The following is a 72,089-nucleotide window of genomic DNA, read 5'->3' as shown; positions in this document are numbered from 1 at the left end:
CACTGATTCTACCATTTTTTCGAACTGGTCCGGACAGTTTTTCGGTACTCGCACGGATTCCACCTTTTGCCTATACTGGCCCGGATTCAACAATTTTCCGGTACTCACACTCATTCTACCATTTTTCCGAACTGGTCCCGACAGTTTTTCGGTACTCGCACGGATTCCACCTTTCGCCGATACTGGCACGGATTCAACAATTTTTCGGCACTCCCATTGATTCTACCATTTTTCCGTGCTGGTCCGGACAGTTTTTCGGTACTCGCACGGATTCCACCTTTTGCCGATACTGGCCCGGATGCAACAATTTTTCGGTACTCACACTCATTCTACCATTTTCCGTACTTTTCCGGACAGTTTTCGGTACTCGAAGGAATTCCACCTTTTCCCGGTACTCGACCGGATTCAACAATTTTGCGGTACTCGCACTGTTTCTACCATTTTTCCGTACTGGTCCGGACAGTTTTCGGTACGCGCACGGATTCCACCTTTTGCCTATACTGGCCCGGATTCAACAATTTTCCGGCACTCACACTCATTCTACCATTTTTTCGAACCGGTCCGAACAGTTTTTCGGTACTCGCACGGATTCCACCTTTTGCCGATACTGGCCCGGATTCAACAATTTTCCGGCACTCACACTCATTCCACCATTTTTCCGAACCGGTCCGGACAGTTTTTCGGTACTCGCACGGATTCCACCTTTTGCCGATACTGGCCCGGATTCAACAATTTTCCGGCACTCCCACTGATTCTACCATTTTTCCGTACTGGTCCGGACAGTTTTTCGGTACTCGCACGGATTCCACCTTTTGCCGATACTGGCCCGGATGCAACAATTTTCCGGTACTCACACTCATTCTACCATTTTTCCGAACTGGTCCCGACAGTTTTTCGGTACTCGCACGGATTCCACCTTTCGCCGATACTGGCACGGATTCAACAATTTTTCGGCACTCCCATTGATTCGACCATTTTTCGGTACTGGTCCGGACAGTTTTTCGGTACTCGCACGGATTCCACCTTTTGCCGATACTGGCCCGGATGCAACAATTTTTCGATACTCACACTCATTCTACCATTTTCCGTACTTGTCCGGACAGTTTTCGGTACTCGAAGGAATTCCACCTTTTCCCGGTACTCGACCGGATTCAACAATTTTTCGGTACTCGCACTGTTTCTACCATTTTTCCGTACTGGTCCGGACAGTTTTCGGTACGCGCACGGATTCCACCTTTTGCCTATACTGGCCCGGATTCAACAATTTTCCGGCACTCACACTCATTCTACCATTTTTTCGAACTGGTCCGGACAGTTTTTCGGTACTCGCACGGATTCCACCTTTTGCCGATACTGGCCCGGATTCAACAATTTTCCGGCACTCCCACTGATTTTACCTTTTTTCCGAACTGGTCCGGACAGTTTTTCGGTACTCGCACGGATTCCACCTTTTGCCGATACTGGCCCAGATTCAACAATATTCCGGCACTCCCACTGATTCTACCATTTTTCAGTACAAGTCCGAACAGTTTTTCGGTACTCGCACGGATTCCACCTTTTCCCGATACTGGCCAGGATTCAACAATTTTCCGGCACTCACACTGATTCTACCATTTTTCCGTACTGGTCCGGACAGTTTTTCGGTACTCGCACGGATTCCACCTTTTGCCGATACTGGCCCGGATTCAACAATTTTCCGGCACTCACACTGATTCCACCATTTTTCCGAACTGGTCCGGATAGTTTTTCGGTACTAGCACGGATTCCACCTTTTGCCGATACTGGCACGGATTCAAAAATTTTTCGGCACTCCCACTGATTCTACCATTTTTTCGTACTGGTCCGGACAGTTTTTCGGTACTCGCACGGATTCCACCTTTTGCCGATACTGGCCCGGATTCAACAATTTTCCGGCACTCACACTGATTCTACCATTTTTCCGAACTGGTCCGGACAGTTTTTCGGTACTCGCACGGATTCCAACTTTTGCCGATACTGGCCCGGATTCAACAATATTCCGGCACTCACACTGATTCTACCATTTTTTCGAACTGGTCCGGACAGTTTTTCGGTACTCGCACGGATTCCACCTTTTGCCTATACTGGCCCGGATTCAACAATTTTCCGGCACTCACACTCATTCTACCATCTTTCCGAACTGGTCCAGACAGTTTTTCGGAACTCGCACGGATTCCACCTTTTGCCGATACTGGCTCGGATTCAACAATTTTTCGGCTATCACACTCATTCTACCATTTTTTCGAACTGGTCCGGACAGTTTTTCGGTACTCGCACGGATTGCACCTTTTGCCGATACTGGCCCGGATTCAACAATTTTTCGGCACTCCCATTGATTCTACCATTTTTCCGAACTGGTCCAGACAGTTTTTCGGAACTCGCACGGATTCCACCTTTTGCCGATACTGGCTCGGATTCAACAATTTTTCGGCTATCACACTCATTCTACCATTTTTTCGAACTGGTCCGGACAGTTTTTCGGTACTCGCACGGATTGCACCTTTTGCCGATACTGGCCCGGATTCAACAATTTTTCGGCACTCCCATTGATTCTACCATTTTTCCGTACTGGTCCGGACAGTTTTTCGGTACTCGCACGGATTCCACCTTTTGCCGATACTGGCCCGGATTCAACAATTTTCCGGCACTCACACTGATTCCACCATTTTTCCGAACTGGTCCGGACAGTTTTTCGGTACTCGCACGGATTCCACCTTTTGCCGATACTGGCACGGATTCAACAATTTTTCGGCACTCCCACTGATTCTACCATTTTTTCGTACTGGTCCGGACAGTTTTTCGGTACTCGCACGGATTCCACCTTTTGCCGATACTGGCCCGGATTCAACAATTTTCCGGCACTCCCACTGATTCTACCATTTTTCCGAACTGGTCCGGACAGTTTTTCGGTACTCGCACGGATTCCAACTTTTGCCGATACTGGCCCGGATTCAACAATATTCCGGCACTCACACTGATTCTACCATTTTTTCGAACTGGTCCGGACAGTTTTTCGGTACTCGCACGGATTCCACCTTTTGCCTATACTGGCCCGGATTCAACAATTTTCCGGTACTCACACTCATTCTACCATTTTTCCGAACTGGTCCCGACAGTTTTTCGGTACTCGCACGGATTCCACCTTTCGCCGATACTGGCACGGATTCAACAATTTTTCGGCACTCCCATTGATTCTACCATTTTTCCGTGCTGGTCCGGACAGTTTTTCGGTACTCGCACGGATTCCACCTTTTGCCGATACTGGCCCGGATGCAACAATTTTTCGGTACTCACACTCATTCTACCATTTTCCGTACTTTTCCGGACAGTTTTCGGTACTCGAAGGAATTCCACCTTTTCCCGGTACTCGACCGGATTCAACAATTTTGCGGTACTCGCACTGTTTCTACCATTTTTCCGTACTGGTCCGGACAGTTTTCGGTACGCGCACGGATTCCACCTTTTGCCTATACTGGCCCGGATTCAACAATTTTCCGGCACTCACACTCATTCTACCATTTTTTCGAACCGGTCCGAACAGTTTTTCGGTACTCGCACGGATTCCACCTTTTGCCGATACTGGCCCGGATTCAACAATTTTCCGGCACTCACACTCATTCCACCATTTTTCCGAACCGGTCCGGACAGTTTTTCGGTACTCGCACGGATTCCACCTTTTGCCGATACTGGCCCGGATTCAACAATTTTCCGGCACTCCCACTGATTCTACCATTTTTCCGTACTGGTCCGGACAGTTTTTCGGTACTCGCACGGATTCCACCTTTTGCCGATACTGGCCCGGATGCAACAATTTTCCGGTACTCACACTCATTCTACCATTTTTCCGAACTGGTCCCGACAGTTTTTCGGTACTCGCACGGATTCCACCTTTCGCCGATACTGGCACGGATTCAACAATTTTTCGGCACTCCCATTGATTCGACCATTTTTCGGTACTGGTCCGGACAGTTTTTCGGTACTCGCACGGATTCCACCTTTTGCCGATACTGGCCCGGATGCAACAATTTTTCGATACTCACACTCATTCTACCATTTTCCGTACTTGTCCGGACAGTTTTCGGTACTCGAAGGAATTCCACCTTTTCCCGGTACTCGACCGGATTCAACAATTTTTCGGTACTCGCACTGTTTCTACCATTTTTCCGTACTGGTCCGGACAGTTTTCGGTACGCGCACGGATTCCACCTTTTGCCTATACTGGCCCGGATTCAACAATTTTCCGGCACTCACACTCATTCTACCATTTTTTCGAACTGGTCCGGACAGTTTTTCGGTACTCGCACGGATTCCACCTTTTGCCGATACTGGCCCGGATTCAACAATTTTCCGGCACTCCCACTGATTTTACCTTTTTTCCGAACTGGTCCGGACAGTTTTTCGGTACTCGCACGGATTCCACCTTTTGCCGATACTGGCCCAGATTCAACAATATTCCGGCACTCCCACTGATTCTACCATTTTTCAGTACAAGTCCGAACAGTTTTTCGGTACTCGCACGGATTCCACCTTTTCCCGATACTGGCCAGGATTCAACAATTTTCCGGCACTCACACTGATTCTACCATTTTTCCGTACTGGTCCGGACAGTTTTTCGGTACTCGCACGGATTCCACCTTTTGCCGATACTGGCCCGGATTCAACAATTTTCCGGCACTCACACTGATTCCACCATTTTTCCGAACTGGTCCGGATAGTTTTTCGGTACTAGCACGGATTCCACCTTTTGCCGATACTGGCACGGATTCAAAAATTTTTCGGCACTCCCACTGATTCTACCATTTTTTCGTACTGGTCCGGACAGTTTTTCGGTACTCGCACGGATTCCACCTTTTGCCGATACTGGCCCGGATTCAACAATTTTCCGGCACTCACACTGATTCTACCATTTTTCCGAACTGGTCCGGACAGTTTTTCGGTACTCGCACGGATTCCAACTTTTGCCGATACTGGCCCGGATTCAACAATATTCCGGCACTCACACTGATTCTACCATTTTTTCGAACTGGTCCGGACAGTTTTTCGGTACTCGCACGGATTCCACCTTTTGCCTATACTGGCCCGGATTCAACAATTTTCCGGCACTCACACTCATTCTACCATCTTTCCGAACTGGTCCAGACAGTTTTTCGGAACTCGCACGGATTCCACCTTTTGCCGATACTGGCTCGGATTCAACAATTTTTCGGCTATCACACTCATTCTACCATTTTTTCGAACTGGTCCGGACAGTTTTTCGGTACTCGCACGGATTGCACCTTTTGCCGATACTGGCCCGGATTCAACAATTTTTCGGCACTCCCATTGATTCTACCATTTTTCCGAACTGGTCCAGACAGTTTTTCGGAACTCGCACGGATTCCACCTTTTGCCGATACTGGCTCGGATTCAACAATTTTTCGGCTATCACACTCATTCTACCATTTTTTCGAACTGGTCCGGACAGTTTTTCGGTACTCGCACGGATTGCACCTTTTGCCGATACTGGCCCGGATTCAACAATTTTTCGGCACTCCCATTGATTCTACCATTTTTCCGTACTGGTCCGGACAGTTTTTCGGTACTCGCACGGATTCCACCTTTTGCCGATACTGGCCCGGATTCAACAATTTTCCGGCACTCACACTGATTCCACCATTTTTCCGAACTGGTCCGGACAGTTTTTCGGTACTCGCACGGATTCCACCTTTTGCCGATACTGGCACGGATTCAACAATTTTTCGGCACTCCCACTGATTCTACCATTTTTTCGTACTGGTCCGGACAGTTTTTCGGTACTCGCACGGATTCCACCTTTTGCCGATACTGGCCCGGATTCAACAATTTTCCGGCACTCCCACTGATTCTACCATTTTTTCGTACTGGTCCGGACAGTTTTTCGGTACTCGCACGGATTCCACCTTTTGCCGATACTGGCCCGGATTCAACAATTTTCCGGCACTCCCACTGATTCTACCATTTTTCCGAACTGGTCCGGACTGTTTTTCGGAACTCGCACGGATTCCACCTTTTGCCGATACTGGCTCGGAATCAACAATATTCCGGCACTCACACTGATTCTACCATTTTTTCGAACTGGTCCGGACTGTTTTTCGGTACTCGCACGGATTCCAACTTTTGCCGATACTGGCCCGGATTCAACAATATTCCGGCACTCACACTGATTCTACCATTTTTTCGAACTGGTCCGGACAGTTTTTCGGTACTCGCACGGATTCCACCTTTTGCCGATACTGGCCCGGATGCAACAATTTTCCGGTACTCACACTCATTCTACCATTTTTCCGAACTGGTCCCGACAGTTTTTCGGTACTCGCACGGATTCCACCTTTCGCCGATACTGGCACGGATTCAACAATTTTTCGGCACTCCCATTGATTCGACCATTTTTCCGTACTGGTCCGGACAGTTTTTCGGTACTCGCACGGATTCCACCTTTTGCCGATACTGGCCCGGATGCAACAATTTTTCGATACTCACACTCATTCTACCATTTTCCGTACTTGTCCGGACAGTTTTCGGTACTCGAAGGAATTCCACCTTTTCCCGGTACTCGACCGGATTCAACAATTTTTCGGTACTCGCACTGTTTCTACCATTTTTCCGTACTGGTCCGGACAGTTTTCGGTACGCGCACGGATTCCACCTTTTGCCTATACTGGCCCGGATTCAACAATTTTCCGGCACTCACACTCATTCTACCATTTTTTCGAACTGGTCCGGACAGTTTTTCGGTACTCGCACGGATTCCACCTTTTGCCGATACTGGCCCGGATTCAACAATTTTCCGGCACTCCCACTGATTTTACCTTTTTTCCGAACTGGTCCGGACAGTTTTTCGGTACTCGCACGGATTCCACCTTTTGCCGATACTGGCCCAGATTCAACAATATTCCGGCACTCCCACTGATTCTACCATTTTTCAGTACAAGTCCGAACAGTTTTTCGGTACTCGCACGGATTCCACCTTTTCCCGATACTGGCCAGGATTCAACAATTTTCCGGCACTCACACTGATTCTACCATTTTTCCGTACTGGTCCGGACAGTTTTTCGGTACTCGCACGGATTCCACCTTTTGCCGATACTGGCCCGGATTCAACAATTTTCCGGCACTCACACTGATTCCACCATTTTTCCGAACTGGTCCGGATAGTTTTTCGGTACTAGCACGGATTCCACCTTTTGCCGATACTGGCACGGATTCAAAAATTTTTCGGCACTCCCACTGATTCTACCATTTTTTCGTACTGGTCCGGACAGTTTTTCGGTACTCGCACGGATTCCACCTTTTGCCGATACTGGCCCGGATTCAACAATTTTCCGGCACTCACACTGATTCTACCATTTTTCCGAACTGGTCCGGACAGTTTTTCGGTACTCGCACGGATTCCAACTTTTGCCGATACTGGCCCGGATTCAACAATATTCCGGCACTCACACTGATTCTACCATTTTTTCGAACTGGTCCGGACAGTTTTTCGGTACTCGCACGGATTCCACCTTTTGCCTATACTGGCCCGGATTCAACAATTTTCCGGCACTCACACTCATTCTACCATCTTTCCGAACTGGTCCAGACAGTTTTTCGGAACTCGCACGGATTCCACCTTTTGCCGATACTGGCTCGGATTCAACAATTTTTCGGCTATCACACTCATTCTACCATTTTTTCGAACTGGTCCGGACAGTTTTTCGGTACTCGCACGGATTGCACCTTTTGCCGATACTGGCCCGGATTCAACAATTTTTCGGCACTCCCATTGATTCTACCATTTTTCCGAACTGGTCCAGACAGTTTTTCGGAACTCGCACGGATTCCACCTTTTGCCGATACTGGCTCGGATTCAACAATTTTTCGGCTATCACACTCATTCTACCATTTTTTCGAACTGGTCCGGACAGTTTTTCGGTACTCGCACGGATTGCACCTTTTGCCGATACTGGCCCGGATTCAACAATTTTTCGGCACTCCCATTGATTCTACCATTTTTCCGTACTGGTCCGGACAGTTTTTCGGTACTCGCACGGATTCCACCTTTTGCCGATACTGGCCCGGATTCAACAATTTTCCGGCACTCACACTGATTCCACCATTTTTCCGAACTGGTCCGGACAGTTTTTCGGTACTCGCACGGATTCCACCTTTTGCCGATACTGGCACGGATTCAACAATTTTTCGGCACTCCCACTGATTCTACCATTTTTTCGTACTGGTCCGGACAGTTTTTCGGTACTCGCACGGATTCCACCTTTTGCCGATACTGGCCCGGATTCAACAATTTTCCGGCACTCCCACTGATTCTACCATTTTTCCGAACTGGTCCGGACTGTTTTTCGGTACTCGCACGGATTCCAACTTTTGCCGATACTGGCCCGGATTCAACAATATTCCGGCACTCACACTGATTCTACCATTTTTTCGAACTGGTCCGGACAGTTTTTCGGTACTCGCACGGATTCCACCTTTTGCCTATACTGGCCCGGATTCAACAATTTTCCGGCACTCACACTCATTCTACCATCTTTCCGAACTGGTCCAGACAGTTTTTCGGAACTCGCACGGATTCCACCTTTTGCCGATACTGGCTCGGAATCAACAATATTCCGGCACTCACACTGATTCTACCATTTTTTCGAACTGGTCCGGACTGTTTTTCGGTACTCGCACGGATTCCAACTTTTGCCGATACTGGCCCGGATTCAACAATATTCCGGCACTCACACTGATTCTACCATTTTTTCGAACTGGTCCGGACAGTTTTTCGGTACTCGCACGGATTCCACCTTTTGCCGATACTGGCCCGGATGCAACAATTTTCCGGTACTCACACTCATTCTACCATTTTTCCGAACTGGTCCCGACAGTTTTTCGGTACTCGCACGGATTCCACCTTTCGCCGATACTGGCACGGATTCAACAATTTTTCGGCACTCCCATTGATTCGACCATTTTTCCGTACTGGTCCGGACAGTTTTTCGGTACTCGCACGGATTCCACCTTTTGCCGATACTGGCCCGGATGCAACAATTTTTCGATACTCACACTCATTCTACCATTTTCCGTACTTGTCCGGACAGTTTTCGGTACTCGAAGGAATTCCACCTTTTCCCGGTACTCGACCGGATTCAACAATTTTTCGGTACTCGCACTGTTTCTACCATTTTTCCGTACTGGTCCGGACAGTTTTCGGTACGCGCACGGATTCCACCTTTTGCCTATACTGGCCCGGATTCAACAATTTTCCGGCACTCACACTCATTCTACCATTTTTTCGAACTGGTCCGGACAGTTTTTCGGTACTCGCACGGATTCCACCTTTTGCCGATACTGGCCCGGATTCAACAATTTTCCGGCACTCCCACTGATTTTACCTTTTTTCCGAACTGGTCCGGACAGTTTTTCGGTACTCGCACGGATTCCACCTTTTGCCGATACTGGCCCAGATTCAACAATATTCCGGCACTCCCACTGATTCTACCATTTTTCAGTACAAGTCCGAACAGTTTTTCGGTACTCGCACGGATTCCACCTTTTCCCGATACTGGCCAGGATTCAACAATTTTCCGGCACTCACACTGATTCAACCATTTTTCCGTACTGGTCCGGACAGTTTTTCGGTACTCGCACGGATTCCACCTTTTGCCGATACTGGCCCGGATTCAACAATTTTCCGGCACTCACACTGATTCCACCATTTTTCCGAACTGGTCCGGATAGTTTTTCGGTACTAGCACGGATTCCACCTTTTGCCGATACTGGCACGGATTCAAAAATTTTTCGGCACTCCCACTGATTCTACCATTTTTTCGTACTGGTCCGGACAGTTTTTCGGTACTCGCACGGATTCCACCTTTTGCCGATACTGGCCCGGATTCAACAATTTTCCGGCACTCACACTGATTCTACCATTTTTCCGAACTGGTCCGGACAGTTTTTCGGTACTCGCACGGATTCCAACTTTTGCCGATACTGGCCCGGATTCAACAATATTCCGGCACTCACACTGATTCTACCATTTTTTCGAACTGGTCCGGACAGTTTTTCGGTACTCGCACGGATTCCACCTTTTGCCTATACTGGCCCGGATTCAACAATTTTCCGGCACTCACACTCATTCTACCATCTTTCCGAACTGGTCCAGACAGTTTTTCGGAACTCGCACGGATTCCACCTTTTGCCGATACTGGCTCGGATTCAACAATTTTTCGGCTATCACACTCATTCTACCATTTTTTCGAACTGGTCCGGACAGTTTTTCGGTACTCGCACGGATTGCACCTTTTGCCGATACTGGCCCGGATTCAACAATTTTTCGGCACTCCCATTGATTCTACCATTTTTCCGTACTGGTCCGGACAGTTTTTCGGTACTCGCACGGATTCCACCTTTTGCCGATACTGGCCCGGATTCAACAATTTTCCGGCACTCACACTGATTCCACCATTTTTCCGAACTGGTCCGGACAGTTTTTCGGTACTCGCACGGATTCCACCTTTTGCCGATACTGGCACGGATTCAACAATTTTTCGGCACTCCCACTGATTCTACCATTTTTTCGTACTGGTCCGGACAGTTTTTCGGTACTCGCACGGATTCCACCTTTTGCCGATACTGGCCCGGATTCAACAATTTTCCGGCACTCCCACTGATTCTACCATTTTTCCGAACTGGTCCGGACTGTTTTTCGGTACTCGCACGGATTCCAACTTTTGCCGATACTGGCCCGGATTCAACAATATTCCGGCACTCACACTGATTCTACCATTTTTTCGAACTGGTCCGGACAGTTTTTCGGTACTCGCACGGATTCCACCTTTTGCCTATACTGGCCCGGATTCAACAATTTTCCGGCACTCACACTCATTCTACCATCTTTCCGAACTGGTCCAGACAGTTTTTCGGAACTCGCACGGATTCCACCTTTTGCCGTTACTGGCTCGGATTCAACAATTTTTCGGCTATCACACTCATTCTACCATTTTTTCGAACTGGTCCGGACAGTTTTTCGGTACTCGCACGGATTGCTCCTTTTGCCGATACTGGCCCGGATTCAACAATTTTTCGGCACTCCCATTGATTCTACCATCTTTCCGAACTGGTCCAGACAGTTTTTCGAAACTCGCACGGATTCCACCTTTTGCCGATACTGGCTCGGATTCAACAATTTTTCGGCTATCACACTCATTCTACCATTTTTTCGAACTGGTCCGGACAGTTTTTCGGTACTCGCACGGATTGCACCTTTTGCCGATACTGGCCCGGATTCAACAATTTTTCGGCACTCCCATTGATTCTACCATTTTTCCGTAGTGGTCCGGACAGTTTTTCGGTACTCGCACGGATTCCACCTTTTGCCGATACTGGCCCGGATTGAACAATTTTCCGGCTATCACACTCATTCTACCATTTTTCCGATTTGGTCCGGACAGTTTTTCGGTACTCGCACGGATTCCACCTTTTACCTATACTGGCCCGGATTCAACAATTTTCCGGCACTCACACTCATTCTACCATTTTTTCGAACTGGTCCGGACAGTTTTTCGGTACTCGCACGGATTCCACCTTTTGCCTATACTGGCCCGGATTCAACAATTTTCCGGCACTCACACTCATTCTACCATCTTTCCGAACTGGTCCAGACAGTTTTTCGGAACTCGCACGGATTCCACCTTTTGCCGATACTGGCTCGGATTCAACAATTTTTCGGCTATCACACTCATTCTACCATTTTTTCGAACTGGTCCGGACAGTTTTTCGGTACTCGCACGGATTGCACCTTTTGCCGATACTGGCCCGGATTCAACAATTTTTCGGCACTCCCATTGATTCTACCATCTTTCCGAACTGGTCCAGACAGTTTTTCGGAACTCGCACGGATTCCACCTTTTGCCGATACTGGCTCGGATTCAACAATTTTTCGGCTATCACACTCATTCTACCATTTTTTCGAACTGGTCCGGACAGTTTTTCGGTACTCGCACGGATTCCACCTTTTGCCGATACTGGCACGGATTCAACAATTTTTCGGCACTCCAACTGATTCTACCATTTTTTCGAACTGGTCCGGACAGTTTTTCGGTACTCGCACGGATTGCACCTTTTGCCGATACTGGCCCGGATGCAACAATTTTCCGGTACTCACACTCATTCTACCATTTTTTCGAACTGGTCCCGACAGTTTTTCGGTACTCGCACGGATTCCACCTTTCGCCGATACTGGCACGGATTCAACAATTTTTCGGCACTCCCATTGATTCTACCATTTTTCCGTACTGGTCCGGACAGTTTTTCGGTACTCGCACGGATTCCACCTTTTGCCGATACTGGCCCGGATGCAACAATTTTCCGGTACTCACACTCATTCTACCATTTTTCCGAACAGGTCCCGACAGTTTTTCGGTACTCGCACGGATTCCACCTTTCGCCGATACTGGCACGGATTCAACAATTTTTCGGCACTCCCATTGATTCTACCATTTTTTCGTACTGGTCCGGACAGTTTTTCGGTACTCGCACGGATTCCACCTTTTGCCGATACTGGCCCGGATGCAACAATTTTTCGGTACTCACACTCATTCTACCATTTTCCGTACTTGTCCGGACAGTTTTCGGTACTCGAAGGAATTCCACCTTTTCCCGGTACTCGACCGGATTCAACAATTTTTCGGTACTCGCACTGTTTCTACCATTTTTCCGTACTGGTCCGGACAGTTTTCGGTACGCGCACGGATTCCACCTTTTACCTATACTGGCCCGGATTCAACAATTTTCCGGCACTCACACTCATTCTACCATTTTTTCGAACTGGTCCGGACAGTTTTTCGGTACTCGCACGGATTCCACCTTTTGCCGATACTGGCCCGGATTCAACAATTTTCCGGCACTCACACTGATTCCACCATTTTTCCGAACTGGTCCGGACAGTTTTTCGGTACTCGCACGGATTCCACCTTTTGCCGATACTGGCACGGATTCAACAATTTTTCGGCACTCCCACTGATTCTACCATTTTTTCGTACTAGTCCGGACAGTTTTTCGGTACTCGCACGGATTCCACCTTTTGCCGATACTGGCCCGGATTCAACAATTTTCCGGCACTCCCACTGATTTTACCATTTTTCCGAACTGGTCCGGACAGTTTTTCGGTACTCGCACGGATTCCACCTTTTGCCGATACTGGCCCGGATTGAACAATTTTCCGGCTATCACACTCATTCTACCATTTTTCCGATTTGGTCCGGACAGTTTTTCGGTACTCGCACGGATTCCACCTTTTACCTATACTGGCCCGGATTCAACAATTTTCCGGCACTCACACTCATTCTACCATTTTTTCGAACTGGTCCGGACAGTTTTTCGGTACTCGCACGGATTCCACCTTTTGCCTATACTGGCCCGGATTCAACAATTTTCCGGTACTCACACTCATTCTACCATTTTTCCGAACTGGTCCCGACAGTTTTTCGGTACTCGCACGGATTCCACCTTTCGCCGATACTGGCACGGATTCAACAATTTTTCGGCACTCCCATTGATTCTACCATTTTTCCGTACTGGTCCGGACAGTTTTTCGGTACTCGCACGGATTCCACCTTTTGCCGATACTGGCCCGGATGCAACAATTTTTCGGTACTCACACTCATTCTACCATTTTCCATACTTTTCCGGACAGTTTTCGGTACTCGAAGGAATTCCACCTTTTCCCGGTACTCGACCGGATTCAACAATTTTTCGGTACTCGCACTGTTTCTACCATTTTTCCGTACTGGTCCGGACAGTTTTCGGTACGCGCACGGATTCCACCTTTTGCCTATACTGGCCCGGATTCAACAATTTTCCGGCACTCACACTCATTCGACCATTTTTTCGAACTGGTCCGAACAGTTTTTCGGTACTCGCACGGATTCCACCTTTTGCCGATACTGGCCCGGATTCAACAATTTTCCGGCACTCACACTCATTCCACCATTTTTCCGAACTGGTCCGGACAGTTTTTCGGTACTCGCACGGATTCCACCTTTTGCCGATACTGGCCCGGATTCAACAATTTTCCGGCACTCCCACTGATTCTACCATTTTTCCGTACTGGTCCGGACAGTTTTTCGGTACTCGCACGGATTCCACCTTTTGCCGATACTGGCCCGGATGCAACAATTTTCCGGTACTCACACTCATTCTACCATTTTTCCGAACTGGTCCCGACAGTTTTTCGGTACTCGCACGGATTCCACCTTTCGCCGATACTGGCACGGATTCAACAATTTTTCGGCACTCCCATTGATTCGACCATTTTTCCGTACTGGTCCGGACAGTTTTTCGGTACTCGCACGGATTCCACCTTTTGCCGATACTGGCCCGGATGCAACAATTTTTCGATACTCACACTCATTCTACCATTTTCCGTACTTGTCCGGACAGTTTTCGGTACTCGAAGGAATTCCACCTTTTCCCGGTTCTCGACCGGATTCAACAATTTTTCGGTACTCGCACTGTTTCTACCATTTTTCCGTACTGGTCCGGACAGTTTTCGGTACGCGCACGGATTCCACCTTTTGCCTATACTGGCCCGGATTCAACAATTTTCCGGCACTCACACTCATTCTACCATTTTTTCGAACTGGTCCGGACAGTTTTTCGGTACTCGCACGGATTCCACCTTTTGCCGATACTGGCCCGGATTCAACAATTTTCCGGCACTCCCACTGATTTTACCTTTTTTCCGAACTGGTCCGGACAGTTTTTCGGTACTCGCACGGATTCCACCTTTTGCCGATACTGGCCCAGATTCAACAATATTCCGGCACTCCCACTGATTCTACCATTTTTCAGTACAAGTCCGAACAGTTTTTCGGTACTCGCACGGATTCCACCTTTTCCCGATACTGGCCAGGATTCAACAATTTTCCGGCACTCACACTGATTCTACCATTTTTCCGTACTGGTCCGGACAGTTTTTCGGTACTCGCACGGATTCCACCTTTTGCCGATACTGGCCCGGATTCAACAATTTTCCGGCACTCCCACTGATTCTACCATTTTTCCGTACTGGTCCGGACAGTTTTTCGGTACTCGCACGGATTCCACCTTTTGCCGATACTGGCCCGGATGCAACAATTTTCCGGTACTCACACTCATTCTACCATTTTTCCGAACTGGTCCCGACAGTTTTTCGGTACTCGCACGGATTCCACCTTTCGCCGATACTGGCACGGATTCAACAATTTTTCGGCACTCCCATTGATTCGACCATTTTTCCGTACTGGTCCGGACAGTTTTTCGGTACTCGCACGGATTCCACCTTTTGCCGATACTGGCCCGGATGCAACAATTTTTCGGTACTCACACTCATTCTACCATTTTCCGTACTTTTCCGGACAGTTTTCGGTACTCGAAGGAATTCCACCTTTTCCCGGTACTCGACCGGATTCAACAATTTTTCGGTACTCGCACTGTTTCTACCATTTTTCCGTACTGGTCCGGACAGTTTTCGGTACGCGCACGGATTCCACCTTTTGCCTATACTGGCCCGGATTCAACAATTTTCCGGCACTCACACTCATTCTACCATTTTTTCGAACTGGTCCGAACAGTTTTTCGGTACTCGCACGGATTCCACCTTTTGCCGATACTGGCCCGGATTCAACAATTTTCCGGCACTCACACTCATTCCACCATTTTTCCGAACTGGTCCGGACAGTTTTTCGGTACTCGCACGGATTCCACCTTTTGCCGATACTGGCCCGGATTCAACAATTTTCCGGCTATCACACTCATTCTACCATTTTTCCGAACTGGTCCGGACAGTTTTTCGGTACTCGCACGGATTCCACCTTTCGCCGATACTGGCACGGATTCAACAATTTTTCGGCACTCCCATTGATTCTACCATTTTTCCGTACTGGTCCGGACAGTTTTTCGGTACTCGCACGGATTCCACCTTTTGCCGATACTGGCCCGGATGCAACAATTTTTCGGTACTCACACTCATTCTACCATTTTCCGTACTTTTCCGGACAGTTTTCGGTACTCGAAGGAATTCCACCTTTTCCCGGTACTCGACCGGATTCAACAATTTTGCGGTACTCGCACTGTTTCTACCATTTTTCCGTACTGGTCCGGACAGTTTTCGGTACGCGCACGGATTCCACCTTTTGCCTATACTGGCCCGGATTCAACAATTTTCCGGCACTCACACTCATTCTACCATTTTTTCGAACTGGTCCGAACAGTTTTTCGGTACTCGCACGGATTCCACCTTTTGCCGATACTGGCCCGGATTCAACAATTTTCCGGCACTCACACTCATTCCACCATTTTTCCGAACCGGTCCGGACAGTTTTTCGGTACTCGCACGGATTCCACCTTTTGCCGATACTGGCCCGGATTCAACAATTTTCCGGCACTCCCACTGATTCTACCATTTTTCCGTACTGGTCCGGACAGTTTTTCGGTACTCGCACGGATTCCACCTTTTGCCGATACTGGCCCGGATGCAACAATTTTCCGGTACTCACACTCATTCTACCATTTTTCCGAACTGGTCCCGACAGTTTTTCGGTACTCGCACGGATTCCACCTTTCGCCGATACTGGCACGGATTCAACAATTTTTCGGCACTCCCATTGATTCGACCATTTTTCCGTACTGGTCCGGACAGTTTTTCGGTACTCGCACGGATTCCACCTTTTGCCGATACTGGCCCGGATGCAACAATTTTTCGATACTCACACTCATTCTACCATTTTCCGTACTTGTCCGGACAGTTTTCGGTACTCGAAGGAATTCCACCTTTTCCCGGTACTCGACCGGATTCAACAATTTTTCGGTACTCGCACTGTTTCTACCATTTTTCCGTACTGGTCCGGACAGTTTTCGGTACGCGCACGGATTCCACCTTTTGCCTATACTGGCCCGGATTCAACAATTTTCCGGCACTCACACTCATTCTACCATTTTTTCGAACTGGTCCGGACAGTTTTTCGGTACTCGCACGGATTCCACCTTTTGCCGATACTGGCCCGGATTCAACAATTTTCCGGCACTCCCACTGATTTTACCTTTTTTCCGAACTGGTCCGGACAGTTTTTCGGTACTCGCACGGATTCCACCTTTTGCCGATACTGGCCCAGATTCAACAATATTCCGGCACTCCCACTGATTCTACCATTTTTCAGTACAAGTCCGAACAGTTTTTCGGTACTCGCACGGATTCCACCTTTTCCCGATACTGGCCAGGATTCAACAATTTTCCGGCACTCACACTGATTCTACCATTTTTCCGTACTGGTCCGGACAGTTTTTCGGTACTCGCACGGATTCCACCTTTTGCCGATACTGGCCCGGATTCAACAATTTTCCGGCACTCACACTGATTCCACCATTTTTCCGAACTGGTCCGGATAGTTTTTCGGTACTAGCACGGATTCCACCTTTTGCCGATACTGGCACGGATTCAAAAATTTTTCGGCACTCCCACTGATTCTACCATTTTTTCGTACTGGTCCGGACAGTTTTTCGGTACTCGCACGGATTCCACCTTTTGCCGATACTGGCCCGGATTCAACAATTTTCCGGCACTCACACTGATTCTACCATTTTTCCGAACTGGTCCGGACAGTTTTTCGGTACTCGCACGGATTCCAACTTTTGCCGATACTGGCCCGGATTCAACAATATTCCGGCACTCACACTGATTCTACCATTTTTTCGAACTGGTCCGGACAGTTTTTCGGTACTCGCACGGATTCCACCTTTTGCCTATACTGGCCCGGATTCAACAATTTTCCGGCACTCACACTCATTCTACCATCTTTCCGAACTGGTCCAGACAGTTTTTCGGAACTCGCACGGATTCCACCTTTTGCCGATACTGGCTCGGATTCAACAATTTTTCGGCTATCACACTCATTCTACCATTTTTTCGAACTGGTCCGGACAGTTTTTCGGTACTCGCACGGATTGCACCTTTTGCCGATACTGGCCCGGATTCAACAATTTTTCGGCACTCCCATTGATTCTACCATTTTTCCGAACTGGTCCAGACAGTTTTTCGGAACTCGCACGGATTCCACCTTTTGCCGATACTGGCTCGGATTCAACAATTTTTCGGCTATCACACTCATTCTACCATTTTTTCGAACTGGTCCGGACAGTTTTTCGGTACTCGCACGGATTGCACCTTTTGCCGATACTGGCCCGGATTCAACAATTTTTCGGCACTCCCATTGATTCTACCATTTTTCCGTACTGGTCCGGACAGTTTTTCGGTACTCGCACGGATTCCACCTTTTGCCGATACTGGCCCGGATTCAACAATTTTCCGGCACTCACACTGATTCCACCATTTTTCCGAACTGGTCCGGACAGTTTTTCGGTACTCGCACGGATTCCACCTTTTGCCGATACTGGCACGGATTCAACAATTTTTCGGCACTCCCACTGATTCTACCATTTTTTCGTACTGGTCCGGACAGTTTTTCGGTACTCGCACGGATTCCACCTTTTGCCGATACTGGCCCGGATTCAACAATTTTCCGGCACTCCCACTGATTCTACCATTTTTCCGAACTGGTCCGGACTGTTTTTCGGTACTCGCACGGATTCCAACTTTTGCCGATACTGGCCCGGATTCAACAATATTCCGGCACTCACACTGATTCTACCATTTTTTCGAACTGGTCCGGACAGTTTTTCGGTACTCGCACGGATTCCACCTTTTGCCTATACTGGCCCGGATTCAACAATTTTCCGGCACTCACACTCATTCTACCATCTTTCCGAACTGGTCCAGACAGTTTTTCGGAACTCGCACGGATTCCACCTTTTGCCGATACTGGCTCGGAATCAACAATATTCCGGCACTCACACTGATTCTACCATTTTTTCGAACTGGTCCGGACTGTTTTTCGGTACTCGCACGGATTCCAACTTTTGCCGATACTGGCCCGGATTCAACAATATTCCGGCACTCACACTGATTCTACCATTTTTTCGAACTGGTCCGGACAGTTTTTCGGTACTCGCACGGATTCCACCTTTTGCCGATACTGGCCCGGATGCAACAATTTTCCGGTACTCACACTCATTCTACCATTTTTCCGAACTGGTCCCGACAGTTTTTCGGTACTCGCACGGATTCCACCTTTCGCCGATACTGGCACGGATTCAACAATTTTTCGGCACTCCCATTGATTCGACCATTTTTCCGTACTGGTCCGGACAGTTTTTCGGTACTCGCACGGATTCCACCTTTTGCCGATACTGGCCCGGATGCAACAATTTTTCGATACTCACACTCATTCTACCATTTTCCGTACTTGTCCGGACAGTTTTCGGTACTCGAAGGAATTCCACCTTTTCCCGGTACTCGACCGGATTCAACAATTTTTCGGTACTCGCACTGTTTCTACCATTTTTCCGTACTGGTCCGGACAGTTTTCGGTACGCGCACGGATTCCACCTTTTGCCTATACTGGCCCGGATTCAACAATTTTCCGGCACTCACACTCATTCTACCATTTTTTCGAACTGGTCCGGACAGTTTTTCGGTACTCGCACGGATTCCACCTTTTGCCGATACTGGCCCGGATTCAACAATTTTCCGGCACTCCCACTGATTTTACCTTTTTTCCGAACTGGTCCGGACAGTTTTTCGGTACTCGCACGGATTCCACCTTTTGCCGATACTGGCCCAGATTCAACAATATTCCGGCACTCCCACTGATTCTACCATTTTTCAGTACAAGTCCGAACAGTTTTTCGGTACTCGCACGGATTCCACCTTTTCCCGATACTGGCCAGGATTCAACAATTTTCCGGCACTCACACTGATTCTACCATTTTTCCGTACTGGTCCGGACAGTTTTTCGGTACTCGCACGGATTCCACCTTTTGCCGATACTGGCCCGGATTCAACAATTTTCCGGCACTCACACTGATTCCACCATTTTTCCGAACTGGTCCGGATAGTTTTTCGGTACTAGCACGGATTCCACCTTTTGCCGATACTGGCACGGATTCAAAAATTTTTCGGCACTCCCACTGATTCTACCATTTTTTCGTACTGGTCCGGACAGTTTTTCGGTACTCGCACGGATTCCACCTTTTGCCGATACTGGCCCGGATTCAACAATTTTCCGGCACTCACACTGATTCTACCATTTTTCCGAACTGGTCCGGACAGTTTTTCGGTACTCGCACGGATTCCAACTTTTGCCGATACTGGCCCGGATTCAACAATATTCCGGCACTCACACTGATTCTACCATTTTTTCGAACTGGTCCGGACAGTTTTTCGGTACTCGCACGGATTCCACCTTTTGCCTATACTGGCCCGGATTCAACAATTTTCCGGCACTCACACTCATTCTACCATCTTTCCGAACTGGTCCAGACAGTTTTTCGGAACTCGCACGGATTCCACCTTTTGCCGATACTGGCTCGGATTCAACAATTTTTCGGCTATCACACTCATTCTACCATTTTTTCGAACTGGTCCGGACAGTTTTTCGGTACTCGCACGGATTGCACCTTTTGCCGATACTGGCCCGGATTCAACAATTTTTCGGCACTCCCATTGATTCTACCATTTTTCCGAACTGGTCCAGACAGTTTTTCGGAACTCGCACGGATTCCACCTTTTGCCGATACTGGCTCGGATTCAACAATTTTTCGGCTATCACACTCATTCTACCATTTTTTCGAACTGGTCCGGACAGTTTTTCGGTACTCGCACGGATTGCACCTTTTGCCGATACTGGCCCGGATTCAACAATTTTTCGGCACTCCCATTGATTCTACCATTTTTCCGTACTGGTCCGGACAGTTTTTCGGTACTCGCACGGATTCCACCTTTTGCCGATACTGGCCCGGATTCAACAATTTTCCGGCACTCACACTGATTCCACCATTTTTCCGAACTGGTCCGGACAGTTTTTCGGTACTCGCACGGATTCCACCTTTTGCCGATACTGGCACGGATTCAACAATTTTTCGGCACTCCCACTGATTCTACCATTTTTTCGTACTGGTCCGGACAGTTTTTCGGTACTCGCACGGATTCCACCTTTTGCCGATACTGGCCCGGATTCAACAATTTTCCGGCACTCCCACTGATTCTACCATTTTTCCGAACTGGTCCGGACTGTTTTTCGGTACTCGCACGGATTCCAACTTTTGCCGATACTGGCCCGGATTCAACAATATTCCGGCACTCACACTGATTCTACCATTTTTTCGAACTGGTCCGGACAGTTTTTCGGTACTCGCACGGATTCCACCTTTTGCCTATACTGGCCCGGATTCAACAATTTTCCGGCACTCACACTCATTCTACCATCTTTCCGAACTGGTCCAGACAGTTTTTCGGAACTCGCACGGATTCCACCTTTTGCCGTTACTGGCTCGGAATCAACAATATTCCGGCACTCACACTGATTCTACCATTTTTTCGAACTGGTCCGGACTGTTTTTCGGTACTCGCACGGATTCCAACTTTTGCCGATACTGGCCCGGATTCAACAATATTCCGGCACTCACACTGATTCTACCATTTTTTCGAACTGGTCCGGACAGTTTTTCGGTACTCGCACGGATTCCACCTTTTGCCTATACTGGCCCGGATTCAACAATTTTCCGGCACTCACACTCATTCTACCATCTTTCCGAACTGGTCCAGACAGTTTTTCGGAACTCGCACGGATTCCACCTTTTGCCGTTACTGGCTCGGATTCAACAATTTTTCGGCTATCACACTCATTCTACCATTTTTTCGAACTGGTCCGGACAGTTTTTCGGTACTCGCACGGATTGCTCCTTTTGCCGATACTGGCCCGGATTCAACAATTTTTCGGCACTCCCATTGATTCTACCATCTTTCCGAACTGGTCCAGACAGTTTTTCGAAACTCGCACGGATTCCACCTTTTGCCGATACTGGCTCGGATTCAACAATTTTTCGGCTATCACACTCATTCTACCATTTTTTCGAACTGGTCCGGACAGTTTTTCGGTTCTCGCACGGATTGCACCTTTTGCCGATACTGGCCCGGATTCAACAATTTTTCGGCACTCCCATTGATTCTACCATTTTTCCGTAGTGGTCCGGACAGTTTTTCGGTACTCGCACGGATTCCACCTTTTGCCGATACTGGCCCGGATTGAACAATTTTCCGGCTATCACACTCATTCTACCATTTTTCCGATTTGGTCCGGACAGTTTTTCGGTACTCGCACGGATTCCACCTTTTACCTATACTGGCCCGGATTCAACAATTTTCCGGCACTCACACTCATTCTACCATTTTTTCGAACTGGTCCGGACAGTTTTTCGGTACTCGCACGGATTCCACCTTTTGCCTATACTGGCCCGGATTCAACAATTTTCCGGCACTCACACTCATTCTACCATCTTTCCGAACTGGTCCAGACAGTTTTTCGGAACTCGCACGGATTCCACCTTTTGCCGATACTGGCTCGGATTCAACAATTTTTCGGCTATCACACTCATTCTACCATTTTTTCGAACTGGTCCGGACAGTTTTTCGGTACTCGCACGGATTGCACCTTTTGCCGATACTGGCCCGGATTCAACAATTTTTCGGCACTCCCATTGATTCTACCATTTTTCCGTACTGGTCCGGACAGTTTTTCGGTACTCGCACGGATTCCACCTTTTGCCGATACTGGCCCGGATTCAACAATTTTCCGGCACTCACACTGATTCCACCATTTTTTCGAACTGGTCCGGACAGTTTTTCGGTACTCGCACGGATTCCACCTTTTGCCGATACTGGCACGGATTCAACAATTTTTCGGCACTCCAACTGATTCTACCATTTTTTCGAACTGGTCTGGACAGTTTTTCGGTACTCGCACGGATTGCACCTTTTGCCGATACTGGCCCGGATGCAACAATTTTCCGGTACTCACACTCATTCTACCATTTTTTCGAACTGGTCCCGACAGTTTTTCGGTACTCGCACGGATTCCACCTTTCGCCGATACTGGCACGGATTCAACAATTTTTCGGCACTCCCATTGATTCTACCATTTTTCCGTACTGGTCCGGACAGTTTTTCGGTACTCGCACGGATTCCACCTTTTGCCGATACTGGCCCGGATGCAACAATTTTCCGGTACTCACACTCATTCTACCATTTTTCCGAACTGGTCCCGACAGTTTTTCGGTACTCGCACGGATTCCACCTTTCGCCGATACTGGCACGGATTCAACAATTTTTCGGCACTCCCATTGATTCTACCATTTTTTCGTACTGGTCCGGACAGTTTTTCGGTACTCGCACGGATTCCACCTTTTGCCGATACTGGCCCGGATGCAACAATTTTTCGGTACTCACACTCATTCTACCATTTTCCGTACTTGTCCGGACAGTTTTCGGTACTCGAAGGAATTCCACCTTTTCCCGGTACTCGACCGGATTCAACAATTTTTCGGTACTCGCACTGTTTCTACCATTTTTCCGTACTGGTCCGGACAGTTTTCGGTACGCGCACGGATTCCACCTTTTACCTATACTGGCCCGGATTCAACAATTTTCCGGCACTCACACTCATTCTACCATTTTTTCGAACTGGTCCGGACAGTTTTTCGGTACTCGCACGGATTCCACCTTTTGCCGATACTGGCCCGGATTCAACAATTTTCCGGCACTCACACTGATTCCACCATTTTTCCGAACTGGTCCGGACAGTTTTTCGGTACTCGCACGGATTCCACCTTTTGCCGATACTGGCACGGATTCAACAATTTTTCGGCACTCCCACTGATTCTACCATTTTTTCGTACTAGTCCGGACAGTTTTTCGGTACTCGCACGGATTCCACCTTTTGCCGATACTGGCCCGGATTCAACAATTTTCCGGCACTCCCACTGATTTTACCATTTTTCCGAACTGGTCCGGACAGTTTTTCGGTACTCGCACGGATTCCACCTTTTGCCGATACTGGCCCGGATTGAACAATTTTCCGGCTATCACACTCATTCTACCATTTTTCCGATTTGGTCCGGACAGTTTTTCGGTACTCGCACGGATTCCACCTTTTACCTATACTGGCCCGGATTCAACAATTTTCCGGCACTCACACTCATTCTACCATTTTTTCGAACTGGTCCGGACAGTTTTTCGGTACTCGCACGGATTCCACCTTTTGCCTATACTGGCCCGGATTAAACAATTTTCCGGCACTCACACTCATTCTACCATCTTTCCGAACTGGTCCAGACAGTTTTTCGCAACTCGCACGGATTCCACCTTTTGCCGATACTGGCTCGGATTCAACAATTTGTCGGCTATCACACTCATTCTACCATTTTTTCGAACTGGTCCGGACAGTTTTTCGGTACTCGCACGGATTGCACCTTTTGCCGATACTGGCCCGGATTCAACAATTTTTCGGCACTCCCATTGATTCTACCATTTTTCCGTACTGGTCCGGACAGTTTTTCGGTACTCGCACGGATTCCACCTTTTGCCGATACTGGCCCGGATTCAACAATTTTCCGGCACTCACACTGATTCAACCATTTTTTCGAACTGGTCCGGACAGTTTTTCGGTACTCGCACGGATTCCACCTTTTGCCGATACTGGCACGGATTCAACAATTTTTCGGCACTCCCACTGATTCTACCATTTTTTCGTACTGGTCCGAACAGTTTTTCGGTACTCGCACGGATTCCACCTTTTGCCGATACTGGCCCGGATTCAACAATTTTCCGGCACTCCCACTGATTCTACCATTTTTCCGTACTGGTCCGGACAGTTTTTCGGTACTCGCACGGATTCCACCTTTTGCCGATACTGGCCCGGATGCAACAATTTTCCGGTACTTACACTCATTCTACCATTTTTCCGAACTGGTCCCGACAGTTTTTCGGTACTCGCACGGATTCCACCTTTCGCCGATACTGGCACGGATTCAACAATTTTTCGGCACTCCCATTGATTCTACCATTTTTCCGTACTGGTCCGGACAGTTTTTCGGTACTCGCACGGATTCCACCTTTTGCCGATACTGGCCCGGATGCAACAATTTTTCGGTACTCACACTCATTCTACCATTTTCCGTACTTGTCCGGACAGTTTTCGGTAGTCGAAGGAATTCCACCTTTTCCCGGTACTCGACCGGATTCAACAATTTTTCGGTACTCGCACAGTTTCTACCATTTTTCCGTACTGGTCCGGACAGTTTTTCGGTACGCGCACGGATTCCACCTTATGCTATACTGGCCCGGATTCAACAATTTTCCGGCACTCACACTCATTCTACCATCTTTCCGAACTGGTCCAGACAGTTTTTCGGAACTTGCACGGATTCCACCTTTTGCCGATACTGGCTCGGATTCAACAATTTTCCGGCTATCACACTCATTCTACCATTTTTTCGAACTGGTCCGGACAGTTTTTCGGTACTCGCACGGATTGCACCTTTTGCCGATACTGGCCCGGATTCAACAATTTTTCGGCACTCACACTGATTCTACTATTTTTTCGAACTGGTCCGGACAGTTTTTCGGTACTCGCACGGATTCCACCTTTTGCCGATACTGGCCCGGATGCAACAATTTTTCGGTACTCACACTCATTCTACCATTTTCCGTACTTGTCCGGACAGTTTTCGGTAGTCGAAGGAATTCCACCTTTTCCCGGTACTCGACCGGATTCAACAATTTTTCGGTACTCGCACTGTTTCTACCATTTTTCCGTACTGGTCCGGACAGTTTTTCTATACTCGCACGGATTCCACCTTTTGTCGATACTGGCCCGGATTCAACAATTTTCCGGCACTCACACTCATTCTACCATTTTTTCGAACTGGTCCGGACAGTTTTTCGGTACTCGCACGGATTCCACCTTTTGCCGATACTGGCCCGGATTCAACAATTTTCCGGCACTCCCACTGATTCTACCATTTTTCCGTACTCGTCCGGACAGTTTTTCGGTACTCGCACGGATTCCACCTTTTGCCGATACTGGCCAGGATTCAACAATTTTCCGGCACTCCCACTGATTCTACCATTTTTCCGTACTCGTCCGGACAGTTTTTCGGTACTCGCACGGATTCCACCTTTTGCCGATACTGGCCCGGATTCAACAATTTTCCGGTACTCACACTGATTCCACCATTTTTCCGGACTGGTCCGGACAGTTTTTCGGTACTCGCACGGATTCCACCTTTCGCCGATACTGGCACGGATTCAACAATTTTTCGGCACTCCCATTGATTCTACCATTTTTCCGTACTGGTCCGAACAGTTTTTCGGTACTCGCACGGATTCCACCTTTTGCCGATACTGGCCCGGATGCAACAATTTTTCGGTACTCACACTCATTCTACCATTTTCCGTACTTGTCCGGAGAGTTTTCGGTACTCGAAGGAATTCCACCTTTTCCCGGTACTCGACCGGATTCAACAATTTTTCGGTACTCGCACTGTTTCTACCATTTTTCCGTACTGGTCCGGACAGTTTTCGGTACGCGCACGGATTCCACCTTTTGCCTATACTGGCCCGGATTCAACAATTTTCCGGCACTCACACTCATTCTACCATTTTTTCGAACTGGTCCGGACAGTTTTTCGGTACTCGCACGGATTCCACCTTTTGCCGATACTGGCACCGATTCAACAATTTTTCGGCACTCCCACTGATTCTACCATTTTTTCGTACTAGTCCGGACAGTTTTTCGGTAGTCGCACGGATTCCACCTTTTGCCGATACTGGCCCGGATTCAACAATTTTCCGGCACTCCCACTGATTTTACCATTTTTCCGAACTGGTCCGGACAGTTTTTCGGTACTCGCACGGATTCCACCTTTTGCCGATACTGGCCCGGATTCAACAATATTCCGGCACTCCCACTGATTCTACCATTTTTCAGTACAAGTCCGGACAGTTTTTCGGTACTCGCACGGATTCCACCTTTTCCCGATACTGGCCAGGATTCAACTATTTTTCGGCACTCACACTGATTCTACCATTTTTCCGTACTGGTCCGGACAGTTTTTCGGTACTCGCACGGATTCCACCTTTTGCCGATACTGGCCCGGATTCAACAATTTTCCGGCACTCCCACTGATTCTACCATTTTTCCGTACTGGTCCGGACAGTTTTTCGGTACTCGCACGGATTCCACCTTTTGCCGATACTGGCACGGATTCAACAATTTTTCGGCACTCCCACTGATTCTACCATTTTTTCGTACTGGTCCGGACAGTTTTTCGGTACTCGCACGGATTCCACCTTTTGCCGATACTGGCCCGGATTCAACAATTTTCCGGCACTCCCACTGATTCTACCATTTTTCCGTACTGGTCCGGACAGTTTTTCGGTACTCGCACGGATTCCACCTTTTGCCGATACTGGCCCGGATGCAACAATTTTTCGGTACTCACACTCATTCTACCATTTTCCGTACTTTTCCGGACAGTTTTCGGTACTCGAAGGAATTCCACCTTTTCCCGGTACTCGACCGGATTCAACAATTTTTCGGTACTCGCACTGTTTCTACCATTTTTCCGTACTGGTCCGGACAGTTTTTCTATACTCGCACGGATTCCACCTTTTGTCGATACTGGCCCGGATTCAACAATTTTCCGGCACTCACACTCATTCTACCATTTTTTCGAACTGGTCCGGACAGTTTTTCGGTACTCGCACGGATTCCACCTTTTGCCGATACTGGCCCGGATTCAACAATTTTCCGGCACCAACACTCATTCTACCATTTTTCCGAACTGGTCCGGACAGTTTTTCGGTACTCGCACGGATTCCACCTTTTGCCGATACTGGCACGGATTCAACAATTTTTCGGCACTCCCACTGATTCTACCATTTTCTCGTACTGGTCCGGACAGTTTTTCGGTACTCGCACGGATTCCACCTTTTGCCGATACTGGCCCGGATTCAACAATTTTCCGGCACTCCCACTGATTCTACCATTTTTCCGTACTGGTCCGGACAGTTTTTCGGTACTCGCACGGATTCCACCTTTTGCCGATACTGGCCCGGATGCAACAATTTTTCGGTACTCACACTCATTCTACCATTTTCCGTACTTTTCCGGACAGTTTTCGGTACTCGAAGGAATTCCACCTTTTCCCGGTACTCGACCGGATTCAACAATTTTTCGTTACTCGCACTGTTTCTACCATTTTTCCGTACTGGTCCGGACAGTTTTTCTATACTCGCACGGATTCCACCTTTTGTCGATACTGGCCCGGATTCAACAATTTTCCGGCACTCACACTCATTCTACCATTTTTTCGAACTGGTCCGGACAGTTTTTCGGTACTCGCACGGATTCCACCTTTTGCCGATACTGGCCCGGATTCAACAATTTTCCGGCACCAACACTCATTCTACCATTTTTCCGAACTGGTCCGGACAGTTTTTCGGTACTCGCAAGGATTCCACCTTTTGTCGATACTGGCCCGGATTCAACAATTTTCCGGCACTCACACTCATTCTACCATTTTTTCGAACTGGTCCGGACAGTTTTTCGGTACTCGCACGGATTCCACCTTTTGCCGATACTGGCCCGGATTCAACAATTTTCCGGCACCAACACTCATTCTACCATTTTTCCGAACTGGTCCGGACAGTTTTTCGGTACTCGCACGGATTCCACCTTTTGCCGATACTGGCACGGATTCAACAATTTTTCGGCACTCCCACTGATTCTACCATTTTCTCGTACTGGTCCGGACAGTTTTTCGGTACTCGCACGGATTCCACCTTTTGCCGATACTGGCCCGGATTCAACAATTTTCCGGCACTCCCACTGATTTTACCATTTTTCCGAACTGGTCCGGACAGTTTTTCGGTACTCGCACGGATTCCACCTTTTGCCGATACTGGCCCGGATTCAACAATATTCCGGCACTCCCACTGATTCTACCATTTTTCAGTACAAGTCCGGACAGTTTTTCGGTACTCGCACGTATTCCACCTTTTCCCGATACTGGCCAGGATTCAACAATTTTCCGGCACTCACACTGATTCTACCATTCTTCCGTACTGGTCCGGACAGTTTTTCGGAACTCGCACGGATTCCACCTTTTGCCGATACTGGCCCGGATTGAACAATTTTCCGGCTATCACACTCATTCTACCATTTTTCCGATTTGGTCCGGACAGTTTTTCGGTACTCGCACGGATTGCACCTTTTGCCTATACTGGCCCGGATTCAACAATTTTCCGGCACTCACACTGATTCTACCATTTTTTCGAACTGGTCCGGACAGTTTTTCGGTAGTCGCACGGATTCCACCTGTTGCCGATACTGGCTCGGATTCAACAATTTTCCGGCTATCACACTCATTCTACCATTTTTTCGAACTGGTCCGGACAGTTTTTCGGTACTCGCACGGATTGCACCTTTTGCCGATACTGGCCCGGATTCAACAATTTTTCGGCACTCACACTGATTCTACTATTTTTTCGAACTGGTCCGGACAGTTTTTCGGTACTCGCACGGATTCCACCTTTTGCCGATACTGGCCCGGATTCAACAATTTTCCGGCACTCACACTGATTCCACCATTTTTCCGGACTGGTCCGGACAGTTTTTCGGTACTCGCACGGATTCCACCTTTTGCCGATACTGGCCCGGATTCAACAATTTTCCGGCACTCCCACTGATTCTACCATTTTTTCGAACTGGTCCGGACAGTTTTTCGGTACTCGCACGGATTCCACCTTTCGCCGATACTGGCACGGATTCAACAATTTTTCGGCACTCCCATTGATTCTACCATTTTTCCGTACTGGTCCGAACAGTTTTTCGGTACTCGCACGGATTCCACCTTATGCCGATACTGGCCCGGATGCAACAATTTTTCGGTACTCACACTCATTCTACCATTTTCCGTACTTGTCCGGAGAGTTTTCGGTACTCGAAGGAATTCCACCTTTTCCCGGTACTCGACCGGATTCAACAATTTTTCGGTACTCGCACTGTTTCTACCATTTTTCCGTACTGGTCCGGACAGTTTTCGGTACGCGCACGGATTCCACCTTTTGCCTATACTGGCCCGGATTCAACAATTTTCCGGCACTCACACTCATTCTACCATTTTTTCGAACTGGTCCGGACAGTTTTTCGGTAGTCGCACGGATTCCACCTTTTGCCGATACTGGCTCGGATTCAACAATTTTCCGGCTATCACACTCATTCTACCATTTTTTCGAACTGGTCCGGACAGTTTTTCGGTACTCGCACGGATTGCACCTTTTGCCGATACTGGCCCGGATTCAACAATTTTTCGGCACTCCCATTGATTCTACCATTTTTCCGTACTGGTCCGGACAGTTTTTCGGTACTCGCACGGATTCCACCTTTTGCCGATACTGGCCCGGATTCAACAATTTTCCGGCACTCACACTGATTCTACCATTTTTTCGAACTGGTCCGGACAGTTTTTCGGTACTCGCACGGATTCCACCTTTTACCTATACTGGCCCGGATTCAACAATTTTCCGGCACTCACACTCATTCTACCATCTTTCCAAACTGGTCCAGACAGTTTTTCGGTACTCGCACGGATTGCACCTTTTGCCTATACTGGCCCGGATTCAACAATTTTCCGGCACTCACACTGATTCTACCATTTTTTCGAACTGGTCCGGACAGTTTTTCGGTACTCGCACGGATTCCACCTTTTGCCGATACTGGCCCGGATTCAACAATTTTCCGGCACTCACACTGATTCCACCATTTTTCCGAACTGGTCCGGACAGTTTTTCGGTACTCGCACGGATTCCACCTTTTGCCGATACTGGCACGGATTCAACAATTTTTCGGCACTCCCACTGATTCTACCATTTTTTCGTACTAGTCCGGACAGTTTTTCGGTAGTCGCACGGATTCCACCTTTTGCCGATACTGGCCCGGATTCAACAATTTTCCGGCACTCCCACTGATTTTACCATTTTTCCGAACTGGTCCGGACAGTTTTTCGGTACTCGCACGGATTCCACCTTTTGCCGATACTGGCCCGGATTCAACAATATTCCGTCACTCCCACTGATTCTACCATTTTTCAGTACAAGTCCGGACAGTTTTTCGGTACTCGCACGGATTCCACCTTTTCCCGATACTGGCCAGGATTCAACTATTTTCCGGCACTCACACTGATTCTACCATTTTTCCGTACTGGTCCGGACAGTTTTTCGGTACTCGCACGGATTCCACCTTTTGCCGATACTGGCACGGATTCAACAATTTTCCGGCACTCCCACTGATTCTACCATTTTTCCGTACTGGTCCGGACAGTTTTTCGGTACTCGCACGGATTCCACCTTTTGCCGATACTGGCACGGATTCAACAATTTTTCGGCACTCCCACTGATTCTACCATTTTTTCGTACTGGTCCGGACAGTTTTTCGGTACTCGCACGGATTCCACCTTTTGCCGATACTGGCCCGGATTCAACAATTTTCCGGCACTCCCACTGATTCTACCATTTTTCCGTACTGGTCCGGACAGTTTTTCGGTACTCGCACGGATTCCACCTTTTGCCGATACTGGCCCGGATGCAACAATTTTTCGGTACTCACACTCATTCTACCATTTTCCGTACTTTTCCGGACAGTTTTCGGTACTCGAAGGAATTCCACCTTTTCCCGGTACTCGACCGGATTCAACAATTTTTCGGTACTCGCACTGTTTCTACCATTTTTCCGTACTGGTCCGGACAGTTTTTCTATACTCGCACGGATTCCACCTTTTGTCGATACTGGCCCGGATTCAACAATTTTCCGGCACTCACACTCATTCTACCATTTTTTCGAACTGGTCCGGACAGTTTTTCGGTACTCGCACGGATTCCACCTTTTGCCGATACTGGCCCGGATTCAACAATTTTCCGGCACCAACACTCATTCTACCATTTTTCCGAACTGGTCCGGACAGTTTTTCGGTACTCGCACGGATTCCACCTTTTGCCGATACTGGCACGGATTCAACAATTTTTCGGCACTCCCACTGATTCTACCATTTTCTCGTACTGGTCCGGACAGTTTTTCGGTACTCGCACGGATTCCACCTTTTGCCGATACTGGCCCGGATTCAACAATTTTCCGGCACTCCCACTGATTTTACCATTTTTCCGAACTGGTCCGGACAGTTTTTCGGTACTCGCACGGATTCCACCTTTTGCCGATACTGGCCCGGATTCAACAATATTCCGGCACTCCCACTGATTCTACCATTTTTCAGTACAAGTCCGGACAGTTTTTCGGTACTCGCACGTATTCCACCTTTTCCCGATACTGGCCAGGATTCAACAATTTTCCGGCACTCACACTGATTCTACCATTCTTCCGTACTGGTCCGGACAGTTTTTCGGAACTCGCACGGATTCCACCTTTTGCCGATACTGGCCCGGATTGAACAATTTTCCGGCTATCACACTCATTCTACCATTTTTCCGATTTGGTCCGGACAGTTTTTCGGTACTCGCACGGATTGCACCTTTTGCCTATACTGGCCCGGATTCAACAATTTTCCGGCACTCACACTGATTCTACCATTTTTTCGAACTGGTCCGGACAGTTTTTCGGTACTCGCACGGATTCCACCTTTTGCCGATACTGGCCCGGATTCAACAATTTTCCGGCACTCACACTGATTCCACCATTTTTCCGAACTGGTCCGGACAGTTTTTCGGTACTCGCACGGATTCCACCTTTTGCCGATACTGGCCCGGATTCAAAAATTTTCCGGCACTCCCACTGATTTTACCTTTTTTCCAAACCGGTCCGGACAGTTTTTCGGTAATCGCACGGATTCCACCTTTTGCCGATACTGGCCCGGATTCAACAATATTCCGGCACTCCCACTGATTCTACCATTTTTCAGTACAAGTCCGGACAGTTTTTCGGTACTCGCACGGATTGCACCTTTTGCCGATACTGGCCCGGATTCAACAATTTTTCGGCACTCACACTGATTCTACTATTTTTTCGAACTGGTCCGGACAGTTTTTCGGTACTCGCACGGATTCCACCTTTTGCCGATACTGGCCCGGATTCAACAATTTTCCGGCACTCACACTGATTCCACCATTTTTCCGGACTGGTCCGGACAGTTTTTCGGTACTCGCACGGATTCCACCTTTTGCCGATACTGGCCCGGATTCAACAATTTTCCGGCACTCCCACTGATTCTACCATTTTTTCGAACTGGTCCGGACAGTTTTTCGGTACTCGCACGGATTCCACCTTTCGCCGATACTGGCACGGATTCAACAATTTTTCGGCACTCCCATTGATTCTACCATTTTTCCGTACTGGTCCGAACAGTTTTTCGGTACTCGCACGGATTCCACCTTATGCCGATACTGGCCCGGATGCAACAATTTTTCGGTACTCACACTCATTCTACCATTTTCCGTACTTGTCCGGAGAGTTTTCGGTACTCGAAGGAATTCCACCTTTTCCCGGTACTCGACCGGATTCAACAATTTTTCGGTACTCGCACTGTTTCTACCATTTTTCCGTACTGGTCCGGACAGTTTTCGGTACGCGCACGGATTCCACCTTTTGCCTATACTGGCCCGGATTCAACAATTTTCCGGCACTCACACTCATTCTACCATTTTTTCGAACTGGTCCGGACAGTTTTTCGGTAGTCGCACGGATTCCACCTTTTGCCGATACTGGCTCGGATTCAACAATTTTCCGGCTATCACACTCATTCTACCATTTTTTCGAACTGGTCCGGACAGTTTTTCGGTAGTCGCACGGATTCCACCTTTTGCCGATACTGGCCCGGATTCAACAATTTTCCGGCACTCCCACTGATTTTACCATTTTTCCGAACTGGTCCGGACAGTTTTTCGGTACTCGCACGGATTCCACCTTTTGCCGATACTGGCCCGGATTCAACAATATTCCGGCACTCCCACTGATTCTACCATTTTTCAGTACAAGTCCGGACAGTTTTTCGGTACTCGCACGGATTCCACCTTTTCCCGATACTGGCCAGGATTCAACAATTTTCCGGCACTCACACTGATTCTACCATTTTTCCGTACTCGTCCGGACAGTTTTTCGGAACTCGCACGGATTCCACCTTTTGCCGATACTGGCCCGGATTGAACAATTTTCCGGCTATCACACTCATTCTACCATTTTTCCGATTTGGTCCTGACAGTTTTTCGGTACTCGCACGGATTGCACCTTTTGCCGATACTGGCCCGGATTCAACAATTTTTCGGCACTCCCATTGATTCTACCATTTTTCCGTACTGGTCCGGACAGTTTTTCGGTACTCGCACGGATTGCACCTTTTGCCTATACTGGCCCGGATTCAACAATTTTCCGGCACTCACACTGATTCTACCATTTTTTCGAACTGGTCCGGACAGTTTTTCGGTACTCGCACGGATTCCACCTTTTGCCGATACTGGCCCGGATTCAACAATTTTCCGGCACTCACACTGATTCCACCATTTTTCCGAACTGGTCCGGACAGTTTTTCGGTACTCGCACGGATTCCACCTTTTGCCGATACTGGCCCGGATTCAACAATTTTTCGGCACTCCCACTGATTTTACCTTTTTTCCGAACTGGTCCGGACAGTTTTTCGGTACTCGCACGGATTCCACCTTTTGCCGATACTGGCCCGGATTCAACAATATTCCGGCACTCCCACTGATTCTACCATTTTTCAGTACAAGTCCGGACAGTTTTTCGGTACTCGCACGGATTCCACCTTTTCCCGATACTGGCCAGGATTCAACAATTTTCCGGCACTCACACTGATTCTACCATTTTTCCGTACTCGTCCGGACAGTTTTTCGGAACTCGCACGGATTCCACCTTTTGCCGATACTGGCCCGGATTGAACAATTTTCCGGCTATCACACTCATTCTACCATTTTTCCGATTTGGTCCTGACAGTTTTTCGGTACTCGCACGGATTGCACCTTTTGCCTATACTGGCCCGGATTCAACAATTTTCCGGCACTCACACTGATTCTACCATTTTTTCGAACTGGTCCGGACAGTTTTTCGGTACTCGCACGGATTCCACCTTTTGCCGATACTGGCCCGGATTCAACAATTTTCCGGCACTCACACTGATTCCACCATTTTTCCGAACTGGTCCGGACAGTTTTTCGGTACTCGCACGGATTCCACCTTTTGCCGATACTGGCCCGGATTCAACAATTTTTCGGCACTCCCACTGATTTTACCTTTTTTCCGAACTGGTCCGGACAGTTTTTCGGTACTCGCACGGATTCCACCTTTTGCCGATACTGGCCCGGATTCAACAATATTCCGGCACTCCCACTGATTCTACCATTTTTCAGTACAAGTCCGGACAGTTTTTCGGTACTCGCACGGATTCCACCTTTTCCCGATACTGGCCAGGATTCAACAATTTTCCGGCACTCACACTGATTCTACCATTTTTCCGTACTGGTCCGGACAGTTTTTCGGTACTCGCACGGATTCCACCTTTTGCCGATACTGGCCCGGATTCAACAATTTTTCGGCACTCCCACTGATTCTACCATTTTCTCGTACTGGTCCGGACAGTTTTTCGGTACTCGCACGGATTCCACCTTTTGCCGATACTGGCCCGGATTCAACAATATTCCGGCACTCCCACTGATTCTACCATTTTTCAGTACAAGTCCGGACAGTTTTTCGGTACTCGCACGGATTCCACCTTTTCCCGATACTGGCCAGGATTCAACAATTTTCCGGCACTCACACTGATTCTACCATTTTTCCGTACTGGTCCGGACAGTTTTTCGGAACTCGCACGGATTCCACCTTTTCCCGATACTGGCCCGGATGCAACAATTTTTCGGTACTCACACTCATTCTACCATTTTCCGTACTTTTCCGGACAGTTTTCGGTACTCGAAGGAATTCCACCTTTTCCCGGTACTCGACCGGATTCAACAATTTTTCGGTACTCGCACTGTTTCTACCATTTTTCCGTACTGGTCCGGACAGTTTTTCTATACTCGCACGGATTCCACCTTTTGTCGATACTGGCCCGGATTCAACAATTTTCCGGCACTCACACTCATTCTACCATTTTTTCGAACTGGTCCGGACAGTTTTTCGGTACTCGCACGGATTCCACCTTTTGCCGATACTGGCCCGGATTCAACAATTTTCCGGCACCAACACTCATTCTACCATTTTTCCGAACTGGTCCGGACAGTTTTTCGGTACTCGCACGGATTCCACCTTTTGCCGATACTGGCACGGATTCAACAATTTTTCGGCACTCCCACTGATTCTACCATTTTCTCGTACTGGTCCGGACAGTTTTTCGGTACTCGCACGGATTCCACCTTTTGCCGATACTGGCCCGGATTCAACAATTTTCCGGCACTCCCACTGATTTTACCATTTTTCCGAACTGGTCCGGACAGTTTTTCGGTACTCGCACGGATTCCACCTTTTGCCGATACTGGCCCGGATTCAACAATATTCCGGCACTCCCACTGATTCTACCATTTTTCAGTACAAGTCCGGACAGTTTTTCGGTACTCGCACGTATTCCACCTTTTCCCGATACTGGCCAGGATTCAACAATTTTCCGGCACTCACACTGATTCTACCATTCTTCCGTACTGGTCCGGACAGTTTTTCGGAACTCGCACGGATTCCACCTTTTGCCGATACTGGCCCGGATTGAACAATTTTCCGGCTATCACACTCATTCTACCATTTTTCCGATTTGGTCCGGACAGTTTTTCGGTACTCGCACGGATTGCACCTTTTGCCTATACTGGCCCGGATTCAACAATTTTCCGGCACTCACACTGATTCTACCATTTTTTCGAACTGGTCCGGACAGTTTTTCGGTACTCGCACGGATTCCACCTTTTGCCGATACTGGCCCGGATTCAACAATTTTCCGGCACTCACACTGATTCCACCATTTTTCCGAACTGGTCCGGACAGTTTTTCGGTACTCGCACGGATTCCACCTTTTGCCGATACTGGCCCGGATTCAACAATTTTCCGGCACTCCCACTGATTTTACCTTTTTTCCAAACCGGTCCGGACAGTTTTTCGGTAATCGCACGGATTCCACCTTTTGCCGATACTGGCCCGGATTCAACAATATTCCGGCACTCCCACTGATTCTACCATTTTTCAGTACAAGTCCGGACAGTTTTTCGGTACTCGCACGGATTCCACCTTTTCCCGATACTGGCCAGGATTCAACAATTTTTCGGCACTCACACTGATTCTACCATTTTTTCGTACTGGTCCGGACAGTTTTTCGGTACTTGCACGGATTCCACCTTTTGCCGATACTGGCCCGGATTCAACAATTTTCCGGCACTCACACTGATTCCACCATTTTTCCGAACTGGTCCGGACAGTTTTTCGGTAGTCGCACGGATTCCACCTTTTGCCGATACTGGCCCGGATTCAACAATTTTCCGGCACTCCCACTGATTTTACCATTTTTCCGAACTGGTCCGGACAGTTTTTCGGTACTCGCACGGATTCCACCTTTTGCCGATACTGGCCCGGATTCAACAATATTCCGGCACTCCCACTGATTCTACCATTTTTCAGTACAAGTCCGGACAGTTTTTCGGTACTCGCACGGATTCCACCTTTTTCCGATACTGGCCAGGATTCAACAATTTTCCGGCACTCACACTGATTCTACCATTTTTCCGTACTCGTCCGGACAGTTTTTCGGAACTCGCACGGATTCCACCTTTTGCCGATACTGGCCCGGATTGAACAATTTTCCGGCTATCACACTCATTCTACCATTTTTCCGATTTGGTCCTGACAGTTTTTCGGTACTCGCACGGATTGCACCTTTTGCCTATACTGGCCCGGATTCAACAATTTTCCGGCACTCACACTGATTCTACCATTTTTTCGAACTGGTCCGGACAGTTTTTCGGTACTCGCACGGATTCCACCTTTTGCCGATACTGGCCCGGATTCAACAATTTTCCGGCACTCACACTGATTCCACCATTTTTCCGAACTGGTCCGGACAGTTTTTCGGTACTCGCACGGATTCCACCTTTTGCCGATACTGGCCCGGATTCAACAATTTTTCGGCACTCCCACTGATTTTACCTTTTTTCCGAACTGGTCCGGACAGTTTTTCGGTACTCGCACGGATTCCACCTTTTGCCGATACTGGCCCGGATTCAACAATATTCCGGCACTCCCACTGATTCTACCATTTTTCAGTACAAGTCCGGACAGTTTTTCGGTACTCGCACGGATTCCACCTTTTCCCGATACTGGCCAGGATTCAACAATTTTCCGGCACTCACACTGATTCTACCATTTTTCCGTACTCGTCCGGACAGTTTTTCGGAACTCGCACGGATTCCACCTTTTGCCGATACTGGCCCGGATTGAACAATTTTCCGGCTATCACACTCATTCTACCATTTTTCCGATTTGGTCCTGACAGTTTTTCGGTACTCGCACGGATTGCACCTTTTGCCTATACTGGCCCGGATTCAACAATTTTCCGGCACTCACACTGATTCTACCATTTTTTCGAACTGGTCCGGACAGTTTTTCGGTACTCGCACGGATTCCACCTTTTGCCGATACTGGCCCGGATTCAACAATTTTCCGGCACTCACACTGATTCCACCATTTTTCCGAACTGGTCCGGACAGTTTTTCGGTACTCGCACGGATTCCACCTTTTGCCGATACTGGCCCGGATTCAACAATTTTTCGGCACTCCCACTGATTTTACCTTTTTTCCGAACTGGTCCGGACAGTTTTTCGGTACTCGCACGGATTCCACCTTTTGCCGATACTGGCCCGGATTCAACAATATTCCGGCACTCCCACTGATTCTACCATTTTTCAGTACAAGTCCGGACAGTTTTTCGGTACTCGCACGGATTCCACCTTTTCCCGATACTGGCCAGGATTCAACAATTTTCCGGCACTCACACTGATTCTACCATTTTTCCGTACTGGTCCGGACAGTTTTTCGGTACTCGCACGGATTCCACCTTTTGCCGATACTGGCCCGGATTCAACAATTTTTCGGCACTCCCACTGATTCTACCATTTTCTCGTACTGGTCCGGACAGTTTTTCGGTACTCGCACGGATTCCACCTTTTGCCGATACTGGCCCGGATTCAACAATATTCCGGCACTCCCACTGATTCTACCATTTTTCAGTACAAGTCCGGACAGTTTTTCGGTACTCGCACGGATTCCACCTTTTCCCGATACTGGCCAGGATTCAACAATTTTCCGGCACTCACACTGATTCTACCATTTTTCCGTACTGGTCCGGACAGTTTTTCGGAACTCGCACGGATTCCACCTTTTCCCGATACTGGCCCGGATGCAACAATTTTTCGGTACTCACACTCATTCTACCATTTTCCGTACTTTTCCGGACAGTTTTCGGTACTCGAAGGAATTCCACCTTTTCCCGGTACTCGACCGGATTCAACAATTTTTCGGTACTCGCACTGTTTCTACCATTTTTCCGTACTGGTCCGGACAGTTTTTCTATACTCGCACGGATTCCACCTTTTGTCGATACTGGCCCGGATTCAACAATTTTCCGGCACTCACACTCATTCTACCATTTTTTCGAACTGGTCCGGACAGTTTTTCGGTACTCGCACGGATTCCACCTTTTGCCGATACTGGCCCGGATTCAACAATTTTCCGGCACCAACACTCATTCTACCATTTTTCCGAACTGGTCCGGACAGTTTTTCGGTACTCGCACGGATTCCACCTTTTGCCGATACTGGCACGGATTCAACAATTTTTCGGCACTCCCACTGATTCTACCATTTTCTCGTACTGGTCCGGACAGTTTTTCGGTACTCGCACGGATTCCACCTTTTGCCGATACTGGCCCGGATTCAACAATTTTCCGGCACTCCCACTGATTTTACCATTTTTCCGAACTGGTCCGGACAGTTTTTCGGTACTCGCACGGATTCCACCTTTTGCCGATACTGGCCCGGATTCAACAATATTCCGGCACTCCCACTGATTCTACCATTTTTCAGTACAAGTCCGGACAGTTTTTCGGTACTCGCACGTATTCCACCTTTTCCCGATACTGGCCAGGATTCAACAATTTTCCGGCACTCACACTGATTCTACCATTCTTCCGTACTGGTCCGGACAGTTTTTCGGAACTCGCACGGATTCCACCTTTTGCCGATACTGGCCCGGATTGAACAATTTTCCGGCTATCACACTCATTCTACCATTTTTCCGATTTGGTCCGGACAGTTTTTCGGTACTCGCACGGATTGCACCTTTTGCCTATACTGGCCCGGATTCAACAATTTTCCGGCACTCACACTGATTCTACCATTTTTTCGAACTGGTCCGGACAGTTTTTCGGTACTCGCACGGATTCCACCTTTTGCCGATACTGGCCCGGATTCAACAATTTTCCGGCACTCACACTGATTCCACCATTTTTCCGAACTGGTCCGGACAGTTTTTCGGTACTCGCACGGATTCCACCTTTTGCCGATACTGGCCCGGATTCAACAATTTTCCGGCACTCCCACTGATTTTACCTTTTTTCCAAACCGGTCCGGACAGTTTTTCGGTAATCGCACGGATTCCACCTTTTGCCGATACTGGCCCGGATTCAACAATATTCCGGCACTCCCACTGATTCTACCATTTTTCAGTACAAGTCCGGACAGTTTTTCGGTACTCGCACGGATTCCACCTTTTCCCGATACTGGCCAGGATTCAACAATTTTTCGGCACTCACACTGATTCTACCATTTTTTCGTACTGGTCCGGACAGTTTTTCGGTACTTGCACGGATTCCACCTTTTGCCGATACTGGCCCGGATTCAACAATTTTCCGGCACTCACACTGATTCCACCATTTTTCCGAACTGGTCCGGACAGTTTTTCGGTAGTCGCACGGATTCCACCTTTTGCCGATACTGGCCCGGATTCAACAATTTTCCGGCACTCCCACTGATTTTACCATTTTTCCGCACTGGTCCGGACAGTTTTTCGGTACTCGCACGGATTCCACCTTTTGCCGATACTGGCCCGGATTCAACAATATTCCGGCACTCCCACTGATTCTACCATTTTTCAGTACAAGTCCGGACAGTTTTTCGGTACTCGCACGGATTCCACCTTTTCCCGATACTGGCCAGGATTCAACAATTTTCCGGCACTCATACTGATTCTACCATTTTTCCGTACTCGTCCGGACAGTTTTTCGGAACTCGCACGGATTCCACCTTTTGCCGATACTGGCCCGGATTGAACAATTTTCCGGCTATCACACTCATTCTACCATTTTTCCGATTTGGTCCTGACAGTTTTTCGGTACTCGCACGGATTGCACCTTTTGCCTATACTGGCCCGGATTCAACAATTTTCCGGCACTCACACTGATTCTACCATTTTTTCGAACTGGTCCGGACAGTTTTTCGGTACTCGCACGGATTCCACCTTTTGCCGATACTGGCCCGGATTCAACAATTTTCCGGCACTCCCACTGATTCTACCATTTTTTCGTACTGGTCCGGACAGTTTTTCGGTACTCGCACGGATTGCACCTTTTGCCTATACTGGCCCGGATTCAACAATTTTCCGGCACTCCCACTGATTCTACCATTTTTTCGTACTGGTCCGGACAGTTTTTCGGTACTCGCACGGATTCCACCTTTTGCCGATACTGGCCCGGATTCAACAATTTTCCGGCACTCCCACTGATTTTACCTTTTTTCCGAACTGGTCCGGACAGTTTTTCGGTACTCGCACGGATTCCACCTTTTGCCGATACTGGCCCGGATTCAACAATATTCCGGCACTCCCACTGATTCTACCATTTTTCAGTACAAGTCCGAACAGTTTTTCGGTACTCGCACGGATTCCACCTTTTCCCGATACTGGCCAGGATTCAACAATTTTCCGGCACTCACACTGATTCTACCATTTTTCCGTACTGGTCCGGACAGTTTTTCGGTACTCGCACGGATTCCACCTTTTGCCGATACTGGCCCGGATTCAACAATTTTCCGGCACTCACACTGATTCCACCATTTTTCAGAACTGGTCCGGACAGTTTTTCGGTACTCGCACGGATTCCACCTTTTGCCGATACTGGCACGGATTCAAAAATTTTTCGGCACTCCCACTGATTCTACCATTTTTTCGTACTGGTCCGGACAGTTTTTCGGTACTCGCACGGATTCCACCTTTTGCCGATACTAGCCCGGATTCAACAATTTTCCGGCACTCACACTGATTCCACCATTTTTCCGAACTGGTCCGGACAGTTTTTCGGTACTCGCACGGATTCCACCTTTTGCCGATACTGGCACGGATTCAACAATTTTTCGGCACTCCCACTGATTCTACCATTTTTTCGTACTGGTCCGGACAGTTTTTCGGTACTCGCACGGATTCCACCTTTTGCCGATACTAGCCCGGATTCAACAATTTTCCGGCACTCACACTGATTCCACCATTTTTCCGAACTGGTCCGGACAGTTTTTCGGTACTCGCACGGATTGCACCTTTTGCCTATACTGGCCCGGATTCAACAATTTTCCGGCACTCCCACTGATTCTACCATTTTTTCGTACTGGTCCGGACAGTTTTTCGGTACTCGCACGGATTGCACCTTTTGCCTATACTGGCCCGGATTCAACAATTTTCCGGCACTCCCACTGATTCTACCATTTTTTCGTACTGGTCCGGACAGTTTTTTGGTACTCGCACGGATTCCACCTTTTGCCGATACTGGCCCGGATTCAACAATTTTCCGGCACTCCCACTGATTTTACCTTTTTTCCGAACTGGTCCGGACAGTTTTTCGGTACTCGCACGGATTCCACCTTTTGCCGATACTGGCCCGGATTCAACAATATTCCGGCACTCCCACTGATTCTACCATTTTTCAGTACAAGTCCGAACAGTTTTTCGGTACTCGCACGGATTCCACCTTTTCCCGATACTGGCCAGGATTCAACAATTTTCCGGCACTCACACTGATTCTACCATTTTTCCGTACTGGTCCGGACAGTTTTTCGGTACTCGCACGGATTCCACCTTTTGCCGATACTGGCCCGGATTCAACAATTTTCCGGCACTCACACTGATTCCACCATTTTTCCGAACTGGTCCGGACAGTTTTTCGGTACTCGCACGGATTCCACCTTTTGCCGATACTGGCACGGATTCAAAAATTTTTCGGCACTCCCACTGATTCTACCATTTTTTCGTACTGGTCCGGACAGTTTTTCGGTACTCGCACGGATTCCACCTTTTGCCGATACTGGCCCGGATTCAACAATTTTCCGGCACTCACACTGATTCCACCATTTTTCCGAACTGGTCCGGACAGTTTTTCGGTACTCGCACGGATTCCACCTTTTGCCGATACTGGCACGGATTCAAAAATTTTTCGGCACTCCCACTGATTCTACCATTTTTTCGTACTGGTCCGGACAGTTTTTCGGTACTCGCACGGATTCCACCTTTTGCCGATACTAGCCCGGATTCAACAATTTTCCGGCACTCACACTGATTCCACCATTTTTCCGAACTGGTCCGGACAGTTTTTCGGTACTCGCACGGATTCCACCTTTTGCCGATACTGGCACGGATTCAACAATTTTTCGGCACTCCCACTGATTCTACCATTTTTTCGTACTGGTCCGGACAGTTTTTCGGTACTCGCACGGATTCCACCTTTTGCCGATACTGGCCCGGATTCAACAATTTTCCGGCACTCCCACTGATTCTACCATTTTTCCGAACTGGTCCGGACAGTTTTTCGGTACTCGCACGGATTCCAACTTTTGCCGATACTGGCCCGGATTCAACAATATTCCGGCACTCACACTGATTCTACCATTTTTTCGAACTGGTCCGGACAGTTTTTCGGTACTCGCACGGATTCCACCTTTTGCCTATACTGGCCCGGATTCAACAATTTTCCGGTACTCACACTCATTCTACCATCTTTCCGAACTGGTCCAGACAGTTTTTCGGAACTCGCACGGATTCCACCTTTTGCCGATACTGGCTCGGAATCAACAATTTTTCGGCTATCACACTCATTCTACCATTTTTTCGAACTGGTCCGGACAGTTTTTCGGTACTCGCACGGATTGCACCTTTTGCCGATACTGGCCCGGATTCAACAATATTCCGGCACTCCCACTGATTCTACCATTTTTCAGTACAAGTCCGGACAGTTTTTCGGAACTCGCACGGATTCCACCTTTTGCCGATACTGGCCCGGATTGAACAATTTTCCGGCTATCACACTCATTCTACCATTTTTCCGATTTGGTCCGGACAGTTTTTCGGTACTCGCACGGATTCCACCTTTTACCTATACTGGCCCGGATTCAACAATTTTCCGGCACTCACACTCATTCTACCATTTTTTCGAACTGGTCCGGACAGTTTTTCGGTACTCGCACGGATTCCACCTTTTGCCTATACTGGCCCGGATTCAACAATTTTCCGGCACTCACACTCATTCTACCATCTTTCCGAACTGGTCCAGACAGTTTTTCGGAACTCGCACGGATTCCACCTTTTGCCGATACTGGCTCGGATTCAACAATTTTTCGGCTATCACACTCATTCTACAATTTTTTCGAACTGGTCCGGACAGTTTTTCGGTACTCGCACGGATTGCACCTTTTGCCGATACTGGCCCGGATTCAACAATTTTTCGGCACTCCCATTGATTCTACCATTTTTCCGTACTGGTCCGGACAGTTTTTCGGTACTCGCACGGATTCCACCTTTTGCCGATACTGGCCCGGATTCAACAATTTTCCGGCACTCACACTGATTCCACCATTTTTTTGAACTGGTCCGGACAGTTTTTCGGTACTCGCACGGATTCCACCTTTTGCCGATACTGGCACGGATTCAACAATTTTTCGGCACTCCCACTGATTCTACCATTTTTTCGTACTGGTCCGGACAGTTTTTCGGTACTCGCACGGATTCCACCTTTTGCCGATACTGGCCCGGATTCAACAATTTTCCGGCACTCCCACTGATTCTACCATTTTTCCGTACTGGTCCGGACAGTTTTTCGGTACTCGCACGGATTCCACCTTTTGCCGATACTGGCCCGGATGCAACAATTTTCCGGTACTCACACTCATTCTACCATTTTTCCGAACTGGTCCCGACAGTTTTTCGGTACTCGCACGGATTCCACCTTTCGCCGATACTGGCACGGATTCAACAATTTTTCGGCACTCCCATTGATTCTACCATTTTTCCGTACTGGTCCGGACAGTTTTTCGGTACTCGCACGGATTCCACCTTTTGCCGATACTGGCCCGGATGCAACAATTTTTCGGTACTCACACTCATTCTACCATTTTCCGTACTTGTCCGGACAGTTTTCGGTACTCGAAGGAATTCCACCTTTTCCCGGTACTCGACCGGATTCAACAATTTTTCGGTACTCGCACTGTTTCTACCATTTTTCCGTACTGGTCCGGACAGTTTTCGGTACGCGCACGGATTCCACCTTTTGCCTATACTGGCCCGGATTCAACAATTTTCCGGCACTCACACTCATTCTACCATTTTTTCGAACTGGTCCGGACAGTTTTTCGGTACTCGCACGGATTCCACCTTTTGCCGATACTGGCCCGGATTCAACAATTTTCCGGCACTCCCACTGATTTTACCATTTTTCAGAACTGGTCCGGACAGTTTTTCGGTACTCGCACGGATTCCACCTTTTGCCGATACTGGCCCGGATTCAACAATATTCTGGCACTCCCACTGATTCTACCATTTTTCAGTACAAGTCCGGACAGTTTTTCGGTACTCGCACGGATTCCACCTTTTCCCGATACTGGCCAGGATTCAACAATTTTCCGGCACTCACACTGATTCTACCATTTTTCCGTACTGGTCCGGACAGTTTCTCGGAACTCGCACGGATTCCACCTTTTGCCGATATTGGCCCGGATTGAACAATTTTCCGGCTATCACACTCATTCTACCATTTTTCCGATTTGGTCCGGACAGTTTTTCGGTACTCGCACGGATTGCACCTTTTGCCTATACTGGCCCGGATTCAACAATTTTCCGGCACTCACACTGATTCTACCATTTTTTCGAACTGGTCCGGACAGTTTTTCGGTACTCGCACGGATTCCACCTTTTGCCGATACTGGCCCGGATTCAACAATTTTCCGGCACTCACACTGATTCCACCATTTTTCCGAACTGGTCCGGACAGTTTTTCGGTACTCGCACGGATTCCACCTTTTGCCGATACTGGCACGGATTCAACAATTTTTCGGTACTCCCACTGATTCAACCATTTTTTCGTACTGGTCCGGACAGTTTTTCGGTACTCGCACGGATTCCACCTTTTACCGATACTGGCCCGGATTCAACAATATTCCGGCACTCACACTGATTCTACCATTTTTTCGAACTGGTCCGGACAGTTTTTCGGTACTCGCACGGATTCCACCTTTTGCCTATACTGGCCCGGATTCAACAATTTTCCGGCACTCACACTTATTCTACCATTTTTCCGAACTGGTCCTGACAGTTTTTCGGTACTCGCACGGATTCCACCTTTTGCCGATACTGGCCCGGATTCAAGAATTTTCCGGCACTCCCACTGATTCTACCATTTTTCCGTACAGGTCTGGACAGTTTTTCGGTACTCGCACGGATTCCACATTTTGCTGATACTGGCCAGGATTCAACAATTTTCCGGCACTCACACTGATTCTACCATTTTTCCGTACTGGTCCGGACAGTTTTTCGGAACTCGCACGGATTCCACCTTTTGCCGATACTGGCTTGGATTCAACAATTTTCCGGCTATCACACTCATTCTACCATTTTTTCGAACTGGTCCGGACAGTTTATCGGTACTCGCACGGATTGCACCTTTTGCCTATACTGGCCCGTACTCAACAATTTTCCGGTACTCACACTGATTCCACCATTTTTCCGTACTGGTCCGGACAGTTTTTCGGTACTCGCACGGATTCCACCTTTTGCCGATACTGGCCCGGATTCAACAATTTTTCGGCACTCCCACTGATTCTACCATTTTTCCGAACTGGTCCGGACAGTTTTTCGGTACTCGCACGGATTCCACCTTTTGCCTATACTGGCCCGGATTCAACAATTTTCCGGCACTCACACTCATTCTACCATCTTTCCGAACTGGTCCAGACAGTTTTTCGGAACTCGCACGGATTCCACCTTTTGCCGATACTGGATCGGATTCAACAATTTTCCGGCTATCACACTCATTCTACCATTTTTTCGAACTGGTCCGGACAGTTTTTCGGTACTCGCACGGATTGCACCTTTTGCCGATACTGGCCCGGATGCAACAATTTTCCGGTACTCACACTCATTCTACCATTTTTCCGAACTGGTCCCGACAGTTTTTCGGTACTCGCACGGATTCCACCTTTCGCAGATACTGGCACGGATTCAACAATTTTTCGGCACTCCCATTGATTCTACCATTTTTCCGTACTGGTCCGGACAGTTTTTCGGTACTCGCACGGATTCCACCTTTTACCGATACTGGCCCGGATGCAACAATTTTCCGGTACTCACACTCATTCTACCATTTTTCCGAACTGGTCCCGACAGTTTTTCGGTACTCGCACGGATTCCACTTTTCGCCGATACTGGCACGGATTCAACAATTTTTCGGCACTCCCATTGATTCTACCATTTTTCCGTACTGGTCCTGACAGTTTTTCGGAACTCGCACGGATTCCACCTTTTGCCGATACTGGCCCGGATTCAACAATTTTCCGGCTATCACACTCATTCTACCATTTTTCCGAACTGGTCCGGACAGTTTTTCGGTACACGCACGGATTGCACCTTTTGCCTATACTGGCCCGGATTCAACAATTTTCCGGCACTCACACTTATTCTACCATTTTTCCGAACTGGTCCTGACAGTTTTTCGGTACTCGCACGGATTCCACCTTTTGCCGATACTGGCCCGGATTCAAGAATTTTCCGGCACTCCCACTGATTCTACCATTTTTCCGTACAGGTCTGGACAGTTTTTCGGTACTCGCACGGATTCCACATTTTGCTGATACTGGCCAGGATTCAACAATTTTCCGGCACTCACACTGATTCTACCATTTTTCCGTACTGGTCTGGACAGTTTTTCGGAACTCGCACGGATTCCACCTTTTGCCGATACTGGCTTGGATTCAACAATTTTCCGGCTATCACACTCATTCTACCATTTTTTCGAACTGGTCCGGACAGTTTATCGGTACTCGCACGGATTGCACCTTTTGCCTATACTGGCCCGTACTCAACAATTTTCCGGTACTCACACTGATTCTACCATTTTTTCGAACTGGTCCGGACAGTTTTTCGGTACTCGCACGGATTCCACCTTTTGCCGATACTGGCCCGGATTCAACAATTTTCCGGCACTCACACTGATTCCACCATTTTTCCGAACTGGTCCGGACAGTTTTTCGGTACTCGTATGGATTCCACCTTTTGCCGATACTGGACCGGATTCAACAATTTTCCGGCACTCACACTGATTCTACCATTTTTTCGAACTGGTCCGGACAGTTTTTCGGTACTCGCACGGATTCCACCTTTTGCCTATACTGGCCCGGATTCAACAATTTTCGGGCACTCACACTCATTCTACCATCTTTCCGAACTGGTCCAGACAGTTTTTCGGAACTTGCACGGATTCCACCTTTTGCCGATACTGGCTCGGATTCAACAATTTTCCGGCTATCACACTCATTCTACCATTTTTTCGAACTGGTCCGGACAGTTTTTCGGTACTCGCACGGATTGCACCTTTTGCCGATACTGGCCCGGATTCAACAATTTTTCGGCACTCACACTGATTCTACCATTTTTTCGAACTGGTCCGGACAGTTTTTCGGTACTCGCACGGATTCCACCTTTTGCCGATACTGGCCCGGATTCAACAATTTTCCGGCACTCACACTGATTCCACCATTTTTCCGAACTGGTCCGGACAGTTTTTCGGTACTCGCACGGATTCCACCTTTTGCCGATACTGGCACGGATTCAACAATTTTTCGGCACTCCCACTGATTCTACCATTTTTTCGTACTGGTCCGGACAGTTTTTCGGTACTCGCACGGATTCCACCTTTTGCCGATACTGGCCCGGATTCAACAATTTTCCGGCACTCCCACTGATTCTACCATTTTTCCGTACTGGTCCGGACAGTTTTTCGGTACTCGCACGGATTCCACCTTTTGCCGATACTGGCCCGGATGCAACAATTTTCCGGTACTCACACTCATTCTACCATTTTTCCGAACTGGTCCCGACAGTTTTTCGGTACTCGCACGGATTCCACCTTTCGCCGATACTGGCACGGATTCAACAATTTTTCGGCACTCCCATTGATTCTACCATTTTTCCGTACTGGTCCAGACAGTTTTTCGGTACTCGCACGGATTCCACCTTTTGCCGATACTGGCCCGGATGCAACAATTTTTCGGTACTCACACTCATTCTACCATTTTCCGTACTTGTCCGGACAGTTTTCGGTACTCGAAGGAATTCCACCTTTTCCCGGTACTCGACCGGATTCAACAATTTTTCGGTACTCGCACAGTTTCTACCATTTTTCCGTACTGGTCCGGACAGTTTTTCGGTACGCGCACGGATTCCACCTTATGCTATACTGGCCCGGATTCAACAATTTTCCGGCACTCACACTCATTCTACCATTTTTTCGAACTGGTCCGGACAGTTTTTCGGTACTCGTACGGATTCCACCTTTTGCCTATACTGGCCCGGATTCAACAATTTTCGGGCACTCACACTCATTCTACCATCTTTCCGAACTGGTCCAGACAGTTTTTCGGAACTTGCACGGATTCCACCTTTTGCCGATACTGGCTCGGATTCAACAATTTTCCGGCTATCACACTCATTCTACCATTTTTTCGAACTGGTCCGGACAGTTTTTCGGTACTCGCACGGATTGCACCTTTTACCGATACTGGCCCGGATTCAACAATTTTTTTGGCTATCACACTCATTCTACCATTTTTCCGAACTGGTCCGGACAGTTTTTCGGTACTCGCACGGATTCCACCTTTTGCCGATACTGGCCCGGATTCAACAATTTTCCGGCACTCACACTGATTCCACCATTTTTCCGAACTGGTCCGGACAGTTTTTCGGTACTCGCACGGATTCCACCTTTTGCCGATACTGGCACCGATTCAACAATTTTTCGGCACTCCCACTGATTCTACCATTTTTTCGTACTAGTCCGGACAGTTTTTCGGTAGTCGCACGGATTCCACCTTTTGCCGATACTGGCCCGGATTCAACAATTTTCCGGCACTCCCACTGATTTTACCATTTTTCCGAACTGGTCCGGACAGTTTTTCGGTACTCGCACGGATTCCACCTTTTGCCGATACTGGCCCGGATTCAACAATATTCCGGCACTCCCACTGATTCTACCATTTTTCAGTACAAGTGCGGACAGTTTTTCGGTACTCGCACGGATTCCACCTTTTCCCGATACTGGCCAGGATTCAACTATTTTCCGGCACTCACACTGATTCTACCATTTTTCCGTACTGGTCCGGACAGTTTTTCGGTACTCGCACGGATTCCACCTTTTGCCGATACTGGCCCGGATTCAACAATTTTCCGGCACTCACACTGATTCCACCATTTTTCCGAACTGGTCCGGACAGTTTTTCGGTACTCGCACGGATTCCACCTTTTGCCGATACTGGCACGGATTCAACAATTTTTCGGCACTCCCACTGATTCTACCATTTTTTCGTACTGGTCCGGACAGTTTTTCGGTACTCGCACGGATTCCACCTGTTGCCGATACTGGCCCGGATTCAACAATTTTCCGGCACTCCCACTGATTCTACCATTTTTCCGAACTGGTCCGGACAGTTTTTCGGTACTCGCACGGATTCCAACTTTTGCCGATACTGGCCCGGATTCAACAATATTCCGGCACTCACACTGATTCTACCATTTTTTCGAACTGGTCCGGACAGTTTTTCGGTACTCGCACGGATTCCACCTTTTGCCTATACTGGCCCGGATTCAACAATTTTCCGGCACTCACACTCATTCTACCATCTTTCCGAACTGGTCCAGACAGTTTTTCGGAACTCGCACGGATTCCACCTTTTGCCGATACTGGCTCGGATTCAACAATTTTCCGGCTATCACACTCATTCTACCATTTTTTCGATCTGGTCCGGACAGTTTTTCGGTACTCGCACGGATTGCACCTTTTGCCTATACTGGCCCGAATTCAACAATTTTTCGGCACTCCCATTGATTCTACCATTTTTCCGTACTGGTGCGGACAGTTTTTCGGTACTCGCACGGATTCCACCTTTTGCCGATACTGGCCCGGATGCAACAATTTTCCGGTACTCACACTCATTCTACCATTTTTCCGAACTGGTCCCGACAGTTTTTCGGTACTCGCACGGATTCCACCTTTCGCCGATACTGGCACGGATTCAACAATTTTTCGGCACTCCCATTGATTCTACCATTTTTCCGTACTGGTCCGAATAGTTTTTCGGTACTCGCACGGATTCCACCTTTTGCCGATACTGGCCCGGATGCAACAATTTTTCGGTACTCACACTCACTCTACCATTTTCCGTACTTGTCCGGAGAGTTTTCGGTACTCGAAGGAATTCCACCTTTTACCGGTACTCGACCGGATTCAACAATTTTTCGGTACTCGCACTGTTTCTACCATTTTTCCGTACTGGTTCGGACAGTTTTCGGTACGCGCACGGATTCCACCTTTTGCCTATACTGGCCCGGATTCAACATTATTCCGGCACTCACACTGATTCTACCATTTTTTCGAACTGGTCCGGACAGTTTTTCGGTACTAGCACGGATTCCACCTTTTGCCTATACTGGCCCGGATTCAACAATTTTTCGGCACTCACACTCATTCTACCATTTTTTCGAACTGGTCCGGACAGTTTTTCGGTACTCGCACGGATTCCACCTTTTGCCGATACTGGCCCGGATTCAACAATTTTCCGGCACTCACACTGATTCCACCATTTTTCCGAACTGTTCCGGACAGTTTTTCGGTACTCGCACGGATTCCACCTTTTGCCGATACTGGCCAGGATTCAACAATTTTCCGGCACTCACACTGATTCTACCATTTTTCCGTACTGGTCCGGACAGTTTTTCGGAACTCGCACGGATTCCACCTTTTGCCGATACTGGCCCGGATTGAACAATTTTCCGGCTATCACACTCATTCTACCATTTTTCCGAACTGGTCCGGACAGTTTTTCGGTACTCGCACGGATTGCACCTTTTGCCTATACTGGCCCGGATTCAACAATTTTCCGGCACTCACACTGATTCTACCATTTTTTCGAACTAGTCCAGACAGTTTTTCGGTACTCGCACGGATTCCACCTTTTGCCTATACTGGCCCGGATTCAACAATTTTCCGGCACTCACACTCATTCTACCATCTTTCCGAACTGGTCCTGACAGTTTTTCGGTACTCGCACGGATTCCACCTTTTGCCGATACTGGCCCGGATTCAACAATTTTTCGGCACTCCCATTGATTCTACCATTTTTCAGTACAAGTCCGGACAGTTTTTCGGTACTCGCACGGATTCCACCTTTTCCCGATACTGGCCAGGATTCAACAATTTTCCGGCACTCACACTGATTCTACCATTTTTCCGTACTGGTCCGGACAGTTTTTCGGAACTCGCACGGATTCCACCTTTTGCCGATACTGGCCCGGATTGAACAATTTTCCGGCTATCACACTCATTCTACCATTTTTCCGATTTGGTCCGGACAGTTTTTCGGTACTCGCACGGATTGCACCTTTTGCCTATACTGGCCCGGATTCAACAATTTTCCGGCACTCACACTCATTCTACCATTTTTTCGAACTGGTCCGGACAGTTTTTCGGTACTCGCACGGATTCCACCTTTTGCCGATACTGGCCCGGATTCAACAATTTTCCGGCACTCACACTGATTCCACCATTTTTCCGAACTGGTCCGGACAGTTTTTCGGTACTCGCACGGATTCCACCTTTTGCCGATACTGGCACGGATTCAACAATTTTTCGGCACTCCCACTGATTCTACCATTTTTTCGTACTGGTCCGGACAGTTTTTCGGTACTCGCACGGATTCCACCTTTTGCCGATACTGGCCCGGATTCAACAATTTTCCGGCACTCCCACTGATTCTACCATTTTTCCGAACTGGTCCGGACAGTTTTTCGGTACTCGCACGGATTGCACCTTTTGCCTATACTGGCCCGGATTCAACAATTTTCCGGCACTCACACTGATTCTACCATTTTTTCGAACTGGTCCGGACAGTTTTTCGGTACTCGCACGGATTCCACCTTTGCCGATACTGGCCCGGATGCAACAATTTTCCGGTACTCACACTCATTCTACCATTTTCCGTACTGGTCCGAACAGTTTTCGGTACTCGAAGGAATTCCACCTTTTCCCGGTACTCGACCGGATTCAACAATTTTTCGGTACTCGCACTGTTTCTACCATTTTTCCGTACTGCTCAGGACAGTTTTTCGGTACGCGCACGGATTCCACCTTTTGCCTATACTGGCCCGGATTCAACAATTTTCCGGCACTCACACTGATTCTACCATTTTTCCGAACTGGTCCTGACAGTTTTTCGGTACTCGCACGGATTCCACCTTTTGCTGATACTGGCACGGATTCAACAATTTTTCGGCACTCCCATTGATTCTACCATTTTTCCGTACTGGTCCGGACAGTTTTTCGGTACTCGCACGGATTCCACCTTTTGCCGATACTGGCCCGGATTCAACAATTTTCCGGCACTCCCATTGATTCTACCATTTTTTCGAACTGGTTCGGACAGTTTTTTGGTACTCGCGCGGATTCCACATTTTGCCGATACTGGTCCGGATTCAACAATATTCCGGCACTCCCACTGATTCTACCATTTTTCCGTATAGGTCCGGACAGTTTTTCGGTACTCGCACGGATTCCACCTTTTGCCGATACTGGCCAGGATTCAACAATTTTCCGGCACTCACAATGATTCTACCATTTTTCCGTACTGGTCCGGACAGTTTTTCGGAACTCGCACGGATTCCACCTTTTGCCGATACTGGCCCGGATTCAACAATTTTCCGGCTATCACACTCATTCTACCATTTATCCGAACTGGTCGGGACAGTTTTTCGGTACTCGCACGGATTGCACCTTTTGCCTATACTGGCCCGGATTCAACAATTTTCCAGCACTCACACTGATTCTACCATTTTTTCGAACTGGGCCGGACATTTTTTCGGTACTCACACGGATTCCACCTTTTGCCTATACTGGCCCGGATTCAACAATTTTCCGGCACTCACACTCATTCTACCATCTTTCCGAACTGGTCCGGACAGTTTTTCGGTACTCGCACGGATTCCACCTTTTGCCAATACTGACCCGGATTCAACAATTTTCCGGCACTCCCACTGATTCTACCATTTTTCCGAACTGGTCCGGACAGTTTTTCGGTACTCGCACGGATTCCACCTTTTGCCGATACTGGCCCGGATTCAACAATTTTCCGGCACTCACACTGATTCTACCATTTTTCCGAACTGGTCCGGACAGTTTTTCGGTACTCGCACGGATTCCACCTTTTGCTGATACTGGCTCGGATTCAACAATTTTCCGGCACTCACACTGATTCTACCATTTTTCCGAACTGGTCCTGACAGTTTTTCGGTACTCGCACGGATTCCACCTTTTGCTGATACTGGCACGGATTCAACAATTTTTCGGCACTCCCATTGATTCTACCATTTTTCCGTACTGGTCCGGACAGTTTTTCGGTACTCGCACGGATTCCACCTTTTGCCGATACTGGCCCGGATTCAACAATTTTCCGGCACTCCCACTGATTCTACCATTTTTTCGAACTGGTCCGGACAGTTTTTTGGTACTCGCGCGGATTCCACCTTTTGCCGATACTGGCCCGGATTCAACAATATTCCGGCACTCCCACTGATTCTACCATTTTTCCGTACAGGTCCGGACAGTTTTTCGGTACTCGCACGGATTCCACCTTTTGCCGATACTGGCCCGGATTCAACAATTTTCCGGCACTCACACTGATTCTACCATTTTTCCGAACTGGTCCGGACAGTTTTTCGGTACTCGCACGGATTCCACCTTTTGCTGATACTGGCTCGGATTCAACAATTTTCCGGCACTCACACTGATTCTACCATTTTTCCGAACTGGTCCTGACAGTTTTTCGGTACTCGCACGGATTCCACCTTTTGCTGATACTGGCACGGATTCAACAATTTTTCGGCACTCCCATTGATTCTACCATTTTTCCGTACTGGTCCGGACAGTTTTTCGGTACTCGCACGGATTCCACCTTTTGCCGATACTGGCCCGGATTCAACAATTTTCCGGCACTCCCACTGATTCTACCATTTTTTCGAACTGGTCCGGACAGTTTTTTGGTACTCGCGCGGATTCCACCTTTTGCCGATACTGGCCCGGATTCAACAATATTCCGGCACTCCCACTGATTCTACCATTTTTCCGTACAGGTCCGGACAGTTTTTCGGTACTCGCACGGATTCCACCTTTTGCCGATACTGGCCAGGATTCAACAATTTTCCGGCACTCACAATGATTCTACCATTTTTCCGTACTGGTCCGGACAGTTTTTCGGAACTCGCACGGATTCGACCTTTTGCCGATACTGGCCCGGATTCAACAATTTTCCGGCTGTCACACTCATTCTACCATTTTTCCGTACTGGTCCGGACAGTTTTTCGGTACTCGCACGGATTCCACCTTTTGCTGATACTGGCACGGATTCAACAATTTTTCGGCACTCCCATTGATTCTACCATTTTTCCGTACTGGTCCGGACAGTTTTTCGGTACTCGCACGGATTCCACCTTTTGCCGATACTGGCCCGGATTCAACAATTTTCCGGCACTCCCACTGATTCTACCATTTTTTCGAACTGGTCCGGACAGTTTTTTGGTACTCGCGCGGATTCCACCTTTTGCCGATACTGGCCCGGATTCAACAATATTCCGGCACTCCCACTGATTCTACCATTTTTCCGTACAGGTCCGGACAGTTTTTCGGTACTCGCACGGATTCCACCTTTTGCCGATACTGGCCCGGATTCAACAATTTTCCGGCACTCACACTGATTCTACCATTTTTCCGAACTGGTCCGGACAGTTTTTCGGTACTCGCACGGATTCCACCTTTTGCTGATACTGGCTCGGATTCAACAATTTTCCGGCACTCACACTGATTCTACCATTTTTCCGAACTGGTCCTGACAGTTTTTCGGTACTCGCACGGATTCCACCTTTTGCTGATACTGGCACGGATTCAACAATTTTTCGGCACTCCCATTGATTCTACCATTTTTCCGTACTGGTCCGGACAGTTTTTCGGTACTCGCACGGATTCCACCTTTTGCCGATACTGGCCCGGATTCAACAATTTTCCGGCACTCCCACTGATTCTACCATTTTTTCGAACTGGTCCGGACAGTTTTTTGGTACTCGCGCGGATTCCACCTTTTGCCGATACTGGCCCGGATTCAACAATATTCCGGCACTCCCACTGATTCTACCATTTTTCCGTACAGGTCCGGACAGTTTTTCGGTACTCGCACGGATTCCACCTTTTGCCGATACTGGCCAGGATTCAACAATTTTCCGGCACTCACAATGATTCTACCATTTTTCCGTACTGGTCCGGACAGTTTTTCGGAACTCGCACGGATTCGACCTTTTGCCGATACTGGCCCGGATTCAACAATTTTCCGGCTGTCACACTCATTCTACCATTTTTCCGAACTGGTCCGGACAGTTTTTCGGTACTCGCACGGATTGCACCTTTTGCCTATACTGGCCCGGATTCAACAATTTTCCGGCACTCACACTCATTCTACCATCTTTCCGAACTGGTCCAGACAGTTTTTCGGTACTCGCACGGATTCCACCTTTTGCCGATACTGGCCCGGATTCAACAATTTTCCGGCACTCACACTGATTCAACCATTTTTCCGAACTGGTCCTGACAGTTTTTCGGTACTCGCACGGATTCCACCTTTTGCTGATACTGGCACGGATTCAACAATTTTCCGGCACTCCCACTGATTCTACCATTTTTCCGTACTGGTCCGGACAGTTTTTCGGAACTCGCACGGATTCCACCTTTTGCCGATACTGGCTCGGATTCAACAATTTTCCGGCTATCACACTCATTCTACCATTTTTTCGAACTGGTCCGGATAGTTTTCGGTACTCACACTCATTCTACCATTTTCCGTACTGGTCCGAACAGTTTTCGGTACTCGAAGGAATTCCACCTTTTCCCGGTACTCGACCGGATTCAACAATTTTTCGGTACTCGCACTGTTTCTACCATTTTTCCGTACTGCTCAGGACAGTTTTTCGGTACGCGCACGGATTGCACCTTTTGCCTATACTGGCCCGGATTCAACAATTTTCCGGCACTCACACTGATTCTACCATTTTTTCGAACTGGTCCGGACAGTTTTTCGGTACTCGCACGGATTCCACCTTTTGTCGATACTGGCCCGGATGCAACAATTTTTCGGTACTCACACTCATTCTACCATTTTCCGTACTGGTCCGAACAGTTTTCGGTACTCGAAGGAATTCCACCTTTTCCCGGTACTCGACCGGATTCAACAATTTTTCGGTACTCGCACTGTTTCTACCATTTTGCCGTACTGCTCAGGACAGTTTTTCGGTACGCGCACGGATTCCACCTTTTGCCTATACTGGCCCGGATTCAACAATTTTCCGGCACTCACACTGATTCTACCATTTTTCCGAACTGGTCCTGACAGTTTTTCGGTACTCGCACGAATTCCACCTTTTGCTGATACTGGCACGGATTCAACAATTTTTCGGCACTCCCATTGATTCTACCATTTTTCCGTACTGGTCCGGACAGTTTTTCGGTACTCGCACGGATTCTACCTTTTGCCGATATTGGCCCGGATTCAACAATTTTCCGGCACTCCCACTGATTCTACCATTTTTTCGAACTGGTCCGGACAGTTTTTTGGTACTCGCGCGGATTCCACCTTTTGCCGATACTGGCCCGGATTCAACAATATTCCGGCACTCCCACTGATTCTACCATTTTTCCGTACAGGTCCGGACAGTTTTTCGGTACTCGCACGGATTCCACCTTTTGCCGATACTGGCCAGGATTCAACAATTTTCCGGCACTCACAATGATTCTACCATTTTTCCGTACTGGTCCGGACAGTTTTTCGGAACTCGCACGGATTCGACCTTTTGCCGATACTGGCCCGGATTCAACAATTTTCCGGCTATCACACTCATTCTACCATCTTTCCGAACTGGTCCAGACAATTTTTCGGTACTCGCACGGATTCCACCTTTTGCCGATACTGGCCCGGATTCAACAATTTTCCGGCACTCACACTGATTCTACCATTTTTCCGAACTGGTCCTGACAGTTTTTCGGTACTCGCACGGATTCCACCTTTTGCTGATACTGGCACGGATTCAACAATTTTCCGGCACTCCCGCTGATTCTACCATTTTTCCGTACTGGTCCGGACAGTTTTTCGGAACTCGCACTGATTCCACCTTTTGCCGATACTGGCTCGGATTCAACAATTTTCCGGCTATCACACTCATTCTACTATTTTTTCGAACTGGTCCGGACAGTTTTTCGGTACTCGCATGGATTGCACCTTTTGCCTATACTGGCCCGGATTCAACAATTTTTCGGCACTCACACTGATTCTACCATTTTTTCGAACTGGTCCGGACAGTTTTTCGGTACTCGCACGGATTCCACCTTTTGCCGATACTGGCCCGGATGCAACAATTTTTCGGTACTCACACTCATTCTACCATTTTCCGTACTGGTCCGAACAGTTTTCGGTACTCGAAGGAATTCCACCTTTTCCCGGTACTTGACCGGATTCAACAATTTTTCGGTACTCGCACTGTTTCTACCATTTTTCCGTACTGCTCAGGACAGTTTTTCGGTACGCGCACGGATTCCACCTTTTGCCTATACTGGCCCGGATTCAACAATTTTCCGGCACTCACACTGATTCTACCATTTTTCCGAACTGGTCCTGACAGTTTTTCGGTACTCGCACGGATTCCACCTTTTGCTGATACTGGCACAGATACAACAATTTTTCGGCACTCCCATTGATTCTACCATTTTTCCGTACTGGTCCGGACAGTTTTTCGGTACTCGCACGGATTCCACCTTTGGCCGATACCGGCCCGGATTCAACAATTTTCCGGCACTCACACTCATTCTACCATTTTTCCGAACTGGTCCGGACAGTTTTTCGGTACTCGCACGGATTCCACCTTTTGCCGATACTGGCCCGGATTCAACAATTTTCCGGCACTCCCACTGATTCTACCATTTTTTCGAACTGGTCCGAACAGTTTTTTGGTACTCGCACGGATTCCACCTTTTGCCGATACTGGCCAGGATTCAACAATTTTCCGGCACTCACAATGATTCTACCATTTTTTCGTACTGGTCCGGACAGTTTTTCGGAACTCGCACGGATTCGACCTTTTGCCGATACTGGCCCGGATTCAACAATTTTCCGGCTATCACACTCATTCTACCATTTTTCCGAACTGGTCCGGACAGTTTTTCGGTACTCGCACGGATTGCACCTTTTGCCTATACTGGCCCGGATTCAACAATTTTCCAGCACTCACACTGATTCTACCATTTTTTCGAACTGGTCCGGACATTTTTTCGGTACTCGCACGGATTCCACCTTTTGCCTATACTGGCCCGGATTCAACAATTTTCCGGCACTCACACTCATTCTACCATCTTTCCGAACTGGTCCGGACAGTTTTTCGGTACTCGCACGGATTCCACCTTTTGCCGATACTGGCCAGGATTCAACAATTTTCCGGCACTCACAATGATTCTACCATTTTTCCGTACTGGTCCGGACAGTTTTTCGGAACTCGCACGGATTCGACCTTTTGCCGATACTGGCCCGGATTCAACAATTTTCCGGCTATCACACTCATTCTACCATTTTTCCGAACTGGTCCGGACAGTTTTTCGGTACTCGCACGGATTGCACCTTTTGCCTATACTGGCCCGGATTCAACAATTTTCCAGCACTCACACTGATTATACCATTTTTTCGAACTGGTCCGGACATTTTTTCGGTACTCGCACGGATTCCACCTTTTGCCTATACTGGCCCGGATTCAACAATTTTCCGGCACTCACACTCATTCTACCATCTTTCCGAACTGGTCCGGACAGTTTTTCGGTACTCGCACGGATTCCACCTTTTGCCGATACTGGCCCGGATTCAACAATTTTTCGGCACTCCCACTGATTCTACCATTTTTCCGAACTGGTCCGGACAGTTTTTCGGTACTCGCACGGATTCCACCTTTTGCCGATACTGGCCCGGATTCAACAATTTTCCGGCACTCACACTGATTCTACCATTTTTTCGAACTGGTCCGGACAGTTTTTCGGTACTCGCACGGATTCCACCTTTTGCCTATACTGGCCCGGATTCAACAATTTTCCGGCACTCACACTCATTCTACCATCTTTCCGAACTGGTCCAGACAGTTTTTCGGTACTCGCACGGATTCCACCTTTTGCCGATACTGGCCCGGATTCAACAATTTTCCGGCACTCACACTGATTCTACCATTTTTCCGAACTGGTCCTGACAGTTTTTCGGTACTCGCACGGATTCCACCTTTTGCCGATACTGGCCCGGATTCAACAATATTCCGGCACTCCCACTGATTCTACCATTTTTCCGTACAGGTCCGGACAGTTTTTCGGTACTCGCACGGATTCCACCTTTTGCCGATACTGGCAAACATTCAACAATTTTCCGGCACTCACAATGATTCTACCATTTTTCCGTACTGGTCCGGACAGTTTTTCGGAACTCGCACGGATTCCACCTTTTGCCGATACTGGCCCGGATTCAACAATTTTTCGGCTATCACACTCATTCTACCATTTTTCCGAACTGGTCCGGACAGTTTTTCGGTACTCGCACGGATTGCACCTTTTGCCTATACTGGCCCGGATTCAACAATTTTCCAGCACTCACACTGATTCTACCATTTTTTCGAACTGGTCCGGACATTTTTTGGGTACTCGCACGGATTCCACCTTTTGCCTATACTGGCCCGGATTCAACAATTTTCCGGCACTCACACTCATTCTACCATCTTTCCGAACTGGTCCGGACAGTTTTTGGGTACTCGCACGGATTCCACCTTTTGCCGATACTGGCCCGGATTCAACAATTTTCCGGCACTCCCATTGATTCTACCATTTTTCCGAACTGGTCCGGACAGTTTTTCGGTACTCGCACGGATTCCACCTTTTGCCGATACTGGCCGAGATTCAACAATTTTCCGGCACTCACACTGATTCTACCATTTTTTCGAACTGGTCCGGACATTTTTTCGGTACTCGCACGGATTCCACCTTTTGCCTATACTGGCCCGGATTCAACAATTTTCCGGCACTCACACTCATTCTACCATCTTTCCGAACTGGTCCGGACAGTTTTTCGGTACTCGCACGGATTCCACCTTTTGCCGATACTGGCCCGGATTCAACAATTTTTCGGCACTCCCACTGATTCTACCATTTTTCCGAACTGGTCCGGACAGTTTTTCGGTACTCGCACGGATTCCACCTTTTGCCGATACTGGCCCGGATTCAACAATTTTCCGGCACTCACACTGATTCTACCATTTTTTCGAACTGGTCCGGACAGTTTTTCGGTACTCGCACGGATTCCACCTTTTGCCTATACTGGCCCGGATTCAACAATTTTCCGGCACTCACACTCATTCTACCATCTTTCCGAACTGGTCCAGACAGTTTTTCGGTACTCGCACGGATTCCACCTTTTGCCGATACTGGCCCGGATTCAACAATTTTCCGGCACTCACACTGATTCTACCATTTTTCCGAACTGGTCCTGACAGTTTTTCGGTACTCGCACGGATTCCACCTTTTGCCGATACTGGCCCGGATTCAACAATATTCCGGCACTCCCACTGATTCTACCATTTTTCCGTACAGGTCCGGACAGTTTTTCGGTACTCGCACGGATTCCACCTTTTGCCGATACTGGCAAACATTCAACAATTTTCCGGCACTCACAATGATTCTACCATTTTTCCGTACTGGTCCGGACAGTTTTTCGGAACTCGCACGGATTCCACCTTTTGCCGATACTGGCCCGGATTCAACAATTTTTCGGCTATCACACTCATTCTACCATTTTTCCGAACTGGTCCGGACAGTTTTTCGGTACTCGCACGGATTGCACCTTTTGCCTATACTGGCCCGGATTCAACAATTTTCCAGCACTCACACTGATTCTACCATTTTTTCGAACTGGTCCGGACATTTTTTGGGTACTCGCACGGATTCCACCTTTTGCCTATACTGGCCCGGATTCAACAATTTTCCGGCACTCACACTCATTCTACCATCTTTCCGAACTGGTCCGGACAGTTTTTGGGTACTCGCACGGATTCCACCTTTTGCCGATACTGGCCCGGATTCAACAATTTTCCGGCACTCCCATTGATTCTACCATTTTTCCGAACTGGTCCGGACAGTTTTTCGGTACTCGCACGGATTCCACCTTTTGCCGATACTGGCCGAGATTCAACAATTTTCCGGCACTCACACTGATTCTACCATTTTTTCGAACTGGTCCGGACAGTTTTTCGGTACTCGCACGGATTCCACCTTTTGCCTATACTGGCCCGGATTCAACAATTTTCCGGCACTCACACTCATTCTACCATCTTTTCGAACTGGTCCGGACAGTTTTTCGGTACTCGCACGGATTGCACCTTTTGCCTATACTGGCCCGGATTCAACAATTTTCCGGCACTCACACTGATTCTACCATTTTTTCGAACTGGTCCGGACAGTTTTTCGGTACTCGCACGGATTCCACCTTTTGCCGATACTGGCCCGGATTCTACAATATTCCGGCACTCCCACTGATTCTACCATTTTTCCGTACAGGTCCGGACAGTTTTTCGGTACTCGCACGGATTCCACCTTTTGCCGATACTGGCAAACATTCAACAATTTTCCGGCACTCACAATGATTCTACCATTTTTCCGTACTGGTCCGGACAGTTTTTCGGAACTCGCACGGATTCCACCTTTTGCCGATACTGGCCCGGATTCAACAATTTTTCGGCTATCACACTCATTCTACCATTTTTCCGAACTGGTCCGGACAGTTTTTCGGTACTCGCACGGATTGCACCTTTTGCCTATACTGGCCCGGATTCAACAATTTTCCAGCACTCACACTGATTCTACCATTTTTTCGAACTGGTCCGGACATTTTTTGGGTACTCGCACGGATTCCACCTTTTGCCTATACTGGCCCGGATTCAACAATTTTCCGGCACTCACACTCATTCTACCATCTTTCCGAACTGGTCCGGACAGTTTTTGGGTACTCGCACGGATTCCACCTTTTGCCGATACTGGCCCGGATTCAACAATTTTCCGGCACTCCCATTGATTCTACCATTTTTCCGAACTGGTCCGGACAGTTTTTCGGTACTCGCACGGATTCCACCTTTTGCCGATACTGGCCGAGATTCAACAATTTTCCGGCACTCACACTGATTCTACCATTTTTTCGAACTGGTCCGGACAGTTTTTCGGTACTCGCACGGATTCCACCTTTTGCCTATACTGGCCCGGATTCAACAATTTTCCGGCACTCACACTCATTCTACCATCTTTTCGAACTGGTCCGGACAGTTTTTCGGTACTCGCACGGATTGCACCTTTTGCCTATACTGGCCCGGATTCAACAATTTTCCGGCACTCACACTGATTCTACCATTTTTTCGAACTGGTCCGGACAGTTTTTCGGTACTCGCACGGATTCCACCTTTTGCCGATACTGGCCCGGATGCAACAATTTTTCGGTACTCACACTCATTCTACCATTTTCCGTACTGGTCCGAACAGTTTTCGGTACTCGAAGGAATTCCACCTTTTCCCGGTACTCGACCGGATTCAACAATTTTTCGGTACTCGCACTGTTTCTACCATTTTTCCGTACTGCTCAGGACAGTTTTTCGGTACGCGCACGGATTCCACCTTTTGCCTATACTGGCCCGGATTCAACAATTTTTCGGCTATCACACTCATTCTACCATTTTTCCGAACTGGTCCGGACAGTTTTTCGGTACTCGCACGGATTGCACCTTTTGCCTATACTGGCCCGGATTCAACAATTTTCCAGCACTCACACTGATTCTACCATTTTTTCGAACTGGTCCGGACATTTTTTGGGTACTCGCACGGATTCCACCTTTTGCCTATACTGGCCCGGATTCAACAATTTTCCGGCACTCACACTCATTCTACCATCTTTCCGAACTGGTCCGGACAGTTTTTGGGTACTCGCACGGATTCCACCTTTTGCCGATACTGGCCCGGATTCAACAATTTTCCGGCACTCCCATTGATTCTACCATTTTTCCGAACTGGTCCGGACAGTTTTTCGGTACTCGCACGGATTCCACCTTTTGCCGATACTGGCCGAGATTCAACAATTTTCCGGCACTCACACTGATTCTACCATTTTTTCGAACTGGTCCGGACAGTTTTTCGGTACTCGCACGGATTCCACCTTTTGCCTATACTGGCCCGGATTCAACAATTTTCCGGCACTCACACTCATTCTACCATCTTTTCGAACTGGTCCGGACAGTTTTTCGGTACTCGCACGGATTGCACCTTTTGCCTATACTGGCCCGGATTCAACAATTTTCCGGCACTCACACTGATTCTACCATTTTTTCGAACTCGTCCGGACAGTTTTTCGGTACTCGCACGGATTCCACCTTTTGCCGATACTGGCCCGGATGCAACAATTTTTCGGTACTCACACTCATTCTACCATTTTCCGTACTGGTCCGAACAGTTTTCGGTACTCGAAGGAATTCCACCTTTTCCCGGTACTCGACCGGATTCAACAATTTTTCGGTACTCGCACTGTTTCTACCATTTTTCCGTACTGCTCAGGACAGTTTTTCGGTACGCGCACGGATTCCACCTTTTGCCTATACTGGCCCGGATTCAACAATTTTCCGGCACTCACACTGATTCTACCATTTTTCCGAACTGGTCCTGACAGTTTTTCGGTACTCGCACGGATTCCACCTTTTGCTGATACTGGCACGGATTCAACAATTTTTCGGCACTCCCATTGATTCTACCATTTTTCCGTACTGGTCCGGACAGTTTTTCGGTACTCGCACGGATTCCACCTTTGGCCGATACCGGCCCGGATTCAACAATTTTCCGGCACTCACACTCATTCTACCATTTTTCCGAACTGGTCCGGACAGTTTTTCGGTACTCGCACGGATTCCACCTTTTGCCGATACTGGCCCGGATTCAACAATTTTCCGGCACTCCCACTGATTCTACCATTTTTTCGAACTGGTCCGGACAGTTTTTTGGTACTCGCGCGGATTCCACCTTTTGCAGATACTGGCCCGGATTCAACAATATTCCGGCACTCCCACTGATTCTACCATTTTTCCGTACAGGTCCGGACAGTTTTTCGGTACTCGCACGGATTCCACCTTTTGCCGATACTGGCCAGGATTCAACAATTTTCCGGCACTCACAATGATTCTACCATTTTTTCGTACTGGTCCGGACAGTTTTTCGGAACTCGCACGGATTCGACCTTTTGCCGATACTGGCCCGGATTCAACAATTTTCCGGCTATCACACTCATTCTACCATTTTTCCGAACTGGTCCGGACAGTTTTTCGGTACTCGCACGGATTGCACCTTTTGCCTATACTGGCCCGGATTCAACAATTTTCCAGCACTCACACTGATTCTACCATTTTTTCGAACTGGTCCGGACATTTTTTCGGTACTCGCACGGATTCCACCTTTTGCCTATACTGGCCCGGATTCAACAATTTTCCGGCACTCACAATGATTCTACCATTTTTCCGTACTGGTCCGGACAGTTTTTCGGAACTCGCACGGATTCGACCTTTTGCCGATACTGGCCCGGATTCAACAATTTTCCGGCTATCACACTCATTCTACCATTTTTCCGAACTGGTCCGGACAGTTTTTCGGTACTCGCACGGATTGCACCTTTTGCCTATACTGGCCCGGATTCAACAATTTTCCAGCACTCACATTGATTCTACCATTTTTTCGAACTGGTCCGGACATTTTTTCGGTACTCGCACGGATTCCACCTTTTGCCTATACTGGCCCGGATTCAACAATTTTCCGGCACTCACACTCATTCTACCATCTTTCCGAACTGGTCCGGACAGTTTTTCGGTACTCGCACGGATTCCACCTTTTGCCGATACTGGCCCGGATTCAACAATTTTCCGGCACTCCCACTGATTCTACCATTTTTCCGAACTGGTCCGGACAGTTTTTCGGTACTCGCACGGATTCCACCTTTTGCCGATACTGGCCCGGATTCAACAATTTTCCGGCACTCACACTGATTCTACCATTTTTTCGAACTGGTCCGGACAGTTTTTCGGTACTCGCACGGATTCCACCTTTTGCCTATATTGGCCCGGATTCAACAATTTTCCGGCACTCACACTCATTCTACCATCTTTCCGAACTGGTCCAGACAGTTTTTCGGTACTCGCACGGATTCCACCTTTTGCCGATACTGGCCCGGATTCAACAATTTTCCGGCACTCACACTGATTCTACCATTTTTCCGAACTGGTCCTGACAGTTTTTCGGTACTCGCACGGATTCCACCTTTTGCCGATACTGGCACGGATTCAACAATTTTTCGGCACTCCCATTGATTCTACCATTTTTTCGAACTGGTCCGGACAGTTTTTCGGTACTCGCACGGATTCCACCTTTTGCCGATACTGGCCCAGATGCAACAATTTTCTGGTACTCACACTCATTCTACCATTTTCCGTACTGGTCCGGACAGTTTTCGGTACTCGAAGGAATTCCACCTATTCCCGGTACTCGACCGGATTCAACAATTTTTCGGTACTCGCACTGTTTCTACCATTTTTCCGTACTGGTCCGGACAGTTTTTCGGTACGCGCACGGATTCCACCTTTTGCCTATACTGGCCCGGATTCAACAATTTTCCGGCACTCACACTGATTCTACCATTTTTCCGAACTGGTCCTGACAGTTTTTCGGTACTCGCACGGATTCCACCTTTTGCCGATACTGGCACGGATTCAACAATTTTTCGGCACTCCCATTGATTCTACCATTTTTCCGTACTGGTCCGGACAGTTTTTCGGTACTCGTACGGATTCCACCTTTTGCCGATACTGGCCCGGATTCAACAATATTCCGGCACTCCCACTGATTCTACCATTTTTCCGTACAGGTCCGGACAGTTTTTCGGTACTCGCACGGATTCCACCTTTTGCCGATACTGGCAAACATTCAACAATTTTCCGGCACTCACAATGATTCTACCATTTTTCCGTACTGGTCCGGACAGTTTTTCGGAACTCGCACGGATTCCACCTTTTGCCGATAGTGGCCCGGATTCAACAATTTTTCGGCTATCACACTCATTCTACCATTTTTCCGAACTGGTCCGGACAGTTTTTCGGTACTCGCACGGATTGCACCTTTTGCCTATACTGGCCCGGATTCAACAATTTTCCAGCACTCACACTGATTCTACCATTTTTTCGAACTGGTCCGGACATTTTTTGGGTACTCGCACGGATTCCACCTTTTGCCTATACTGGCCCGGATTCAACAATTTTCCGGCACTCACACTCATTCTACCATCTTTCCGAACTGGTCCGGACAGTTTTTGGGTACTCGCACGGATTCCACCTTTTGCCGATACTGGCCCGGATTCAACAATTATCCGGCACTCCCATTGATTCTACCATTTTTCCGAACTGGTCCGGACAGTTTTTCGGTACTCGCACGGATTCCACCTTTTGCCGATACTGGCCGAGATTCAACAATTTTCCGGCACTCACACTGATTCTACCGTTTTTTCGAACTGGTCCGGACAGTTTTTCGGTACTCGCACGGATTCCACCTTTTGCCTATACTGGCCCGGATTCAACAATTTTCCGGCACTCACACTCATTCTACCATCTTTTCGAATTGGTCCGGACAGTTTTTCGGTACTCGCACGGATTGCACCTTTTGCCTATACTGGCCCGGATTCAACAATTTTCCGGCACTCACACTGATTCTACCATTTTTTCGAACTCGTCCGGACAGTTTTTCGGTACTCGCACGGATTCCACCTTTTGCCGATACTGGCCCGGATGCAACAATTTTTCGGTACTCACACTCATTCTACCATTTTCCGTACTGGTCCGAACAGTTTTCGGTACTCGAAGGAATTCCACCTTTTCCCGGTACTCGACCGGATTCAACAATTTTTCGGTACTCGCACTGTTTCTACCATTTTTCCGTACTGCTCAGGACAGTTTTTCGGTACGCGCACGGATTCCACCTTTTGCCTATACTGGCCCGGATTCAACAATTTTCCGGCACTCACACTGATTCTACCATTTTTCCGAACTGGTCCTGACAGTTTTTCGGTACTCGCACGGATTCCACCTTTTGCTGATACTGGCACGGATTCAACAATTTTTCGGCACTCCCATTGATTCTACCATTTTTTCGAACTGGTCCGGACAGTTTTTCGGTACTCGCACGGATTCCACCTTTTGCCGATACTGGCCCAGATGCAACAATTTTCTGGTACTCACACTCATTCTACCATTTTCCGTACTGGTCCGGACAGTTTTCGGTACTCGAAGGAATTCCACCTATTCCCGGTACTCGACCGGATTCAACAATTTTTCGGTACTCGCACTGTTTCTACCATTTTTCCGTACTGGTCCGGACAGTTTTTCGGTACTCGCACGGATTCCACCTTTTGCCTATACTGGCCCGGATTCAACAATTTTCCGGCACTCACACTGATTCTACCATTTTTCCGAACTGGTCCTGACAGTTTTTCGGTACTCGCACGGATTCCACCTTTTGCCGATACTGGCACGGATTCAACAATTTTTCGGCACTCCCATTGATTCTACCATTTTTCCGTACTGGTCCGGACAGTTTTTCGGTACTCGTACGGATTCCACCTTTTGCCGATACTGGCCCGGATTCAACAATATTCCGGCACTCCCACTGATTCTACCATTTTTCCGTACAGGTCCGGACAGTTTTTCGGTACTCGCACGGATTCCACCTTTTGCCGATACTGGCAAACATTCAACAATTTTCCGGCACTCACAATGATTCTACCATTTTTCCGTACTGGTCCGGACAGTTTTTCGGAACTCGCACGGATTCCACCTTTTGCCGATAGTGGCCCGGATTCAACAATTTTTCGGCTATCACACTCATTCTACCATTTTTCCGAACTGGTCCGGACAGTTTTTCGGTACTCGCACGGATTGCACCTTTTGCCTATACTGGCCCGGATTCAACAATTTTCCAGCACTCACACTGATTCTACCATTTTTTCGAACTGGTCCGGACATTTTTTGGGTACTCGCACGGATTCCACCTTTTGCCTATACTGGCCCGGATTCAACAATTTTCCGGCACTCACACTCATTCTACCATCTTTCCGAACTGGTCCGGACAGTTTTTGGGTACTCGCACGGATTCCACCTTTTGCCGATACTGGCCCGGATTCAACAATTTTCCGGCACTCCCATTGATTCTACCATTTTTCCGAACTGGTCCGGACAGTTTTTCGGTACTCGCACGGATTCCACCTTTTGCCGATACTGGCCGAGATTCAACAATTTTCCGGCACTCACACTGATTCTACCGTTTTTTCGAACTGGTCCGGACAGTTTTTCGGTACTCGCACGGATTCCACCTTTTGCCTATACTGGCCCGGATTCAACAATTTTCCGGCACTCACACTCATTCTACCATCTTTTCGAACTGGTCCAGACAGTTTTTCGGTACTCGCACGGATTCCACCTTTTGCCGATACTGGCCCGGATTCAACAATTCTCCGGCACTCACACTGATTCTACCATTTTTCCGAACTGGTCCTGACAGTTTTTCGGTACTCGCACGGATTCCACCTTTTGCCGATACTGGCACGGATTCAACAATTTTTTGGCATTCCCATTGATTCTACCATTTTTCCGTACTGGTCCGGACAGTTTTTCGGTACTCGCACGGATTCCACCTTTTGCCGATACTGGCCCGGATTCAACAATTTTCCGGCACTCCCACTTATTCTACAATTTTTCCGAACTGGTCCGGACAGTTTTTCGGTACTCGCACGGATTCCACCTTTTGCCGATACTGGCCCGGATTCAACAATTTTCCGGCACTCACACTGATTCTACCATTTTTCCGTACTGGTCCGGACAGTTTTTCGGTACTCGCACGGATTCCACCTTTTGCCGATACTGGCCCGGATGCAACAATTTTCCGGTACTCACACTCAGTCTACCATTTTCCGTGCTGGTCCGGACAGTTTTCAGTACTCGAAGTAATTCCACCTTTTCCCGGTACTCGACCGGATTCAACAATTTTTCGGTACTCGCACTGTTTCTACCATTTTTCCGTACTGGTCCGGACAGTTTTTCGGTACTCGCACGGATTCCACCTTTTGCCGATACTGGCCCGGATTCAACAATTTTTCGGCACTCCCATTGATTCTACCATTTTTCCGTACTGGTCCGGACAGTTTTTCGGTACTCGCACGGATTCCACCTTTTGCCTATACTGGCCCGGATTCAACAATTTTCCGGCACTCCCACTTATTCTACAATTTTTCCGAACTGGTCCGGACAGTTTTTCGGTACTCGCACGGATTCCACCTTTTGCCGATACTGGCCCAGATGCAACAATTTTCTGGTACTCACACTCATTCTACCATTTTCCGTACTGGTCCGGACAGTTTTCGGTACTCGAAGGAATTCCACCTATTCCCGGTACTCGACCGGATTCAACAATTTTTCGGTACTCGCACTGTTTCTACCATTTTTCCGTACTGGTCCGGACAGTTTTTCGGTACGCGCACGGATTCCACCTTTTGCCTATACTGGCCCGGATTCAACAATTTTCCGGCACTCACACTGATTCTACCATTTTTCCGAACTGGTCCTGACAGTTTTTCGGTACTCGCACGGATTCCACCTTTTGCCGATACTGGCACGGATTCAACAATTTTTCGGCACTCCCATTGATTCTACCATTTTTCCGTACTGGTCCGGACAGTTTTTCGGTACTCGTACGGATTCCACCTTTTGCCGATACTGGCCCGGATTCAACAATATTCCGGCACTCCCACTGATTCTACCATTTTTCCGTACAGGTCCGGACAGTTTTTCGGTACTCGCACGGATTCCACCTTTTGCCGATACTGGCAAACATTCAACAATTTTCCGGCACTCACAATGATTCTACCATTTTTCCGTACTGGTCCGGACAGTTTTTCGGAACTCGCACGGATTCCACCTTTTGCCGATAGTGGCCCGGATTCAACAATTTTTCGGCTATCACACTCATTCTACCATTTTTCCGAACTGGTCCGGACAGTTTTTCGGTACTCGCACGGATTGCACCTTTTGCCTATACTGGCCCGGATTCAACAATTTTCCAGCACTCACACTGATTCTACCATTTTTTCGAACTGGTCCGGACATTTTTTGGGTACTCGCACGGATTCCACCTTTTGCCTATACTGGCCCGGATTCAACAATTTTCCGGCACTCACACTCATTCTACCATCTTTCCGAACTGGTCCGGACAGTTTTTGGGTACTCGCACGGATTCCACCTTTTGCCGATACTGGCCCGGATTCAACAATTTTCCGGCACTCCCATTGATTCTACAATTTT

The sequence above is a fragment of the Vitis vinifera genome, chromosome 15, assembly GCF_030704535.1.
Source record: "Vitis vinifera cultivar Pinot Noir 40024 chromosome 15, ASM3070453v1".
Lineage (NCBI taxonomy): Eukaryota > Viridiplantae > Streptophyta > Magnoliopsida > Vitales > Vitaceae > Vitis > Vitis vinifera.
Note: the sequence above shows the minus strand (reverse complement) of the source record.